General features: G+C 44.7%; 3 protein-coding genes across 4 annotated transcripts; 1 reads left to right on the forward strand and 2 right to left on the reverse strand.

Annotated features, from left to right (window-relative positions):
* Nucleotides 1-28,257: 28,257 nt before the first annotated feature.
* On the reverse strand, nt 28,258-33,723 carry LOC124665802. 2 transcript variants are annotated; one of them, XR_006990693.1, is made up of 8 exons: nt 33,688-33,723; nt 31,114-33,357; nt 30,699-31,019; nt 30,525-30,621; nt 29,703-30,396; nt 29,201-29,248; nt 28,963-29,051; nt 28,258-28,597 (listed from the first exon to the last, which is right to left on the reverse strand). XR_006990693.1 is itself a non-coding variant. In XM_047203175.1 (7 exons), exons 2-6 carry the CDS (start codon nt 33,348-33,350, stop codon nt 29,223-29,225), a joined length of 3,375 nt encoding a protein of 1,124 aa, XP_047059131.1. In that variant the 5' UTR covers nt 33,351-33,357; nt 33,688-33,723; the 3' UTR covers nt 28,258-28,597; nt 29,201-29,222. The 2 variants fall into 2 exon arrangements, 1 of the variants encoding a protein (XP_047059131.1); XM_047203175.1 differs by lacking the exon at nt 28,963-29,051.
* Nucleotides 33,724-36,452: 2,729 nt separating this feature from the next.
* Nucleotides 36,453-41,069, forward strand: LOC124663980. The gene is made up of 14 exons (XM_047201603.1): nt 36,453-36,604; nt 37,295-37,697; nt 37,834-38,010; nt 38,252-38,496; nt 38,632-38,835; nt 38,914-39,006; nt 39,342-39,434; nt 39,527-39,862; nt 39,951-40,010; nt 40,083-40,145; nt 40,233-40,316; nt 40,462-40,578; nt 40,664-40,908; nt 40,991-41,069. The coding sequence occupies exons 2-14, from the start codon at nt 37,295-37,297 to the stop codon at nt 41,067-41,069; spliced, it is 2,199 nt and encodes a 732-aa protein (XP_047057559.1). The 5' UTR covers nt 36,453-36,604.
* Nucleotides 41,070-44,365: 3,296 nt separating this feature from the next.
* On the reverse strand, nt 44,366-47,363 carry LOC124663981 (probable E3 ubiquitin ligase SUD1). The gene is made up of 7 exons (XM_047201604.1): nt 47,226-47,363; nt 46,730-46,917; nt 46,353-46,643; nt 45,932-46,089; nt 45,696-45,829; nt 45,543-45,614; nt 44,366-44,809 (listed from the first exon to the last, which is right to left on the reverse strand). Exons 1-7 carry the CDS (start codon nt 47,361-47,363, stop codon nt 44,366-44,368), a joined length of 1,425 nt encoding a protein of 474 aa, XP_047057560.1.
* Nucleotides 47,364-64,929: the final 17,566 nt, after the last annotated feature.

Genomic DNA, 64,929 nt, shown 5'->3' on the forward strand with positions numbered 1-64,929 from the left:
GACTAAACAATCAAACAGACTTGATCGAAGATTCCCTTGATCTTTTCAGTTTGGTTACACAATATAAATGAGCACGGTGATATTAATAAATGAAGCTTGTATGCCCACATCAATAGGATATTATGAATTGAACTCCAAATACTTCAGGACAATACAATACAAAAATAAGTAGGTCATGCCAGTATAGTAAAGTGAATTATAACAGTAATACCTTGATTTCACTCATGCCTAGGACTCTCTCGGTGATGCTACTCTTTTTTTGAGTGCAGTAAAGCTACACCTAAGAATAGCAGAAACCATTGTTAGTTGTTGCCACTGCCACTAAAAATCTGGGATTGAGCATTATTTAGCGGATCACATACTCATATGGGTTAACTGCATATACACGAATATATAAAAGTTTTCTTAAAGCAAAACAATACTGCTCACACCGCATCTCTCCTATCATCTTTGAGACAATAAATCTGAGTTAGAGGCATTGTGGTGGAATGGATATAACATATTTCAAAAAAATCAGAAAAACTCACAATTGAACAAATTAATACATTCTGAACTGGGACTACAAACGAAGAGTACAAAGCAGATTATAAAATTGTAATAAGCCATCAAGGCTATTGAATATTTAAGTAGGGATTGGTAGAGCACCCCTCCCTTCTACTAAACGAACTGATTTATGTTCAGTATAGGCTAAAGGTGAAACGCGAGGCACCAAATCCTTTTTTTTGTAGCGCACACATCTGCTTGCAACCATATGAAAACGAAAAAAAATTTAACGAGAAGCACCCAATAAAAGAGAACTGCTAGAGACGGAAAAAAACAAATCAGAAATCTTCAACTGACCGTGCTTTGCCCCTTGCATGCTACTGGGCGCCTGGGAACTGGGATCATGGTCAGCGGCAGCCTTTTTGCTTTTGAGCGGAGTCGTCCACCCATTGCAAATGGGGCCGCCAGCATCGTCAACCGGTCGCCCGAGGCCGCGCGCGGCCGGTTTACCTGCACTCCCGCCCCAAAAAAAACCTGAGGAATGGATTAAGTATTGCTGAGATCAACCAGAATTGTAGCCAAATCTGCATACAGAAGTAAAATAAAGCAGGTCATATAGCCTCGAAGAAATGTCAACACACATGGCAGGCTCAAGCAACACATTAGTCTTTGCAATACTTGTACCAGCAGCCTCGAGCAGGCAGTGAGCCAGTGACCCAGCCAGCAGGGCAGAGGCACACCAAATCCTCTCATCCAACTTCACTTTACTCACTCGTAAGACCACCCGGGTAATTTACTTTCATCAAACTATACTTCACGAGCATCATTTCAAAACTCAAAATCTCAATAGAAAATTCTGGAGAAATACAAGTATGGAGATGGCATTAAAAATTTCAGAAGCATATTCGATATAAAAGCTGATTTTCTAGTATGCAACAAATAAAATATAGTACCTAGTCGTGATATTTATGCAGTGATTTCAGTATTTAACCAGACACAAAGCAGCCATCTGACTTTGGGTTTGCTAGCCCAACCGTCCAAAAATTTAAAAGAGTGCAGAGGTTTCAATATTTAACACCAGGCACAAAGCAGCTAGCTGATTGTGATTTGGTTAGCACAACTGTCCCAAAATGTAAAATAGTGGATACCAACACGCTTAACTAATTAGAATCACCAAAAGAATGTGCTTACGAAGAAATAAATGATAAGGTATGGAGAGAATACCTTCTCCCTCCCGCATCCATAAAAGTATATTTACATCGCCGGCGTACTGTTTGATTCATATGGTTGCCCTGCACGGAAGTATAGCACAGTCCTAAATAATCTCAATGATAGTTGAGAGAGACGACCAAATAGAAAAAAATAATTAACAATATGTAACATCAAAAGACGAAGGGAGTAGATGCAAACCAGAAAATAAAAGATTTCACTTACAAATTTTTTATGTATGTTAATATTCAGATTGACTACATCAAAGCCTGAGAAGATGCATCCGGAAATATATCGGAAAGCGGCAAAAAGAAGTATGTAGCAGCGAGAATCGTGAATATGAAGCTACCAACAAATCTTACTGGGTTTGGCAGCCTTAGTAATGACCATGAATACGTACCATATTTTATAATAGCTTGTATCTACCACTCGAAAGAAATCAAGTACCTATCAGTCTATCACAAGAAAAAATAGTTACATCATATCTGTAGCTGGCCTAATAACTAACTATCACTGTCCAACAATACTATAGGATATGATATGGTATACACCGATGTTCTTAGCATGCATAAAACTAAAAAGCGTCACTAAAAGCTGGAGAAGAGATGGAGAAGGCAGAAGTGGCCGAAACATAATAAACATTGCTTAACCCTAGTCCTAAAATTCCTACAACACAAAATGAAACATAAGCGCATTTCGGGCTCTTGTGGGACAAGTCTGGCACAAACATCATCCAAGTTATTTTTCTCCATCCCTAAATCGGCCAACTGTAGACCTCTGCCAGATTGTAAATAAATGAAAGAATCATCACATTCTTGTATAGTTGTATTCCAAAAATAGTTTAGTACTGTAAAATCATGTGTAAAGTAATCAACATCAACTCATGTAGCTTGTTGCGGCAGTTTCAGAAACTGCTATTCTTTGTCCTTGCTCTATATAAAACAAATAGTTTAAGCTTGGATTCGTACTTGACAAATAACCTAAGCAGTGATATATCAAATGAAAAATCAAAGAGACGTATGCTACTATTCACATCACTTTCTTCTTATGTCTTCATTTTTCCATTGTGGAATATATCGTAACTAAAGAGGCATGCGGCCATCATCATCGCGTTGAACAATGTTCACTTCTGTAATCAAGTGCCATTGCGTATCCCGTCTTATTTCATGTTACTAATAAAGGAATCAAAGAGCTAACAGTTTCATATATTGCTCCTCATGTCGGGAATTAACTGTTCCATAATTTGCAGAGCTGATAAAGCATATCCATGTTGCATATATTTCCTGAATTTTAAAAAGGGGAAGAAAAACACCTGATTGTTGTAATTGGAACATTAATATTCAGTAACTTCGGTGTGGCCATGTTCGGTGCTTCCATTATAGTTCTTTCCCCGCCATCCTACGGGAAAGGAATATAAAGTCAAAATGGAATGAGACCAGTAGCGTAAGCACACTTCTTCCAGCTTAACAAATTGTAATCAAGAATTTTCAGAACGCCTCCAAAATAAAAATGCCGTACTGTAAGCCAAAACTGTTCCAACGGAAATTGTGGTCACCTGGCTCTAATGCTTGTTAGTTTTCTTTATCCTGCTAGCTGGAGGCCATTACAGCTGAACGCTGCAAAAGAAAGGAATAGACTGGACATGATCTCGACAGTGACAGTCTCAAGCTCAATAGTTCCATCTCGACAGTCTCCATTAGGCTGTAACAAAACAAAAGAATGCTTTAATCGAGCAATATTAAGGAGACTCAGAGAAAGGAAAATGTTTGAGAATAAAGGAAATGTTATACTCTCAACACCAGAAAATGATCTGAATTCTGTACTTGGCATACGTGAGTGAACACTATAAGTTCCTCTTGTACATGAAATACTTCTGTAAATGAAAAATCAGACAGACATTTTTTATTCTGAAAACAAAATATAGGATATGCATCAGGCTGTTATGGTACTCAGATTTATACATGGAAACACTTTTTTAGTCCAGCTGCCATATTTAAGAATGGAAATACATGATGCCCAAAACTATTTAAGAATATATATATTCAAAAAAGAATTTTTTATATCAATATTTGTAGATTGTAGAGAACAAAGAAAGCAATGCAGAGGGATATGGTGCATGTAAAAGAAAATGTCAGGAACCTAGGATGCCCCAGTTCTTTAGATTAAACGATTGGGAGGTGAACAAAATCAATTCAAATACTCACACAGTAGTGTGAAGTGGCACGACTCACTGCAAAGAAGCAAGATATGTAAAAAAACTAATGACAGAGCCTGCATAACTTTTTTTTTCGAGAATGGAGCCTGCATTACTGAATAACTATCATAACCATCAGCCCCTATGCAAATGAAACAACATTGCAAGCGACTGAAAACTAATGCAGAGACAAAAAATTAATGTTGCTGTATTATGTCATTTAAAGAAAATATCTCCGCGTGATTCACCTAAACCATGTTTACCTCATATTATTTTACAGAAGATCTTTAATATCCATGTAATTCCTCTGCACCATGAATGCTACATGTGCCTTGCAGATTCAAGAATTGGTACTGAATCTAAATAACTCCAGCCTGAGAATTAAATGACACATCACTATCCTACAAAATGTTTCATTCATGAGCTGAAAATCAATGGAACCTATCACCTTCTCATCTTGCAATGCCAAGATAGAAATTAAAAACAACCAGATTAGCCTTGCAAGCAGCTAAGAAAATTATGGCTGTGCACAAACCAAAAGAACACCAAAACAAAGGTGCAACATGGTGGCGCCCAAATTAGTATGGCTATGCATAAATCAAAATATCACCAAAACTTGCACCAATAACAAACTCAAAAATAAAATACCCAAAGTATTTATGGGAACTGAACAAAATCCCAATTAGTTGCATCGTAGATCCATACATCTGAATTAATTTGTTATAAACTTCTTAAATTTAGTTGCAACAAGAAACAAATTTCTGTAGCCTAGGGCCAAGAAAGATTAGAAGCTAAACAAAATTTTCTTAAATACATGTAAAGATATATGAGGCATCTTATGACATCATGTTTAATTCAGCTGCACATGAAGACTGAAACATGCAGCAACAAAAAGACTGAAAGATGCTCCCAAAAAAGTTCAGATATATTCACCTATATGACGTCAGAATGCATGGATCCTTCCAATAAGGTAATCACTAATTAGAGCCAGATTACTCATAGGTATGATCAACCAACTCTTGTGCGTAAGACACCGTATCCAAGTCTTAAAATCAACCATAACAAATAGAAGGTTCGGATCTTTTCCCCTCATTAGATGAGAAATGGAATTTTAGAACGGTCGCAAATCTACAGGAAGGTCGGTAAAGCAAGAAGAAAAAGAAATTAGACACTATAAAAGTGATCATGGAAATGAGCTAGGATAAAACCGCCAAGAGATTGATCGGCACACCTTCATAGCTTGCAAATACATCAACACAAGGTAGCTTGTAATCTGAAATTACAAACATGGAGAAAAATAGCACAGATCGAAGGCTGTAAACTTCAAAGAAAAAAATGCCACAACTCAAATTGCTTGCTGGCTGGATTTATTTTAAATAGTGGACTTTATGCCACCTACAAACTAATTTGCAATAAGTAGGATAATGACAATAAAATAAATCGAAATAAAGGCTAAATTGTTTTGCCCATGCATCCATTCAACAAAGGCGCATTCCATTTGAACTAAGCTACACTGAAAGTTTCTCTAGGAACAATCGAACTGACATCGAGAATGAGAAACCATTAGCTGCATATATAGATGCAAGTACTCATGAAATTTGCTAGATACGCATAGAAAAAACATGAAAATTTTCCTTACCTCAATGTGGAGTAAGTACTGGCCATCTAAATTCTGAAGCAAATAATAATCCTTGCATACAAAAGGTAAAAGTTATCAGTTCATCGGAAGTAGCAACTTGGGGATTTATAAAGTCAACAACGAGCCAATCCCGAGTGTAAAGTGTTCCATACAATACATGATTCAGTAGCTTAGAGATGTATACTTGAGTTGAAAGAATGCATGTAACTGACATATATGATCAACTGGAGGCTACCATGTCGCTTCCTTCCAGTAAGAATTTTGTTGTGCTCTTCAGCACACACCAGTAACATGATATAGTACAGAAATAAAAAAAATACATATTGTAGAGATAGTTCATGCGAGTCATGGGTCATCTTTATTTTCAAGAACTGTATTAACCATTTTCTACACAATATGCAAGACAAGATTGAGGCAATACCTATACTGACGATGACGATGGATCCAGCGGCAGCCACGCCCTCCCAACGCAAAGCGGCCTACGCAGCAGTTCCTCTCGCTGCTCACCCTCCGTGCCACCCATTGTCATGTCCGTCGAGTACGAAATGTCCTTCGCCGCCGGCTTCCAGTGCCGCTTACTATGGTTGGTGGACCAGTTGCTTATTTGCTTCTGGTCCAGCCCCGTTGACTCGCTCCGGCCATGACAAAATATGAGAACGACCTGCTTGGAATTCTGTCAAACACCTTCTATGCATAGGTAAGCAGAATCTACATAAACATAATTTTCTTGGATTAAATCGAGAGCGTGAGAGAGAGGAGGAGGAAAATCATTACGAAGAGAAGATCTTGGGTACCTACATCGAAAATCATGTCATTCCCTCTGTTGCTCTGTTGAGCGTTTGGGAAAGAGGGATCAATTGGAGGTCTCCTTTCCACTGCAGTACCTACGTTCGAAGCCAACACTTTTGTTGGCCCTGGGTGATGGCGCCCTCCATGGCCAAGAAGAGGCAGATGAGGAAGAGATCGAAAAGGAACAAAATAATCAAACAGAGCACTCAAAGACAGAGAGGAAATAAAGAACCGTAGAGATCATATCCCAAAACACCACCAAGAAGCACAGGGAATAAGAACGGAACAGAAAACCACCCAAATGAACCAAGAACCAAAACGAAAAAGCTCTAGCTCGCCCAGACGCGACTTGCCGCCTCCGCCGACGGCCAAGCAAAGACGCGGGCGAGGAAGGGGCGCGCCAGAGCTCCCTCGCGGCGAGCGGCCTTGGAGACCACCTCCCTCCGCGGTACACGGGCAGCGGCTCATACTGCCCGCCCACGTCGCCTTCTCCGGCCTGCCACCTCGGCCGTCCCCGTCCGGCTCCATTGCTAGGAGAGGCGGCGTGCCAACATTGGGAGGAGGAGAGAGGTCGTCTTTGGGGAGGAGAAACGGGATTGGGGAGGAAAGGAGAGCCGTGGATTGGGGAATTTTTTCACCACGGGCTGATCTAGGGTTTTCACCAACCCCACGCTCACAGGAAAACGAGGGGGCAAAGGCGACGTGAACGAGCGGGCTCGCTGCCTCTGCTCGCCGTCCCCACACACGCTAGGTCCCATTCGTCATGGACCTAATAAGACAAGCAAAAGGTGAAAAGAAAGTTACTCGATCGAACGGCTGTAGTGAAAAGTGGGATGTGGCTGAGCAAAACGAACGACCCAGATTCATTTGCCCCTCTCAGACCCCCTGGTTGAGAGGGTAGTCTTTGAACATTTATAGGAGAAATTAGTGTTGGTTGTCTTCGAACTAGCCACGTGTGGTAGCATTTTTTTTACTTAAACCTTTACCTTCTGTAAAGATGAAGTGTGTTTTTAACACTCTCAAAAAAGTATATTATGCCATCCACTTCTTGGTGAAAAGCGACCCGAAGGGCAGATCGATCCGGTTTGATATATGGTAGAGCATCGAATCAACATGATCTATGATAAAAACGAACGAGACAGTTGGTTTGATTTATAGCCATTAGATAACGTTTCCAAGCTGACAGCACGACACAAAGAGATAGAGAGAGCTGATCCAAAGGTAGAAGGGCAGGAACAAGACGGTGTTGTAGGTCCATTGGTTGTCTTCAAAATGCATTTTCACACAACGAATTGGCCGGTGAGGTGAGTTGGATTTTCCGTTATTGGAGGTGGCGTTTGGGCTCATAGGTACATATGCAGCTATTATCCAAAATAATTAAAAATGATAAATAAAATTGAAATAAAAAATTTGGTGTACATCGTCATATTCTTATGTTAGTATACAAGTTTTCGTGGGAAAACTGCATTTTATGTGGCATGTACAAAAAAGATAAAAAAAATGTCCTGTACGTAGTCATTTTGCAGCATCAAAATTATCTTCTTTATATCAGACACGGAAAATATTCTTTTTTTTCTCTGAAAACTTGCGTACGAACATAGAATGTCTAAATATATATGCAAAATTTTATTTTAATTTTTTATGACACTCCAAAATACATTTTCACACAACGAGTTTATAGGCGCCGGTGAGCTGAGTTGGATTTCCCGTTATTGAAGCGCTATTATACATAGCAGAACAATTAGAGTGATTGATGACTGCAAATGCATAAGTAGTAGGTAGTTTTAAATGTAAAAGTATCGAAAAATAAAGAGCTATTTGGTTAACATTATTATGCTTCTCATCACTATCTATCAAAGGACCTGCATTTAATTTAAAGTAATAGTGTTTTAAAGAGAGTTATTGTGTGTAAAGTAATGACTGAAAAGTAAAATAAATAGAAAAAACAATCGCTATGTAAATATTAATGAAACTCCAGTAAGACATAATATTCTTGAGAATTGTAGGATCCACTTCTAGCATTAGTATTACTCATGGTTAGGAAAATCTATGTCTTTCTTCATAACGCGTGTGGGGAGAGTTCCGTAGATAGATGATCACAGAAAGGCATCTGGTATTTCATCTCGAATAACCATTATGATGACCGTAAGCAAGCCACTATGATCCCTCATCATTGTAGGTTTTCCCATGGATATTGATGTGAGCTTTGCGAATCTCTAGTCTCCAAGAACAAGGTAAACTACTCACTCATGGAAGAAATCGACAACATCATTATAAGCATATGGAATGAATAAATTTATATGGATAAATACAAGTGCAAATCCACAATAGCAATTAAAATTAGAACAAGATGAGATGGGAAATGGATATTGTGATGGAGGTGCAGGAGTTGATGATGAAGGGGATGATGCCTTGTCTTTCAATGATCGGTGTAGGTTCCCCCTCCAGATCTCTTCCGGAGGTGAGGTTTTTGTGATTTCTAGTGGCTTTGAATGTCAGATCTCATATCCGTCTTCACATGGTGAAAGTATATATTTGACAACACGGAGTCGGTGAAACATGGTACATTCATGCGGTACGGGCGGGCTCTGCTCGAACCAGTGGTCCTTAAACCTTCTCGAGTATCCTCTCGCGATACCCTTTCACCAAGGTGCGTGGAGAATCATTTAAATGACTTTCATCACTTCGAAAATATCATATTTATGTCCAATATGACAGCTCCAAATGATATGTTCATCAATACGTTCATTATTTCAGATCCTATGGAAGCAACCATAAAAGGTGTGTGCTAGCATTGTAAAATACCAAAACCCTATAATTACTTGTGCAAAAAAGGTAAATATTCTTTAAGATGCACTCATCAACTTCCCCAAGCTTACACTCTTGCTCATCCCTGAGCAAGACAACTGCTTAATGGAATAGATCATCATGTTCCTGAAGCTCGAGTCAATAAAATACATGAGGCATTTGAAGCAACAATTATAATATCAGATATAGAATCATGTCTTGAGTTCTATGAAACTTTCACATCCCAAATGACTTAGAGGTTTCCACACCTTTGTACTAATGGTTTGTATGAAGACCAATTATTAGCATGGCATAGGACCACCATGTTCAATCAAATGGAATTGAGATGTAAATTCAACATCTTCAGGATTTTTTCTCAACTAGTACTTCTTCATAAATTTTTATAGCACTTTGCTTAGGAAATTCTTAAAACCTTCATAGCTCTTTTATTTCAAGCAATCTTTCTTTTTTCTCTCTTCTTTTCTTTGAAGTCAAACTAATGATTGTGACATACTAACAAGAATTCTTATTTTACTAGTACTATTAGTGTGTAACACCTTAAAATCATCGCAAAGTACAAGCAAGATATTATTCATTCTAATGCATACATAAAATACAATAATAATAAAAACTCAGAATACTCCATATATAAAAATTGCTCGAAAATTCATTGGATATAAGTATTTTCTTCTCCAAAAGGGCTAATTATACAATTAATGCTGAAATTCAGAATTTATACCGTGCGTAGACTCAAGTTGTACTACTTGAAGAGCTTGATGTTGATGTCGACGTCTTCAAATTATTCCATCATACGATACTTTTTTTATCGGGTCTTCAAAATGGTGCAAGTTTCAAGAGAAACCGAAGAACTGGATTTTAGAATGTTCAGGTATGTTCTTCTTTATCGACGAGGCTTCTATCTTTTTATCGGGTGCACGACTAGCGCTCCTTATGGGAGTAGCCCCTGAGCCTGTAGATGAATATAAAGTAGTCATGTATAGGTTGTAAAAATGTTGAGTCGAATACCGTAGACTTCTTCGAGTTCCAAGAACATTTGAATGCTTTTGATGATGTCACAGAGGAATTGATGATTTTGACAATGTCATAGAGGAGTCGATGATTTTGATGATGTCCTGGAGGAGTTGATGATTTCGATGATGTCACGGAGGAGTCGATGATTTGGATGATATCCTGCAGGAGTCGATGATTTTGATGATGTCCTGGTGGAATCGATGATTTTGATGATGTCCCGGAGGAGTCGATGATTTGGATGATGGATGCGGTAGTTTAGATTGAGTTGATGGGTGGGGAATGGCGAGTTTCATTGGATGGGCCGTGTTTCTTCGTAAATCGGCGGCGGAAACACCCGAGCATAGGGTGCACTACAGACCCGACGGACTCATTCCATCTTACTGAGCCGTGTATCTTCGTAAATCGTCGGTGGAAACACCCGAGCATAGGGTGCACTATAGACCCGACGAAATCATTGCATCGTACTGAACCGCGTATCTTTGTAAATCGTCGGCGGAAACACCCGAACATAAGGTGCACTGCAGACCCGACGGACTCATTGCATCATACTTAGCCGCTTATTCGTTTGTATAGTGGTCATCAGCAAGTTGTGAGTGATCAGTTCACGTTGCAGGCCCGATGGACCCGCAGTAATCGCAACATACCTTGCCGAGCCGTGATTTCCTTTGATTGCAACACTCGCATGTTCCATGAAGCTTTCGTGGAATCATTGATAGTATAAAGATTCTTCATGTTGCTTGAATTCCAGCAAACCAGCGCTCCCGATGGGAGTGATAGTGTAAGGAGTCTTCATATTTTCTTGAATTCCAGCGAACGAGCGCTCCCGATGGGAGTGATAGTAAGGCGAAGATCTTCCAGGAGCCCTCGATTACTTCCAGCGCTCCCGATAGTGTATCGGGTCCACATTTACATAGCCATAGAAGATAAATCCATTGAAACCCATAGATGATGAAGCCACCGACCTGGGAGTGCGTCGGATCATTTATATAAGATGATATCCATTGATAACCATATATGATGAAGCCACCAACTCGGGAGTGCGTCGGGTCATTTATATAAGATGATATCCATTGATAACCATAGATGATGAAGCCACTAACCCAGGAGTGCATCGGGTCATTTATATAAGATGATATCCATTGATAACCGTAGATGATGAAGCCAACGATCCGGGAGTGCATCGGGTCATTTATATAAGATGATATCCATTGATAACCTTAAATGATGAAGCCACCGACCCGGAAAAAAAAATCCACTGAGTCGGGGAAGATATATCCAGAGCCGAAGAAGATAAATCCACCGAGTAAATGACCGTACTAGCGGTAACGATGCAATGGTGCCTCCCCGAGCGTCGGGTGTGGAGAAAGGAAGAGGAACACTTAGCTCGGCTGCGGCGAGGCCAAATGGAGGCAGGTCGCATGGTAAACGCAGTCGAAGTAGTTGCGTGGCCAGAAGATCGGCGATGTGGCGGGCGCAGTTGAAACAATTGCACGGCCAGAAATAGTCGATGCAGCGGGCGCAATTGAAGTAGTCGCAGGGCCAGAACATAGTTGATGTATCCGCGTGGCGCCTGGCCGGCATGGTCGATGAAGAAGACGTAGTTGATATGACAGATCCGTGACCGGCGATAACCTGAGTATATCGAGTCCGCAACGTCGGGTCCATGACAGGCGAGCCCTCGAGCACATGGCGGGTGCGCGATGGCGGACACGGTCGATCGAGTAGAGTAGTCGAAGTTTTGTTCCAATCTGCAATTATATTGTAGTAGGCAAATTCGCGCGCAAATAATAGCATGGGTCAAAAATATCCGGCTAAATAAAGTGTGCAAGTAGTAATTAATTAAAAGTATAGCACCTGATATTTTGCATCGGATGTGATGAACTTGGTTGGCTTGATCTATATAAGGGAGTAGCAGTTCGATGAGGTGGACATAGTCGTTGGCGAACGGGGTCGACAAAGCAACGTAGTCGAAGCTTATTCCCGATCTGCAGTTATATTACAGCGTAAAAACTATGCGCATAGTATGAGCCGAAAAATATTTTTCCAATTAAATTTTGGATAATTAGAAATATAGCATCTGGTCCATGTTTCGGATGAGCAGCACAAATACGCAGGTCTTCCAGTGTAGCGGATGCAGGGTCGGTAAATTTGGTATTTTTTGACCGGTAAAAGTTTAACTTTGTTTCTTAATATCTCAAACCTTTGATGGGAGACACGGTCACGTGAAACCAAGAATAGAGCTTCCTTTAGCGAAGCCTGTGTGTTTTCCTTGGAAACTACTTCTTTCCTCTTCTTCTTTCTTTTTCTTTTGGCTAGCGAATTTGGCTGCAACTAGATGGATAGATCTAGTTGGAGTGATTGCTGATGTTATACAATGGTGTGGCTAGAGTAGCGCGTGGCCAGCTTTTGCCGGTTTGAGGGGCGTGCTTCGGTGTCCCCCTTCCAACCAAACTTGAAGGGGGTAAACGTGCGTTTGGTTCGTGACCAGAAAATATGGATGATCCCATCCCAAAAGCTGAATATTTATGAGAAAGGCTGAACCATATGATCCGTGAATTTCATGACTAATCTCGCTAGCCGCCTGAGAATTCATGGCCATCGACGCGACTCCAACACCTGCCACCGTCGTATGTCTGGCTCCCCAGCTCGGCGGCGGCCACCATGTCGCGGCGAGCGGTGGGCTTGCTTTTCCGCGTGGCTCCCCAGCTCGGCATCGGCGGCCTCCAGGGCGCGGTGAGCGGCGGGCTTGATTTTCAACGTGGCTCCCTAGCTCGGCGGCGGCGGCCTCCATGGCATGGCGAGCAGCGAGCTTGCTACGTTTGCGCCACACCCAGTCGACAGAAATGACATCGCTAAATACATGCGTTCAGTGACCTTGCTAGGCACGGGTAGGCGGCCGCCCCGCTAGGTCCGGCCTCTGCCACGAAGGGAAAAACACCCCTTAATTACATATTAACTTGTGTGTTAATGGCATATTTATCCTTTTCTATTAATCGTTAATTAAACATATTTTATCACATCTCATCCCGTACATATTTGCCCATGAACCAAACACACACGTTAAGTTAACCCATGAAAGGGTATCAGCAGATCCTAGCCGTCTAAATAGAACAAAGTTTAGAGAGGGAGGACACCAGAGCAATAACCCCGGTTTGATCCTCCGGTCTTGGGATTTGATGCATTGGTTGGCGACTTGCTAGGATTAGCGTGAGACTGAAATAAATACTGATCGATCTATACTGTCAACTCATTGGGTCCTGAATCGGGCCGGGTAGCATGCGCGCAGATATAGTACGCGGAGTTGCTCAGCACTGCGAACGAAACCGACGGAACAAGACTTCCCGGAAGTAATTGAATCGGCAGCAATTTCGTTCGCACGTGGTCTTCTTCTTCTAGACGCTGGACGATGAAGTCGTGCTACTCGTCGATGATGATGGAATTGAGCGCTCTAAAGGCGCGTGAACTGACCAGCTGGGCTTTTCTCGTCTTCTGTCTTGCAGATGTTGTTGATAACGAACTCGACGGATCTCGCCTGGATGATGAAATCTAATCCTCGCGCTTCCTACAGAAGGCGCTAATTGTCGATGCGGTTCCTTGGCAATACCCATCATGAGGGGTTTGGGTTTAGAGAAAGGCGACGATGGAGACTCCGGGAGCGAGAAGGTAGCAATTCAGTATATAAAAATATGTGTACAGGGGCCGTCATAGGCGAAGTTGTTGCATCTAGTCTAGTTCTAGTCTGCGGGTTGTGGTGTCTAGGCGTATCACGTGTGCGATCTTTACATATTGTGTTTCTGAATCTGAATATGCCCTAAGGGGTGCCCCTGCCTGGCTTTATATATCAACCAGGCTAGGATTTACAAGAGTCCTAGTAGAATTCGTATTGGAACCTTCTTTCTTGTTGTCTAACTTCATAATACGCGCGGATCCAGCTTGTCGAGTCCATGTGCTGGTCCACCTCCATAATGATCTGCAATGGGTAGGGCAATGTCGAGTGGTAATGCCCATATCAGTGCATCTTATCACTCGTCTTATGGAAGTTCATCTCTCGGATAGTAATGACGTTTTTAAATGGAATCTCACAGCGTCGGGTCAGTTCTCGGTTAAGTCCATGTATCTTGATTTACTTAATGCTCCAGTAGGCAATTTTAAAAATTATATTTGGAAAGATTCCACTTAAAATCAGGACTTCTTTGTGGTTCCTTCAAAAGAAGGTTATTTTAACAAAAGATAATTTGAAGTGCTAAATGTTGTTTCTGTGATCAAGATGAGACAATACAACATCTTATGTATTTGGCTTTTAAGATCCCAGCCCCTAAGGAATGTATCAACTTTGTTTGGTAACTGGCTAAATGGAGTGTCTAAAAGGAGAAATGCCTTATTAGAGTTGGAGTGAGCGCCTTTTTTGGGTAACTTGGAACGTGCGGAATGATTTTGTCTTTAACAAAAAAAAGCTTCCCATTTTTTCTGCAGGTTATTCCCTTGGTTATCCATTGGATCTATATGTGGTCCTATCTCCATCCGGAGGATGTGCGCCAGGATATGGATATTGGGTGCAACCGGTTGGCGACGGCAGCTCGAGATTTCTATAGCCGGTGCGGCTGGCGTATTGACAGACGGCTCACATGAAGATCTTGTGGCGGCTTGTTTTTCTTTCTTTTTTCAGATGGCTGGTTCATGTTGACACTCTTAGCGATCCATGATTTGTAATAAGTTTGTTTTTCAGATTCTCGAATAAGATTAATAAAGGGTCGCATGCATCGATTGATGCAGAGGCTAGGGCTTTTTTCCCCTTAGGCTGGCCATAGTGCTAGTATCATGCACACTAGGCCCACAAAATGATGATGTGGCATGTAATTAAAGAGCAGAGATAGGATTAGAGTAACATAGGTGGTTACTGTATCATAGCGCATGTTACGAGAAAAGTAAATGCCAAGTAAATCTTGTACATAGATTTACATTGGGATTCTATAAAACAATAAATTTAAAAGTTTATGATACTACTCTATAATACAACCCACTATATATAGAGATAGTATCATAGACAAGTATCATATGCATGATACTAGTATATGATACTATGCACTATGATCAGCCTTATCGGAAAAAAAGTAAGTGATTAAGTTAGGTTATTTTAATCGCCGATGCTGATCCTGATGCATGCAGTTCAGACTGTGAGATTTTCGTTCGGAGGTGGCATCCTGGCCCAAGTTGACCTCCCGGAAGCTTCTCTCTTCATAGCGACGAAATACATGCCGAGGGCCGGAGGTCCGGTGGCGGTGGAGGCATCATTCCCTTCCGTTACTGTGGTATGTGGCTACTGGCTGATGATGGCATAAGACTGCTTAGACTGCTCATAGTGGGAGTAACATAGCTAGTAACATCACACATCTCAAGGCATTTTGGTGACATGGCATGCGAATAAATGAAGAAAGAGAGTGAGGTGGTAACTAGCTATGTTACCATAACATCACACACCCCAAGGCAAAATGAGTCTACAACATAATAAATGACACAATGCATAACACCACATATATGTTACTACCCACTATGAAGGTAGTAACCTAGACTAGTAACATGGTATATGTTACTAGTCTAAGTTACTCCCCACTATGAGCAGCCTTATGGTGGGAGTAACATAGCTAGTAACATCACACATCTCAAGGCATTTTGGTGACATGGCATGCCAATAAATGAAGAAAGAGAGTGAGGTGGTAACTAGCTATGTTACCATAACATCACACACCCCAAGGCAAAATGAGTCTACAACATAATAAATGACACAATGCATAACACCACATATATGTTACTACCCACTATGAAGGTAGTAACCTAGACTAGTAACATGGTATATGTTACTAGTCTAAGTTACTCCCCACTATGAGCAGCCTTATAGTGGGAGTAACATAGCTAGTAACATCACACATCTCAAGGCATTTTAGTGACATGGCATGCAAATAAATGAAGAAAGAGAGTGAGGTGGTAACTAGCTATGTTACCATAACATCACACACCCCAAGGCAAAATGAGTCTACAACATAATAAATGACACAATGCATAACACCACATATATGTTACTACCCACTATGAAGGTAGTAACCTAGACTAGTAACATGGTATATGTTACTAGTCTAAGTTACTCCCCACTATGAGCAGCCTTATAGTGGGAGTAACATAGCTAGTAACATCACACATCTCAAGGCATTTTGGTGACATGGCATGCCAATAAATGAAGAAAGAGAGTGAGGTGGTAACTAGCTATGTTACCATAACATCACACACCCCAAGGCAAAATGAGTCTACAACATAATAAATAACACAATGTATGATACCACATATAAGTTACTACCCACTATGAAGGTAGTAACATAGACTAGTAACATGGCATATATTACTAGTCTAAGTGTTATCACCAGAATTTAACCAAGTCTGGAGATGGGTCGTGATGGAGATGGGCTTGGAGGATATACACGTAGAGTGTCTCTGAATCGGCCTTGTACAAGAAGTTTGGGCAAGATTGCCCGTGTACCTGTAAATTATAGTAGGTTACGTGTCGGTTAGAATTAAGAGATAGAGTTTAGCTCGTATACGATTGGGTTTATTCCCAAGTTAGAGAGTCTACGGACTATAAATATGTATCTAGGGTTATTGAGAAAGGAGGACGATCACGTTCACAACAAATCAATCTAGACGCATCGCCACCCCTTGTTTCGAGGGTTTCTCCCGGGTAAGCAACATGCTGCCTAGATCGCATCTTGCGATCTAGGCAGTATCAGTTTATTCGTTGATTGGTGTTGCTCGTGCTGAAGCCTTTTTGATGGCGAGAAACACCCTTATCTTAGGTGTTTTGGCGTTGATGACAAGGCTCTCACGATGTACTTGTTTAGCTATGCTACCCCTCGATATCTAGCTGCCCTTACACCTATCTTAGGTGTAAGGGCAGCATCTTGCTTGATTCTTTATTTAGTAGATCTAATCTGTTATAGTTGCTCCTTGTTCTTCAAGGATTGGTTTGATATCCGTATGGTTAGGCCTTATAAACGGGTTGAAGGATCCGGTAGTGCGTAAGGTGTGGTTTATTAAGCTCTAGAGGGATTGTTCCGGGGATCAACTTCACGTTGGTTTTTAGGCCTCTTTAGGGCTGGTTTTCCATCATCTTACGTATCTGCTAGGCTCAATTACACATAGGATGTTCCGATTATACGGTGAAAACCCTAGACTATCGTAGATTAGTTTAGCTTAATGCGATAAAGCATGATCCCCATGTCCTTATAAATCTAACATGAACCATGGGGCAATCGGCTCTTGGAGCCGATCCACAGAACAACTTAAGAGCCGATCGGGGCTCGTATTTAATGTTTACGTGTTTGCCATGCGGGAAACTAGTCGAAGCAATCCATCACCTTCCTGACCAGGTATAGGTCAGGTGGCACGCCCTCGTAAGCACCAGGACGTGTGCCAGAAGGCATTGCGGGCCATCGCCCGAGGGACCAGGGTCAACCGCAATCCTGGGAGCTTCCCGGCTCTACTGTGTTGCCCGTCGATACTCGCCGGTGGGTTTTTGACCGCAACACATTCTGGCACGCCCGGTGGTACCTTCTGCAACAACAACAACATCGACATCTGCAGGAACCATGTCAAAAGCTGCGGAGGAGGTGGTTGGCGAACCAGTCACGTACGCAGATCTGCCAGAAGAGCAGAAGAAGAAGTATGATGAGATGAAAGCCATCTTGGAAGCCGATCTCATCGGCTCCTTCGTGAGGACCCGTTCACATGGCGTAAGGTCGAAGGGGTTCTCCCCTGAAGGTGTTCTTGACGGAGTGGACCTGTCTACCCCTTCGGAAGAACGTACCAGAGCTCTGCGCCAGGAAATCAACTACATGGCGGCTCATTCTCTACACCGCTACTCTGAAAGCCTGGTGAACACTCTCGAGCGCGTCGCGGTCCGTGTGGTGCATGAAATCATGAAGCATCAATACTCCCCGTCAGGACCTACCCTAGGGACTCACCAGGGAGAGGTACCGCTCCAGATCAGACCGCCGCTACCATTCGCGCTTGCAGCACCGGAGCCGCCGGGTTCACCGGCGTACGTCGTCTACAAGGTTGGAGGCGATCCTAGCGATTGCCAGTTCCTATATGAGCCGCCTAAGGAGATCCCACATGGATACATGTGCACATATGTGCCGGACTGCACTGCCTTGGCGCGCACAAACCAGATTGCACCAACAGGGGTTTCTGGAGCAGACGCTGACAAACAAGCATGGTTGGCAAAATATGCTACTGGAACGAGTCATGAAGGCTCGGTCCCTACAGCTAATACCATGGAACAGATCAACACCATCTTGAGAGATCAGTTCGGCATCTGGCCGAAGAGGAAAACAATCGGCTATTCCAAGCCGTACCCTGACGAGTATGACCTGATCCCGCTGCCACCCAAGTATCGGCTCCCTGAATTCTCAAAATTCAATGGAGCAGAAGGATCTAGCTCAATAGAGCACGTAAGCCGATATTTGGCACAGCTGGGCTTGATTTCAGTATCAGACCCGTTACGTGTGAGGTTTTTCGCACAATCTCTCACGGGATCAGCCTTTGGGTGGTACACCTCGTTGCCACCAAACTCAGTCCGCACATGGAAGCAGCTAGAGGAGCGAGTTTCATGTGCAATATCATTCAGATGCTACCGAAGCTGGCATTGCCGATGTAGCCCAGATGCGGCAGAAGCGGGGAGAAACAGTGTCTGAATACATCCAACGTTTCAGGACTGTCAGGAACCGATGTTATTCGGTTCGTTTATCTGAGAAGGAAGCGATCGAGCCGGCGCATCGGGCCTCGCAACGCCGATCAAGGATCCGACTTCCCAAGCGAGTACGAGTTCATTGTCGCACATGGTGCAGAAACTCACATCCTATGAGCAGCGGCACCCTGAATTGTACCAAGACAAGTTCAAGCGTCCGGTAGGTCTGGTTGAGATGGAAGAGACCGAAGATCCTGCACCGGACCTGGAGGTGGCTGTAGCTGAGTGGACTCGGGGGGGGGGGGCAAACCCCGTGTCCTGCAAGTGGGTAAAACCACAAGGGCCTCCAAGAGGGTTTGACTTCGATTTGAGCAAGGCTGAGCAGATTTTCGATCTTTTGCTTAAGGAAAAACAGCTGAAGTTACCCGAAGGCCATAAAATCCCTACAGCACAAGAAATGAACGGGAGGCCGTACTGCAAATGGCATCACTCGTTCACCCATACCACCAATGACTGCAAGGTGTTTCTTCAGCAGATCCAAGTGGCGATAGAACAAGGCCGATTGCTCTTCGGACAGTTTGCCATGAAAGTGGACCCCCATCCGTTCCCTGGCGTCAACATGGTGGTGCCCCGATGGACTCAGCCACTCCCAAAAGCGTAGGGTTCAGCGGCTACGTAGCTTGGAGCAAGCCGAAGCACGATACTTGCATACGTTGAGGAAAGCGCGGCCCGATCTAGCCGTGAAAATTCAACAGACTTTGGACGAAGAAACTCGTCCACCAAAGAAAGTTTGGCGTCCCAAGCAAGAAAAAGCCGATGTGGGTACATCGGCTGGCACAAACATGGTGTTCTTCCTTCCATCAGAGTTTCGTGCCCCAGGAACTGAGGAAGTGCCGATAGCACAGTTTGACTGCGGTCCACGGCCAGTCATCTTCGAAAAACCACGGGAGAAGGGCTACAAGCATATGAAGGCCCTGTACCTAAAAGGTTATATCAATGGGCAGCCCGTCGGCAGGATGTTGGTTGACACGGGAGCAGCGGTCAGTATAATGCCTTATTCCATGCTACGGCGTTTAGGATGCTCCAGTGCCGATCTGATCAAGACCAACGTCACACTAAACGACTTCAACGGCCAAGCATCAGGGACGCAAGGTGTCCTGAACGTGGATCTAACCATAGGCCGAAAGACGATCCCAACGACATTCTTCATCGTCGACAGCAAGAGCACCTACGCTGCCCTGCTAGGAAGAGATTGGATTCACGCCAACTGCTGCATCCCATCTACAATGCACCAATGCCTGATACAGTGGGATGGAGACGACGTAGAAGTCGTGCATGCAGATGACTCGATCGACGTCTCAATAGCAGGCATGAACATTTGGGACTCGGAAGACCAAGAGCCGCTCTCTGGAATCAGTCTGGACGGCTGTGATCGCATCGAGGTGACAAAAAACGGGGTGAGGCTGGTCTTATCCACCGGCCTGATAGAGTAACAAGAGCAACATCCATCGACATACGTGGCAAGGCCGATCCCTGCGATCGGCCCCGAAAAATAGAAAGCAAGGATCTCACTGCAAACATGTCACGTAGTCGTGGTAGGGAGGCTCCCTCCTGTAAGGGAGCACATGCAAGTTGTAAACCTTCATTGAGCAATTCAATCAACATGGAGGCCGATTCCAGCAATCGGCCAAAATTATCCTCGCCATATGTCTTGCCTGTGTTCAACGTCGATCTAACAGGCGACGGAAAGCTAGGATATGGGTTTACGTCGACTGATGAGCTAGAATAGATCGATATTAGTCCTTGGGATAAGCTACGACCAACATGCATCAGCAAGAGCCAATATCTTCAATCACTTGAAAGATTCGGCTCGGGGGGCACCTAATATGGAATAATGGACGATAACATATGTAGACCGATTCACGAAATCGGCCAGTAAAAAAAACAAAAAAATTATTTATAGTGTACAGCCGATGCACAGACATCGACTTTAGAACTAAGAAACAAAGCCGATGCACAACCATCGACTCTAGAGTACAAACTCATACAAACTCAATAATGAAGTTTCTCAGATTACACAGGGAGACTCTACTGAAGGAACACCTCGAGGGCATGGAGGGCATCAGCATGAACACGATCCACCTCGGCGATCTCGGCCTCATCATCTTTGTCTTTGCCTGCTACCAGCTGCGTGTTCAAGGCGCGGATTTCGGCCAGATCAGTCTTCAGTTCAGCTTTGAGGCCTTCTGCTTCCTCGAGGGAGTGAGCGATAAGAGCTTCCTTAGCTTCAATGAGATGTTTTGTTGCCCGAACCTTCTCTTCAAAGACCTCCAACTCTTTGCGCAAGGTCGCCAGTTCAGCAGTGCTGTCAGATGTGTCAGTTTTGGCGTTCAAGGCAGCCTTTTTCTCATTAAGCCGTTGGCATTTGTCTGCAATATCGGCTTTCAACGGAAGCTGGGCGTGGCGCAAGTCGATTCTCTGACGAGCCAATGTCACTCTTGACCTGTAGGCAGACAGAGTTACAACTGGCCAAAGTTTCACCTGCAGCGTCACCGGGAGATGAGGCTGGATGTCTTCCAGAACGCTCTTCACCGCCTCGGAGTCTTCAACCAATGTCTCAATAGAAGAGGAAAGCAGGGCCTTGAGGTGCTGGAGTTGATCATGTGTAGCGCTGGATCCTGGCTCCTCACTTGCTTTAGCGGTAGCCGGTTCGATGGATTCAGGGTCAAAGGTTAGCAAGCTTGAGAGGTCATAACCCTGACAAATAACAAGGAAAAAGTCAGGAGACAGCAAAGGAGGAGGGTAGAGCCAAGAGAAAGAATCGTACCGCTCCCGAGACCAGAGGAACAGCCGATGAAGAGGTGATCGGCTCTCGTGTTTCGGCTGTGGGATTGGCTAAGTTGGCCACCTTGTCAGCTACACTCGTAGAAGTTGCTAGGCCCAGGGTGGCGGATGGCATTGGTACCTCCTCGACTTCCCCACTGGAGGTGTCATCAGCCTGCAAAGGGAATGGTTAGCCGATGAGAACAACAAGGGGTCAGCATGGAAAGTGAGCCAAGGAGAGGATGGAGGGGATTACGTTTGATATCTCCTGGTTTGATGGAGAGGCTTGCGGTTCCTTGCGAGCTCTCTTGATGCATCGGCTCTTTGTGCGTAGGCTGCCCTGCCCTGCTTTGATGGGAGTTTGGGAGATAGCAGGTTCAGGGGCGGACCTTTTCTTGGAAGCCGACGGTGGCAAGTCTGGCTGGCTCTGCGTGGTGGTTTTCTCAGAGTTGCTCGAGCTCGAGTCCCTTCGACTGGACTGTGTGTCCTCACTAGAGTTTTCTTCAGTGGAGGTCTGTAGAAGAAATACAAGTATGCTGCGGAAGCCTAGAAGGATGAATGAAATCAGCCAAAGCATGGGTCAACTTACGTGCGAGCTTTCTTGAGCTGGAGTAGGGCTTTGGCGCCTCAGAGTCTTCCTGGCAGCTACTTTCCTCACTGCTGTTCTCGCCTTGACTGAGGCTCGGGGGGCAGCTGACCTAGTAGACACTCTGCTTTTGGAAGCCGATTTGGGTGTCATCGGCTGGCTCTGCATCACAACCTTTTTCAAATATGGTGAGTTTTTGCAGAAGAGGACCACCGGAGCTGCTGGGAGGAATCTGAAAGGGGAGCCGTCATCATCTACAGGATCTGGACCGTCTTGTTGCTGCAAGGAGACAGAGCAAGGTTATAAAGGGAAATCATTGCAAACCACTTCAAAATAAATTGTGAGTAGTGGTACCTGCTCTGCAGGGATGACATATTCAGCATCAAGCTGTTTCAGCAATGGTCCCAGAGCTCTCCTGAAGGCGTGAGTCTTCCACATTGACCACCAAGTCTCAAAACCATCGGTTGACGAGGTAAAAGAGAGGTTGTGAGGAATTGGGGTGCTAGAGCGTCAAAGAAGGAATAACACCTCTCACTGGTGAGGACATCAGGTTAATCAGCTCTGCTCTCCGTCAGGTGGTGCAGAAAGAAGTGAGGAGATACCTGTCCAAGACCCAGTTGCCGGGCTGCTACGACCGGCTGATAAGACTCATAACCAGGTTTGATGATCCTGTTTGAAGTGCTCATGCCAACTGGAAGGAAGCAAGGACGGATCATGATGGAATACAATTGCCGAGTGTCAACATCATCGGCAAAGCTATCTAACCTGAAGGAGACTGGATTTTCAAAATTTTCAGACTCCGTATAAGGAAAGAAGAGAGGGTTGTCCGAGCCTTGGTAGAAAGTTCTGAACCACTCTGATGCTCCCTTTGAGGTTAGTTTGCTGCCTGGGAGGCTATATAGAGCTTGGCCATAGCTAGTGCACCGGATCTGTCTCTCATTAGTATCTGGGAAGGTGCAAGTAGCTAAGGGTGGAAAGTTTGGGATCTGGTGTTGGAAGTACAGCTGAGCCCATAGTTGAATAAACCACCAGGGACCTCCAGTTTTGACTGTCTTTTGGGAGAACAGTTTAACAGACATTAGCTGGAGATACCTATAGACCTCTCCAAGAAACAGTTTGCCTATGCCAAGCTGAGTACCTCTGGCAAGTTCATAGGCCAGGGAAAGATAATTCTTGGTTGGAGCAAGTGAAGGACCACAAAATATGAAGTGTTCCAACCAGAAATTCAGGAAGGCCGTGTGTTCTTTCTCTGTTACGGGGCCTTTGTTTTTCATGTGGCGCCGAAGGTAAGCACCCCAGTTTGTGCACTCTGTTTTGGAAGAAAGCGTGTAGGGGACCTTTGGCAGCCTGAAGGCAGATGGGCTTGGGGATGAAATGTCTAAACCAGTGATCATGGCCACATCTAGTAAGGTTGGTGTCATGGGGCCATGACCAAACATGAAGCAATTCAAGGCATCAGACCAAAAATAGCCGATGGTTTTCAGAAGGTTTTCATGTTTCTCAAGGGGAGACAGTGATAAAGCTAAAGCATCGGCTATTCCTACGATTTCCCAGGTGGCGTGGTGAGTTTTGGAGACTCTATTGTACCATGAAACCCAATCTTCAGGGGGATTAGGCCAGGCTCGTAAGCAGTCGGCCCAAGAAGGCAGATCTAGATTTTGGTTCACGAAGGGAATTCTATTTGCCTCGCATGAAATCAAATGTGCAGGGCTCTCGGTAGAACGAGGGCCAAGACAGAGAGAATTTGGAAGAGAAGGATGTGGCAGTAGAATGTATGATACCTAGAAATTAATGACGGAACGAAGTATTAATTCAGATGTTTGTTGTTAATTCTAGCACTATGTTCGGACAGCGAGGGGCGGTTGAGGATTACCTTCAGGTCGGAGACCATAGCGTTGGCGTTGGATGATTCCGCCATTGGATTTGCTGCGGAGTTGAGCCTCGCGCGATTGAGATCCGAGGTTCGTGTGGCCGTGAGTTGGATCTGTTCGAGCGGCGATTTGGGGATCTGAGTGTTGCTCTTTCGGATAAGTTGCAGGTTACCGTTTGAATAGGCAACAGAGCTGCCTTGTTCGCGTTTTATGGCAAGGGCCGATGCGCTGCCATCGGCTCTTGGTGTGTTGACTTGTTTTGACAATCGGCAGAACTGGTAAAAAGGCAAAATCGGCTTAGAAATATTTTCTTCATTAATAAAAGGGCTTTTACAGAGAAGAGCCGATTGCTCAAGGAAGAAGACATGGCTACAGAGGAAGGGGGTTTTTTGCCGATGGCTAGTACGGAGCAAGAAGATGAAGAGGCGAACTGCTCGACGCGGTTAAATAAAGGGATATGGGGGAGAGTTAATGTTACAGCAGTTTCCGAGGAAGTGGTGCCAAAGAACTGTCAAATCGTGCAGAGAAGTTGAGAAGGCAAGGCATCATGATGAAGGATACTGCGACGGTTCTGCTCTGCCACGACGTGACCCTACGAAGCGAAAAAAAAAACAGAGTGGTTTTGGAATTATCATTGCCAAAACCAGGGGGGCATGTGTTATCACCAGAATTTAACCAAGTCTGGAGATGGGCCGTGATGGAGATGGGCTTGGAGGATATACACGTAGAGTGTCTCTGAATCGGCCTTGTACAAGAAGTTTGGGCAAGATTGCCCGTGTATCTGTAAATTATAGTAGGTTACGTGTGGGTTAGAATTAAGAGATAGAGTTTAGCTCGTATACGATTGGGTTTATTCCCAAGTTAGAGAGTCTACGGACTATAAATATGTATCTAGGGTTATTGAGAAAGGAGGACGATCACGTTCACAACAAATCAATCTAGGCGCATCGCCACCCCTTGTTTCGAGGGTTTCTCCCGGGTAAGCAACATGCTGCCTAGATCGCATCTTGCGATCTAGGCAGTATCAGTTTATTCGTTGATTGGTGTTGCTCGTGCTGAAGCCTTTTTGATGGCGAGCAACACCCTTATCTTAGGTGTTTTGGGGTTGATGACAAGGCTCTCACGATGTACTTGTTTAGCTACGCTACCCCTCGATATCTAGCTGCCCTTACACCTATCTTAGGTGTAAGGGCAGCATCTTGCTTGATTCTTTATTTAGTAGATCTAATCTGTTATAGTTGCTCCTTGTTCTTCAAGGATTGGTTTGATATCCGTATGGTTAGGCCTTATAAATGGGTTGAAGGATCCGGTAGTGCGTAAGGTGTGGTTTATTAAGCTCTAGAGGGATTGTTCCGGGGATCAACTTCACGTTGGTTTTTACGCCTCTTTAGGGCTGGTTTTCCATCATCTTACGTATCTGCTAGGCTCAATTACGCATAGGATGTTCCGATTATACGGTGAAAACCCTAGACTATCGTAGATTAGTTTAGCTTAATACTGATAAAGCATGATCCCCATGTCCTTATAAATCTAACATGAACCATGGGGCAATCGGCTCTTGGAGCCGATCCACAGAACAACTTAAGAGCCGATCGGGGCTCGTATTTAATGTTTACGTGTTTGCCATGCAGGAAACTAGTCGAAGCAATCCATCACCTTCCTGACCAGGTATAGGTCAGGTGGCACGCCCTCGTAAGCACCAGGACGTGTGCCAGAAGGCATTGCGGGCCGTCGCCCGAGGGACCAGGGTCAACCGCAATCCCGGGAGCCTCCCGGCTCTCACCGTGTTGCCCGTCGATACTCGCCGGTGGGTTTTTGACCGCAACACATTCTGGCACGCCCGGTGGGACCTTCTGCAACAACAACAACATCGACATCTGCAGCAACCATGTCAAAAGCTGCGGAGGAGGTGGTTGGCAAACCAGTCACGTACGCAGATCTACCAGAAGAGCAGAAGAAGAAGTATGATGAGATGAAATCCATCTTGGAAGCCGATCTCATCGGCTCCTTCGTGAGGACCCGTTCACATGGCGTAAGGTGGAAGGGGTTCTCCCCTGAAGGTGTTCTTGACGGAGTGGACCTGTCTACCCCTTCGGAAGAACGTACCGCAGCTCGCGCCGGAAATCAACTACATGGCGGCTCATTCTCTACACCGCTACTCGAAAGCCTCGGTGAACACTCTCGAGCGCGTCGCGGTCCGTGTGGTGCATGAAATCATGAAGCATCAATACTCCCCGTCAGGACCTACCCTAGGGACTCACCAGGGAGAGGTACCGCTCCGCATCGGACCGCCGCTACCATTCGCGCTTGCAAGACCGGAGCCGCCGGGTTCACCGGCGTACGTCGTCTACAAGGTTGGAGGCGATCCTAGCGATTGCCGGCTCCTATATGAGCCGCCTAAGGAGATCCCACATGGATACATGTGCACATATGTGCCGGACTGCAATGCCTTGGCGCGCACAAACCAGATTGCACCAACAGGGGTTTCTGGAGCAGACGCTGACAAACAAGCATGGTTGGCAAAATATGCTACTGGAACGAGTCATGAAGGCTCGGTCCCTACAGCTAATACAATGGAACAGATCAACACCATCTTGAGAGATCAGTTCGGCATCTGGCCGAAGAGGAAAACAATCGACTATTCCAAGCCGTACCCTGACGAGTATGACCTGATCCCGCTGCCACCCAAGTATCGGCTCCCTGAATTCTCAAAATTCAATGGAGCAGAAGGATCTAGCTCAATAGAGCACGTAAGCCGATATTTGGCACAGCTGGGCTTGATTTCAGTATCAGACCCGTTACGTGTGAGGTTTTTCGCACACACTACAACAAGACAGAGGTTAGGTAACACATACCAGTAACACAAGAAAAATTGTGTTACTCCATAAAATCCCAGTAACACACCAATTGTGTCCATCATAAATTTGTAACACAAATTATGGGATAAGCGAAGAGTGTTACAAAGTTGTAACACATGATTGAAGGTGTTACAAGGTAGTAACACATAATTTTCAAAGATCGAAATTGTGTTACTAGGTTGTAACACATAGCTCGGGAGGAATATAATGTTACAAGTTTGTAACACATAGGGTGCAAAATTATATGCTATAACCAAAATGACAACAAACTAGTAGTAGTGTTCCTTTTATAGCAAATATATAGTAGAACAATTGTAGTTGATATCTTACTTGTCTATAGACTAGCGTAGGTACGTTGGGGCCTAACTGGGCCATGGCCTGCCTAGAATTTTGGCCAAATCCAACCCATTAGCACTTGCACACTAGCAAAGCAATGCAAAAAAGAGTTAGATGTTTATTGTTTCACCCAGACACGCCCCACGAGCGGACCTATGAAAAAATTACTTCTGAATCGCTAGTCCTTCTCCTTTTTAGGATAGCTCGAAGACTTCCTGACACTAAAAAAAATCTAGTGCGCTTTAGCTGACCCGCCCAGAGATTCGTACGAAGTTTCGTTGTCTACATATTGGTATTTGGTTCGAGTCTCAACCAATGGTTTTACCCGTCTTCAAACATTGTTGTCAATTTTGAAAGTGAGATAAGCAACACCATTAACAAATTTCTAAACATCGCCATGATTTAGTTTCTGCAACATTTGTGATACTAATTTACTTTTCCTTAAACAAGAGTGTTTCACATATAAAGAAATAAGAGGGACAAATGTTGGCGATCTCTATGGTCAAAAAGGCCTATGGTCAAAAAGGCCGGGCCGGGCTGGCGGGACTAGCGCAAGTAGCGGTGGCAGACACAAACTGCATCAGCGAGCTGTGCGCGGGCTCGGCGAGCCTAGCAAGAGCAGCGGCGGTCGACGATGCTAGCGAGCGGTGCACACGGTCAGAGAGTCTAGCGCGAGCAGTGGCCGCAGTCGCACAGACATGGCAGAGATTGGATGCATGCCTAGTAACTGATTGTCAAAGCGGATGTAAACCATGGTTCTGACTTGTTTGGAACCGAACCTATTCAGACCAGAGCCTAACTATACACACATTTTTTGTACAGGAAACCAAACTAAACCAAACTTTTATCAAGGTCAGCCCAATTACACCTGAACCAAATAAGCCCACGGCGCAAAACTGAACCAACACCACCGTTTACCTAAACCAATCTCAGGTTTAATTGTATGGCTCAACCGGTTCAGTGCAATTGAACAAAATGGTACATGGACTAAGAAGTATTGGCAGAACAAAAAATCAGACGAAATAAAAGGGTATAAATGTACTTAGTCAACATGTGACCTATACGTGATTCTAGTGTCTGTATGAACAATTCAGTACAGACAACAACACATCAAACTTCGGGTGAAAATTTGGCAAGATTGTAATGACGAGCTTTGATGACTGCTTCAACTTTACTTATTTCTTCAAGATCAACGTCAGCTTGACATCCTTGTTTCTTAACATGGAGGTTGCTTCTTCACCTTGAATGAGAATAAGCTAATAACAAAAAAGAGAATATGAATTATCTTCAAAACTTGCCAAGATTGATGCATACTTAAACGGTAAAAACTATAAAGGCAATCTTGACAGTTACAAGTTAGGCGCAAAAATTCGTTCACATTAATTTGGATGGAACGGGTGATGGCAGTGGCAAGAAAAGTTAGTTAGCTAATCCAAAAGTAGGCATCTTCAAGTGTTTTATATACTGCTAATGATGATCATCAGCAAAAAACGGTCATCTTTCAAGTGTTTATATGCTGCTAATCAAGAGTAAACAGTCAACAAAATATAGAACACCTAGCCAAAAAAAAAAATGTTCAAACTGAACTCTAATCAGGAAAACATTTTCCTCCAGGTTATACCTGTTGCTACTTGCAAATACATCAAATATATCTGGTAAGTGCATCTATGCAAATCTTGTAATATTTTTGAAATAAATATGTTCCTAAATCTGAAAAAGGAAGAAAGTAAAGTGTGTATTACACATAATAGCCTCACACCAGAATGAGATGAAAAGAGAGTCGCATCCTCCTTCACAGAATTGAAAGACTATGAAAGAAACTCAATAATTAGGCAAAAGACAAAGAAATGGGAAATGACCTTTTGCTTCCTCTTCTTAGAATTAGGTTTCTGCTTCTTCATCACAACCTGTGTAGAAGAATTGAAAACGAATTAGAACTTTTAACTTCAATTTAAATCCTGTACCAAGTGAATTCACATAGTGCAGTGACTACAAGAATGTCAACTATTGCTACCTTGCAGCCCAAACATAACAATCTGCAAGCCAATGGGACTTATGTATCTAGTCATTGTAGCTAGACAATACAAACTGAAGGGAAGGAAATAACAGAACAAAATGGAGCTCGCAGCGATAATTGTTACGTTACAACCCAGATCAGCTTAGCTATCATGCACATACCATATTATAGTGGAAAACTCAAGAAAATAAATTATATCAAAGAGAAAAGATACACAGTGGATATAGCGCTACTATAAATGGCACGAGTGCTAAAAGGCTCATGTATAATGTTGGAAGGAAGCAAAAGGACATAATTCTACTATAGGTATTCCGCATGTAGCCTTCATGGTCTGTAGCACATACCTTCATGGTTATGACCTTCTTCCTTGCTTGAAGCAATATTAGCATCCACTAATGTCCCCTCGACGTCTGTTCTAACCCAATGTTTGTCATTGTTTTTTCTTTTAAACATCTCCCCAAGGTGTGAAACATGGAATGGCTCCATTTCTGTGTCAGCGGCCCTTTCAATGGAAATGTCATACACATCTCTAGGCTTTGGCTGCTTCATTACGACGGACCAACCTGGGTTATGTTCATCTTCCACATAGAACACTTGATCTGCCTGGTTAGGGAAAATAAAAGGCTCGTGCTCAATTTTATCTCCTTTGTGTATCAGACGTGAGAAGTTGACAAGTGTGTAACCGTACTTGTCTTTCTGTATTCCTTCTTCAGAAAATACATCAACCCATTCACATTTAAACAACACCACTGAAAATTGCCCAGAATAGTTCATCTCGATAATATCAATTATCCTCCCATAGTACGTCACATCACGTAAAACTGGATTTGCATTCCCTGTTGTAGAATATCGAGATGTTTTTGCAGTTACCATGACTCCACTATTCTGTGTTTTTTTATCCAAGCGTTTAGGCCTAAAACGAAAGCCTCGGGAGTTGAAAGCACGATATCTTCTTGCTGCATGAACTGGGCCCCGAGCCAGCCATCTAATATCATTTTTAATACTATTGATGCCATTTTCCTCCTCCAATTTCTTGATCTGCATATTTAGAAGCATATTGGAAATCAATGTAGTGGTACATGTAGAGCATGCAGAATATGGCACTTAGAAGCATATTGGAAATAAATGTAGTGGTACATGTAGAGCATGCAGAATATGGCACTTACATGAGCTCGGAACCATTCGTGGAACTTCTCGTTCTGGGTCCTCTCGATAGTATCTAGGTTTACATTGCGTCTGTGCGTGATCTCATCAGCATGAGCTCTGCAGAGTAATTTGCGAAAAATGTCTAATTAGGTAGGAAAAGCTACTTATTAATAATCTAGAAGCTAAAGGATTACCTAAGGTATGAGTTCACATCAGAACAATTGAACAATACATATCTGTGAGCTTGTACTTTATCTAGACCCCTTAAAACAAAATTCCCAGGCTTTCCAAGTGGGTTGCCAGCATGAGGAAATAAAGTTGATCTTCGTGTAACGTCACAATGCCCAACCAACTCCTCACTATCTTCGTTCCGTGAAGTCAAGTTATGTTTGGTTTCAAAACCAACAATATATCTTGAACAGAATGTCATGCACTCATCTGCCAAATATGCTTCAGCTATAGATCCTTCGGGATGAGCTTTATTGCGAACATTTGATTTCAGCTTACCTAGGTACCTACATAAACAAAAAAACAAAAGGAAGAAATTAGTTAAATAATATTTTTCTACACAGACAGCAAATGCATCCCCATTATGAGAAGCTAGCATACCTTTCCGTAAACCACATCGAACGGTAGCAAACTGGACCACCTATTTTTGCCTCAGTTGCTAGATGAATAACCAAATGCACCATAACAGTAAAAAATCCTGGCGGGAATATCATTTCCATACGACATAACGTCATTACGATTCTCTCCTCCAATTTCTCGAGATCTTCAATGTAAAGAACTTTTGCACTCACTTCTCTAAAATATCCGAATAGATCAAACAACACAGAAGTAACATTATCTGGGAGTAGATATCGTAGAGCAAGTGGCAGAAGTTGTTGGATTAGAATATGACAGTCATGACTTTTAAGACCCGAAATTTTCCCTTGAGGAACGTTTACACATCTTGATATGTTTCCCGAGAACCCATCTGAAACTCTTATATCATGCAGAACTTTGCAACATTGTTGCTTCCCTTTTTTAGACATGTTATAAGAAGCAGCAGGCAAATAATATTTATTATTAGGTTTTTTTTGTGGATGCAGCTCTTTCCTAATGTTCATTTGTTCTAGGTCCAGACGTGCTTTCAAATTATCCTTAGACTTGCCATCTATGCCTAGAAGTGTCCCATATATATTCTCACATACGTTCTTCTCAATATGCATGATATCTAGATTGTGACGGAGTAAATTGGTGTCCCAATAGGGCAAAGAGAACAAGCCGCTTTCACACTTCCAGGTTTTGGATTTCTCAAAGTCCTTAACTGATTTTATCTTGTCAAGAATTGCAGTCTGAGCATAAGCAATGGGTGCTGCTCTATGTTCTTCAGACCCATCAAATGAATTGGCATCAAAACGGAACTCATGATCTGGAGGTAGAAACCGGCGATGCCCCATGTAACAGTACTTCTGCCCATGTTGGAGGCGTTTAGACCATGTTTCATCGCGACATGGAAAACAACCAAAGTCACTACTGATACTATATCCTGCAACAATCGCTAGCCCGGGGTAGTCGCTCACAGTATACAATAAAACAGCATAAAGATCAAACATCTCATCTCGAGATGCATCATATGTCCGTGTTCCTACTAGAAAGAGCTCAGCTAGTTCCTCATAAACTGGCTTCATAAATACATGAAAGTTCTTTCCAGGGTAAGATGGGCCAGGAATAAGCAGGGTAAGCATAATTGAAGATGCCTTCATACATAACCAAGGTGGAAGGTTATATGGTATAAGGACAACAGGCCAACAACTATGTTTCGAACTCATCATCCCAAACGGATTGAACCCATCAGTCGCCATTGCAAATCTAATGTTTCGAGGATCTGCTGCAATGTGTGGATGCTTAGAGTCAATGTGTTTCCATGCCTCTGAATCAGCTGGATGTCGCAATGCACCATCCTTTGTGCGTTCCTCATCATGCCACCGTAATGCTGCAGCGGTTTCTTTGTGCATAAAAAGTCTCTTAAGCCGCGGCTTAATTGGAAAGTACCGTAACACCTTCTTAGGGCTTGCCTTTCTTCTTTCTTTCTTTGTTAGTGTGGTCTTATCTGGTGTGTTCTTCCACCTTGATTTTCCACATATAGAGCAGAAGTCATCACTTTCCTTCTCTTTCCAAAAAAGCTGACAATCTTGTTCACAAACATGAATTCTCTCGTAACTAAGCCCAAGCTTCCCGATGATCTTCTTAGCCTCCGCAAAAGTTCTAGGTAACTTCTTACCATTGGGAATTGCTTGTTGCAGAACTGCTAGCAAGTCATTTAAAGATTTATTACTCCACTTGTTAGTCGATTTTATGTTGAACAGAAGTACAAGGAAAGAAAGTTTTGATAGTTCACACCCTTTCCACAAAGGTACATCTTCACCTCCCAACAAGTCAAAGAAAGCTTGGGTTTCAGAATCTGGTCCAGGTTCTAGACGATTTGGACCATCGCGGTCATTTACTGGAGGTTCATTATCTACATTCCCGAATGCATCATGAACTAGCTGGTGCATATTAGAGTTTAAGTTTTTTCTTTCTCCTTTTGACCGTTTCCGCTTGTTGGCGCTGATGTATGCTGCAGTTTCACCATGACAACCCCAGACAGTATATCCAAGTAGCATTCCATCACATACCAAATGACCATATACATCATCCCGTTTCAGTAAAAATCTATTGACACATTTAACACATGGGCAATGAATCTTGGTATCTGCCTTTTTTCCCATGTATGCAAAATCAAGAAAACCTTTTACCCCAGCCAAGTATTCATCACTTGGTCTAGGTGATCGCAGCAGCCTCTTAATAGCTTCTAAATCCATAGATTCACTGTGTTAAAATATTGAAAATCATTATTGCAATTGAAATTGTCAACGTGTAGTTCCAACTAGCATACAAATAACAGTGTTGTGCCAAAATCCAAAAAGGTAATAAAACAGAACCGTGGAAAATCTTGGACTACTTATGGCATTCATATTGGGATCTTTGAAAAGAAGCGGATTGAGGAGAGCAATTCTGGCAGTTGTGCCCAAGTCGATTTGCGCGCGGCACTCAAAGTGCAGATTCTAATATGCAACTAGCATGTTCAAATCTCCCTAAAAAAACCATGATCAATCAACATTAATCTGAGTAAAAAATTATGTATAACAGTACACACACCTTCGCTAGATCTCCTGGACGGGGCGCTGGGCGTCGTTGACAGCGGGCACGAGCGAGCGGCACGCGCCCTGGGATCTCGCCGATGGCGACGAAAACGGATACAATGCAGGGAGAGTAGACACAGCGGTGTTAGACTCCACCGAGCCACGGCTGGGAGAGTCCACCTGGGAGGATGATGTGGGCGGCGGGCGGCGGCCGGTGAGGATGGTGCCCTGAGTTTGTGTTAATTAGTTTGGGGACGGAAGAAAACAAATCGAAGTCAACTTGTTGGATTTCCAATCGAAGGGGCTTTGTACTCGACTTTTTAGTTATTTTCCAATCGGCGGGCGGCGGCAGGTGAGGATGGTGCCCTGAGTATTAAGATGTCAACCAGATACAATATTCTTATCTTTTTCTAGAAAAAGGTTAGTTTTTTATGTTTAAAAAAACTTTGTATTGCAGTTTGAGAGCGTCCCCAGTCGCGTCCCCAAACCGTCCCCCAAAGGTATTTGGACGCGCTGGACAAAAAAACGTTCTCAGCCGTGCATCCCAAAGGCCTTTCGGCAGGTGCGCCTGCACGAGGTGTCGCAGAGGGAGGCTCGCGTCCGCCGTGTCAAGCAGGAGATCCTGGACCTCGAATCCGAGTAGGCCGCGTCCTCCTCCGCCGTCCTCCGCCTCGCCGTCGTCTGCCACCCCGGCCCCGGTACGTACCCCGAGGCGCGTGTAAATTATGTATGTATGAATATGAATTCCATCGTCGAACTTATATTGCGATGAACAATACTGCCGCGAAATTTCAATTTCAAGTTTTTCAGTTCCGATTTACGGGTTCTGTGCTGCGCCACCTCCAAATTCGCTGGAAACTTGTTTTTGGCGAGACTGAAGTGAAGCTTTTCAGTTCGCGCTTTTCGAACTCCGCTAGAGATGCTCTTAGAGCATCTCCAGTCGCGTCCCCCAAACCGTCCCCCAAAGCCCATTTTCGTCCGGCGCGCCCCGATACGGTATCCGGCGCCCCGAGCCCGTCCCCGTCCCACAGGGGACGCTCCGGGCACGCCGGACACAACGAAAAGCGAGGCGAACCGACACGGGCCCGACCCGTCAGCGGCTCGGAAGGCTAAAACCCCGTCGCCTACCTTTGGTCAAGCGACGTTAATGGCCTCCCTGTTTTCCCAGGCGACGCAGGGACGCATCTCGTCGTGGAAGGCCGCGTGGCCGTCCGCGCCGGCGTTATTGCGTGCAACCACCCGCTGCCGCCGCTGTTTTAAGACGCCCTGCAGTTCTCGCCGCTCACAAACCTTCTTGTCGCCGCCGCCTCCCCCCTCCCCGATCTTCTCCTCCGCCGCTCCAAAAAAATGTCGAGCTCTTCCTCCCGCAAGATCGCCGCGGCGAACGGCTTCGGCCGCGGCAGCCTCACCGTGGCGGAGGCGTGGGCGCTGCAGCCACGCCCGGTATCCGAGCCCCGCCGGACATGCGGCTGCCAAGCGGCCGGCGGCCGGAAGATGGCCGTGAACGGCATTGGCGTCCCGCCGCCGCCGAAGCCGGGCTCGGACCAATGGAGGGACGCCATCAAGGCCCGGCGGGCTCAACTCACCGCCGAGGAGCGGTTGGATCCAACGTGGGCGGTCGACGACAACGGCACCTGGTGGACGACATACTTCAAGGCGAAGTACGACGTCGAGATGTACAGCACCGACGGCCTCGTCGGCGGCCCCAACAGCTGGAACAAGGATGGCCGCGCCCTGTTCTGGGGCGTTCCGGGGCGCACCCTCGAGAACGTCATCCGCGGCATCCGCAACGGCGCTCCAAGGTTGGAGATGCCGTCGTCACCGCCGCCGTCTCCTCAATGGCAGCCAAGGAGGACGACGTACTCGTCCTCCTCGCACTCTTCTTCCTCAGGACCGGCGCGATCGACGCCGTCCTCGTCGTACCGGTCGGCGCCCTACACTGTCCCCAAACGGGAGGTCAAGGAGGAGCCGACGACACCCGTCAACACGAGGCGTGGCGGCAGCGGCAGCGGCAGCCGGCGTCAGCAAGGGAGGCGCGGCGGCGCCCTCCTCATCCCGAAGCCGGAGGTGAAGGAGGAGCCGGAGGAAACGTCGTAGGCGGCGCTGCTGCCGGAGGTGAAGGAGGAGTCGGAGGAAACGTCGCAGCCGGAGGAAACGTCGCAAGCGGCTTGGTGAAGGACGAGCCCGTCGAGGAGCGCGTCAAGCAGGAGGTCGTCACCGACGCCATGTACAACTTCCAGCAGTACTACGACGCCTCCGGCCGTAGCAAGTGGTTCTAGATTAGGTTTAGTTTAAATTTAGTCAAATTTCGTTCGAATCTATGTAAGTTTGGACGAATCTTAATCGAATCTCGTTAAGTTTAAAATTTCCAAAATTTTGTTTGGGGGACGCGACTGGGGAGCGACGTCCCCCAAACGCGGCACGAACGAAACACGTCCCCCAAACGCTCAATCCGGCGCGGTTTGGGGGACGCGACTGGATATGCTCTTATCTTTTAAATAAACTTATATTTTAAAATGGAGGTAAATATAATCTATCTAATAGTTGGAAATTTCCTTCTTAACCTAAAAACCTAAAAGGGAATAAAATTATGCGCGGCGAGAAATTGGCTCTGTAAAATTTTCCCGCTGACTCCTTCCGCGGGGCAAAATATTTGACGCTAATGTAAATTTGTTGACGCGCGGTAATGTAAAATATATTCCCTCCAATTACCTTAACAAAAAGCCCAAATTTATACCCACCTCAGCCTCGCCGCCATCGACATAACCGCGCCGCCCTCCACTCCACATCTCCAGCGATGGCATCGTTGACCTCCTGGCCTTTCCCCTAAGCGCCCGCCCCCCATTACTCAGCACACAAATCAATTGGCATCTGCATCGGCCTGGTTCACCGCCGCCGGCAAGAGCACAAAGCTTCACGGCTACATCTCGCAGGTAAATACGGAGGTAGTGTGTCCTTTGCTGATTTGCCTCCAGATCTCAAGACCCCCAAACCCCTCAGTGGTCCCAATTCCTAGGTGAATGCACTCCGTAATCTCAATAATATATGTGAATGCCTGTTCTTTTCTCCCTTGTTCAGAAACGTATTACACAATGGACAGACAGAATAGCCTCTTCTTTTCTCGTTTGATCCGTCCCCTCAGCTAATTGCATCGTTGATGTCCTCCTAAGTTTCATTGTATATTTCTTTTGCTGTACCCTCACCAGCCTTCTGGTCTTATATGAATGATAAATTAATTTGTATATGGGACTCTCTGTTTCTCTTTGGTTAAAAAGATACTGTGTGTAACTCTAGATGACACAAGAGTTTCTCTTTTACATATAGTGGCGCCCCAGATCAACTAATTGAACACCCTTAGTTTCTTGTTTTTATTTTATCACTGCCACGTTATTATTCTTTTTTATTTCTACTCTCTTTTAGAAATGAGCATGCATATCTTATTTTATGATTGCACGGTTATTTCCGTTCCCAATGTGTTATCAATGATTATGACTGTGCAACTATTCTTAAATCAGTACATGGTTTCATATATGTCTTTGATTTGATTCTCTCCAGAAGCTACTAGTGCTATTCATTCTAAGATTTGTTTGGTTCTGATATTTCTTACATCCATGTTACTGTAGATGGCCATGGAAATTTGGAACATTAACTTGTACTATGAAGATGAGAATAAAAATCATAAAGTTCTTGAAGCATCAATGGACAGGACCAATATCTCCTTTTATGACTTGGTCAACTTGATTGAAGGTGTTGGCTTCTCGGGGATTGATTACCTCTACTACAGGAAGAAATACCCTCGCGGCAAGGGCCATCTAGTACACATCGATAACGACACTCATGTGAGGAAAATGATAACTGAGCACAATAAGGAGAAGAGGGTACAGCTGTACGTGTATAAGGAGAGGGCCAACATTGATGTTGCTCCATCAGAACCTCAGGGTGAGGATGATGGACCCATTACAAGCTTTGAGGAGGAGGATGCCTTCCCTGAAGGAGCAACACAAACTAGGACAAGCAAGTCACAAAGTAATTACACACTTAAGCTCAACTACTACTTTGTTTCTGTAGAGTTTAGCTTGCAGTCTATTTTCATGTTTAGCCTAGATCACTTTTGTATCTATACTTGCAAATAACGGGTAAATGTTGTATGAATTAATTGCAGCAATGGTGCGTAAATCAAAAAGATTGAATGTGGTTCAGAGCCGTGCTCAGTACGCCAATGGAGACTTCGCCAATAGTGAGCAATCTCGGTCATCACGTGAGTTGCTTGAGATACATGAATTGGAAGATAACGAGGATCATCTTACTGAGCGAGATGACAACCTCGATAATAGGACTGGTATGATACTAAGTTGGCTTCCACTTAATTAACCTGCCTAGCTCTGTATACATTTATCCATTTTTTTTAATTAATCTGAATACACACAATCACACCCGAGAATGGAATTTGTCATCATAGATTCATGCTCTTGATCAATTCATTAGTAGGCTAACTTTCCTTACTTGTTCGATGTTTTTGAAGTACTTAGGTTGATTTGTTTCCTTAATTTAATTAATACTTATGTAAACCAAAATGCTAGGTGATGGTAAAGCTGTTGACAAACGTGGAGCACATTCCCTGCCAGCTGTTTGGAACATGCCAGATGGAGCACGCATAGTTGTAAAATGTAATAATCTTGGCCAGCCTATTGGGGACGAAGGTGGAGTCCTAGGGAAGTTTCTTGGCACAATAGCTAGACTTGGGGGCTATTGCCCACTTGACAAAAAGGATTGGCGTAATGTCAAGAAGGATGGTGGGGCTGACACAATACTTCAGTGTGTACAGGTATTCCAATATAACACGAGAAGAAAAATAGAGTTATATTATCTACCATACTATTTTACTTTCCTACGTGTGCTCTAATATAAATACAATGGTGACCTAGCTGATTACATTTATTCATTATTTCTTAAAATCCAGACAAAGTTCTTGTATCCTGCAAAATGGGATAAGTGGGTATTAAAAACAATCGGAAGAGATTGGAGAAAATTCAAGGCTGGTCTTAAGAAAGAATTCTTTAATGCAAAGAAAAAAAGAAAAGCTCTGTATAAGCTTTGTCCAGAATATGTGGACAGCGACCAATGGCGTGATCTTGTCAACTATTGGAAATCCAAAGAAGGAAGGGTAAGCTTTCGATCTTTTTTTATTGGACTGTGTGGTGTTGTTAAGTACTGCATTGTCATAATGTTTTTATCGTAACAGGCAGTTAGTGAGAAGAACAAAATTAGCCGAGCATCCGTGAAGACATCTCATACAGCTGGTACAAAGAGTTATGCTCGTTGGGCTGAGGACCTTGTGAGTAATCTATTTTTTTACATATCATACATCTGGGACAATGCCTTGCCAATTACGCCCAAGGCACACACTATTTACAAGTTAAACTGGATAGTGCCGGTTCTGTCTTTTACTGCCAATTCTTTGCTAAACTTAAGAAAATATTCTGAGCCGTGATCAATCTAATTGTATTGACTTTAAAACTTTTTGTATCCATGTATATTAGTTACATTTGAACATATGTCATATTTCAGCCATTCTTCTCAATTGATCAATATGAACAGCTTATATTCTGTATCTTTAATGGTGTAATAGTTTTCCCCATCATTTTTAATATTTTTCTACTTGCTTTGCAGCGACAAGAAGATCCTGAAAAGAAACAACCACATAGAGCGAAGGTTTATTTAGCGACTCATAGAAAAAAAGATGAAGAAAGAAATAAACATGTGGTACGCTAATATAAGTTAAATTATTGCACAAGATGAAGTTAACATTGAATCTAATAAGTAGCGTATGCCTTTGCCTTATTCTTCTTTTACAGGCTGACTTGGAAAAGCTAATACATAACGAACCAGAGCTAGCACAGAGTGACCATGGAAAAGTTGCATGGAAAGGTGATGCCTTACATACAATTTTGGGGGAAGAAAAGCCTGGACAAGTGCATGGCATGGGTTTGCTTCCAGTGCCTAACCAAGTTTATGGTCGGTTACCACGCTATCTCAAGAACATCAATATGACTACAACAAATGGGTCATCACATGCCGGGGAGAGTGATGTTATGGAGGAAATAGCAAAGCTCAAGCAGCGTGTAGAAGAGCAGGACCAACGCATAGAAGAGCAGGACCAAATTATTGAAGGATTTAGAAACCAGGATGAAGTATGTGGTCTTATAAAAATTGCAATGCTAATTTTATTTTTGGACATTCACATAAATAATGTACTGAAACTACTTTTTAATTCTTTAGGCCAATTTCCGCCAAGGCAATGATGAATCTCAGCTGGAAGTACCACAAAATAGAAGAAAGGTATTTGCTAATGTACCAGGCATGTGTTAGTTTTCTTTTTGAATTCTCTTCCTTAATATTGCACATTTGTAGAGAGTTCATGCTAGTGGACCTGAGCAAGTACGCTTGGTGAGTAGACCAAAAGATACAATAAAGGTACATTTATTACTATAATCTATGGTGGACCTGAGAAATTACGCTTAGTGAGCAACTTATTTTATTAACTTTATCATTGTATGGAAGCATCATCCTAACTGCGAGGGTAGCAATGAATTCTCATATCAAGGACAATCATCACCAACACCTCCTTTTCGTGAAGAACACGAGGTAAAGATTATTCGCTGACAAATCTACTTGGTTATCTATTAAGAAATCATGATATCTAATGTTTGTGGAATTAAAAAGAATGCATTGTCAACTTTAGTTTCCTGAATCTCAACATTACAACCTTTTTATTTTTATTTCTTTGCAGATGAGAAAGAGCGGTGAGAATCTGGATGAAAATTCGAGAAGAGTGCACAAACAAATGACTCAAAAGAAGACTCCAAGCCATATGTCCTCAAAGAAGAGATGTCGTCCTTCGGAAGAGGTAAATGAACAGTATGTTCTTGTTGCATCCATGTCTCAGGTTATTTGTCTTTTTCTTATTAATGGTGGCTTTGCTCCTACTGTAGATTCGTAATGCAGTAATTTTGAAATCTTCAATATACCCAAATAAAAGGCGCGTGGCATATGCAACTATTTTGGACAGTAATTCAAAAACATTGGTTGGTGGTGTTGAGCTGGGCCGACAATTTACACATGTGCAAATTGATGAACCTATTGGCGAAGATGAGCGCTTGGTAAGAGAAAGGGAGAAGTGTGTGACAATCGGTGATGCTTTTTCCTCCGGAGTAACAATTGCCCGGCCTTCGAGCATGTGTATGTTCCTTCAAGAGTTTTGTTGTTATAATATTTTGATATATTTTTATTTTCATATATAACTGTAACTTTCTTTCCAGATTGAGAAGTTCAGTGGTTGACTTGAGAGTTGATATTGATGCTTTGTCTAGCGATGGAGTGAAGATGGAAAATATGTAGGATTGTTCTAAGAAATATCGAAGGGCAGACTGGAGCAACCATGATTGGTGTTTTTGCATAGTCACGATGATATTAAGTATTTCATGTATTATAGGTTAGCTTAGTATGTTGAGAAATGCAGTAGTTTTTTCTTAAATATGCATCGTCTATGTGTTCATTGTTAAGAATGCTATGAAGTGACATGAAACACGTTGGTTTTATCTCCATAATGCAGTTCATGTGCACGTGTTGCTCATTGTATGTATGATCCTTTTGTTATTACACAGTGTGGTATATGCTTGTCATTTTCACATACAAGTTTAACGAAATAATTTATCAATAAAATGCGAAAGTAAGGAATTCTAAACAAGCATCATATAAGGAAAATCAATGCATATTAAACATTGTGACTAACCGTGAGGTGTTACTACAACTAGATATACATGTTACTAAGTATGGGACAAACAAGAATAGCTATGTTACAATATATAGAAAAACATGTTACTATTAATAGTAAAAAATGTTACAACTGTGTTACTAGGGCCCTATCGGCTCGCCCCAATCTTGAATAATCGTGTTACAATAGTTGGTAATATGTGTTACCAACCGTGTTACTACAGCAAGAAAAACATGTTACTAAGGGTGTTACTACTGTCATAAAAAGATGTTACTAGAACTTAAGGTAACACATATAGCTTGTGTTACTACGGTACGCTTGTAACAGTTTTATGTGCTTATAGGAACAATTGTTTATGTGCTACAAAGACAACACCTAGTAACACGACATATAAGAACACATAAAAAAGGTGTTACTAGGAGGGTCAGTAACACCTTTTCTAAGCTATAGTAGCACATGACTGTGTTACTAGATCTCTGTCGTGGCGTAGTGACAATCTCTCACGGGATCAGCCTTTGGGTGGTGCACCTCGTTGCCACCAAACTCAGTCCGCACATGGAAGCAGCTAGAGGAGCAGTTTCATGTGCAATATCATTCAGACGCTACCGAAGCTGGCATTGCCGATCTAGCCCAGATGCGGCAGAAGCGGGGAGAAACAGTGTCTGAATACATCCAACGTTTCAGGACTGTCAGGAACCGATGTTATTCGGTTCGTTTATCTGAGAAGGAAGCGATCGAGCTGGCAGTACTGGGCCTCGCAACGCCGATCAAGGATCTGACTTCCCAAGCAGAGTACAGTTCATTGTCGCACATGGTGCAGAAACTCACATCCTATGAGCAGCGGCACCCTGAATTGTACCAAGACAAGTTCAAGCGTCCGGTAGGTCTGGTTGAGATGGAAGAGACCGAAGATCCTGCACCGGACCTGGAGGTGGCTGTAGCTGAGTGGACTCGGGGGGCAAACCCCGTGTCCTGCAAGTGGGTAAAACCACAAGGGCCTCCAAGAGGGTTTGACTTCGATTTGAGCAAGGCTGAGCAGATTTTCGATCTTTTGCTTAAGGAAAAACAGCTGAAGTTACCCGAAGGCCATAAAATCCCTACAGCACAAGAAATGAACGGGAGGCCGTACTGCAAATGGCATCACTCGTTCACCCATACCACCAATGACTGCAAGGTGTTTCTTCAGCAGATCCAAGTGGCGATAGAACAAGGCCGATTGCTCTTCGGACAGTTTGCCATGAAAGTGGACACCCATCCGTTCCCTGGCGTCAACATGGTGGAACCGAACCACTCCGCGAGGCGTCGACTGGATTTCTCGTTTAATGTCAACATGGCAGGACCTGTACGCCACCATGGCAAGGATAAGGAAGAAAGCAGTCACTCCCGCGGAAAGGAAAAGGAGGAGGCCGATCCACGCGACCGGCCCCGATATGATGACAAGCGGTACCTCACTAAGGAACAAGTGAGAAGCGTGCGATACCAAAAACCACTTTCCACGCATCTCCTCAACAAATATGAATATCAGTATGACCGACGTCGGCAGTACGACAGAAACGACAAGAGATCCAATCGGTCCGATGAAGACAAAGGAAGGTACCGTCGGCATGACAGAGACGACAAAGGACATGAACACCGCGCTAAGGAGAGGTCAAGGAAGCAGGAAGACATGGGTAGACACTGAGACTGTCCCTTCTTTAAACACTGTTGGGACTCAGAGATGAGCCGATTACCTACAATCGACAACTGTACAGAGTGTAGACGCCGGAAGAAGGACGCAGGAGAAGTTTCAGTTTTCAAGCGTCTAGGACCTCTCCCGTCACAGAACAAACGTGCTGAGTCCTCTCAAGATGAAGACTTTGAGGAGTCAGAAGATGAAGAAGAGGATAGGTACCACCGACCAAGGTGGTGCCCCGATGGACTCAGCCACTCCCAAAAGCGTAGGGTTCAGCGGCTACGTAGCTTGGAGCAAGCCGAAGCACGATACTTGCATACGTTGAGGAAAGCGCGGCCCGATCTGGCCGTGAAAATTCAACAGACTTTGGACGAAGAAACTCGTCCACCAAAGAAAGTTTGGCGTTCATATGGTATTCATGGATGATGGACATAATTATGTGCATAATAACAAAATATTGTCTATCGTTATTTCTTAGGTAGTAGTTCCGATTGCAGCATATTTCTGAGATGATGATTTGTGCTCTGCTCTACTGTGAAGATATCTTTAGTTTCAGTATTTCATTTCATATTGACATTCATATTTAGCCATTAAAGCAAAGTGGGCGTTTTTAGTTTCAATGTTGCACCTCATATTGGCATTCAGGTTCTGAGCAAAGCAAGAACTGTAGTCAGTCCACCAGAGGGTGACCATATTAGAGTTGAAATCTAGGCAAGAGTAGAAGATGCGAGCCTTTAGAGAATATGATTTGTAATGTTTTGCTCTGAAAATTTCTTTTTGTATCTTTTTACGAATGTGATCAAGATAAATCATTGACTGTAATTCAAATTGTTTAGAGTTTACCAAATGTTTTTATTTTTAGTATTTCAAAACATATCTATATTGTCTCCTAAAGACGAGTCTAAAGACGGACAGGCACGGCAACGCGCACGATCATCATCTAGTTTACATACAACAATCGTAACAACACCGTAATAGGGAAAACAATTTACAAACATCGATTCAATCTGGCTCAGAGATGAACTGACCGACACATATACTCCGCACTGGCAACCCTCTGTGTACTCGCACGCTGAAAACTGCATCCATATATATTTGCAAGTTCCACCAGAAAATTGTATATGTCTATCCTGTCTCATCCAAATCCTTCCTATCAACGATGTGATCTATATTATATACTACTTCACGTTTGCATACAAACTGTTAATACCACCAGACACTTTTCCAGCTAAACAGAGTCCGCGGTCTTCAGAGATCGTCGGCGACGTCTTCCAGCCTCTGCCCAATGACAATGGGGTCACCCCTGATAGAATTGTAGAGTCCAACATAGAACACATTGGTGAGATGGCAAAGTCCCACATAGAACACCTTGGTGTGATGGCAGAGTCCAACGCAGAACACCTTGGCGAGACGGCAGAGTGTGCAGAAGCTAACATCACCCAGCCATGCAAGGCGGTACGCCGCTGAGTTTGCGGCGGTAGAGTAACCAAATCTCGGGAAAACACCCTTGGAGAGCACATAGGGGACACCCAAAGCAGCAAGCAGTCTAGTGGCAACGGGCACAAATATATCTCGGAGGAACCATGTCAAAGGTACCACACCAGGAGGCCAGCCCACCTTCGCCTTAGTAAGGCTCGAGCCCCGTGATTCGATGGTTAGATAAGCCAGGAATGGGGTTAGGGGCCAATGAACCTTCAATGTATAAAAACCAAGTGTTAAATATTTCAACCTAAATAGTAGTACGTCAAGTTTCGTACATATAGTATAAATAGTATTGGTTAAGAGGTCCCAGAGCGACCAAGAGAAGTTGCAACTCACCCATTTCACCCAGACTTTAAGCAGTAACCACCCCAGGAACCAAGTGTGGAAAAGGTCTAGAATTGGAGCATCATCATCAGGCCCAATTTTTTTTTTTTTTTGATAAAGGATGCTTTATTACTTATGAGAAAGCAATTACATCCAGCCTCTGCATAACCAGGATGCACACAGCCGTTTCTTTGAGGTCTCGAGTTCAAAAAAGATGCCAAACTAAAAAATCTAGGCGAAATACATATCGGAACGATGAATCATATAACGCCTAAGGTGTGGGTGGGGCTTCAATCCGTAGACTATGCTGCCACCCATGTAGGGAAAAAGTATCCCTCGCCGTAGCCTCCAATCGTGTACAGACCTCCGTAAATAGGTCTTGGTTCCCCATGCGCTGAAGAGGTAACCATGAACGAAAAATCCCTGTACATCTGTAGATGACCTGCAACAAGGAGAAATTTTTGTCATTAAAAATCTTGTCATTTCTACTCAGCCAAAGCGCCCAGATAACTGCTAGCGCCCCCACCCTAAGAAGCAACTTGAACCTTGCATCTATTCCATGAAGCCAATTACCAAAGACATTGGCTACACTAGTGGGAGGATACAAGGTAGACGCTACTTGGATGCCAATGAATGGTGATATTAGTGATAAATCAACCAGCAACCCGATCAGGATGGGAACAATGACAAACTGAAAGCAGACAGCTTTGAGTTATTTTTCTGTAGCATAAAATAGAAAAAACATGGAGACGACCTGAAGTAGATTGCTCACCCATAGAAACACAATAACAGAGTGACTCAAAGCTAGAGGGCGTGTTCTCCCAGAAGTCAAGTACGCAAATGAACCACTAGAGGCGGCAATAACAGTTGATATGATGCCAAATCCAACAACCAAAGCAAGCAGATCTAAGAGAAAATATCAACAGGTAAGCCAAAATGAGATTAAGATGTTTGCTCTGTTTTGAATGAAGTCCAACAATCCAAATGACATATCTGAGCAATCATTACCATTAGATTTCAATCCACCTGCTAGTGGCAGCCGACTTATGGCGAACAAAGAGGCGCGCTCAACTGAGATTGGAAAAATGAGCACAGCTGAACTGAATATTACAACAGTCAACCATGCAAGCCCCACATTTAGGATTGTATGAACAGAAACTGATTTCCTGCTGGTACAATGTACAAAAGGTAATTATATCTACTAAAAAGTTGTGCGAACACCACCTCTAGGTTTGCAAACACTTAAATGCATTGAATGGAAAAATAATAAATGAGCAGACAAGTATAGCCACCCAACAATGAGAATAGAAAAATAAATCATATGGGCTATTGGTAAAGGTCCGGAGATCGGCTACCATTTGCTAACTTTTGCAAATCTTGTCCAAGTAAGTTTAGACCATATTACCTAAACACAATTATAGGGATTTACCTTTTATCCTTAGCATCATTTGTGCTACTATGCTTGTCTTTTGGTGTGACACTGCTTCCAGCATAATGTCCAGAAGCTCCATTGGACGAGACAGTCACCAAAGCTGACAGGCCAAGTGCATGTCTAGTGTGAACTGTATACTGCACAACCTTCTTCACTGACCATTGAAGGTATATGAGTGTATGAGTATGGCTGATGAGAAATCTCAGTAGAAGAACACCACAAAGTGGATCTGCACAGTTTTGAAGTGCTGGCCAAATCGATGTGTCCGTTGTAGGGTAACCGAAGTAGCTACGGATCACAAAAATTATCATAAGGTGTTGTGCCACCAAAATGGAACATACGTCATATGAGAAAAAAAAAAACGGAATGCTTACGTGATATCTACTGGGAACAACCCAGGTGCCAATCGACCAGCGATTTGAGTAGGAACAAGTATGACCACAGCAATTAGGGTGATGCCAAGAAAAAGACCAGTAAGTTTCTTCATATAAAATTCATAGAATGGTTCACGAATGTTTATGTTCTGGTGGGCAAAATGGGAGCCAACTTCTGGCCACAAAATCTAGTAACAAACACAAAGTGTCATTGGTTATAATCCTGAAACCTGCATTGATATACACTATTAAAACGATGAGACCACAAACATAATTCGATCAATAGCATGGAATGAAGTCTTGAGAATATGGATCCTATATCCAGAAAGGCGCATCCAATAAGCCATTGGAGAGAAGTAGAGCCATAAGAGAAGGCAAACAGATGCCTGAACCTCTGAGACATTGTTGTGCCAAAAATCTTTGAAGTGCAGATGTCAAGCAACCAGGCAAACAACAATGGGCATATAATAGCTGTGCTTATGAGATTAAGTGAAACATTGGCAACAGTTATTAACTTCATGAACCCTCTGAAGAATGTATCACGTAGACTTCTGAAGAAATTTGCAATCACAAGGATGAAGAAATTTGCAATCACAAGGCGCTCGCCTCTCAAGTACTGATGAAAAGTATGCATCCCGGCAAATATTGTACCAAGTGACAATATAAATCCATATCCGACTTGAAGGATAGAAGATGTTGAAGCGTAGCAGACTCCTTCTATGCGTAACAGGATTATCCTTCCCAGATTGAAAGGGACAAATCAGGGCCCCCGTCCCGTCTCCTCGCGTCGCCTCCTCCTGGCGACCGAGGGGGCGGAACCCTAGCCACCGCCACACCCCCTCCCCACCCCCGTCTCCTCCTTCTCGCTGCCCCCCGAGGCGCCGGCGGCTAAGCTCGCGACGCCGGTGAAGGGGGCGGCGGGGCTCTTGGCTCTCGGCCCTCCGGCGCGGAGATCAGGGGAGGAACTCGCGCAGAGATCGCCTTTACCGGCGCGGGAGCTCGGCCGGCGCTTCCTGCTCCGTTCTTCTCCGGCTGGAGCGGACGTGGGCCATGGTGGTGTCCGGCGGCTCCCTGTTCCGGTGGGAGCCTGGGATCTGAGGCGGCGGCCTCGAAGGTTGAGGGCGGCGCCGCCGACGGCAGGGGCGCCGGCCGGTGCTGTGGGCTGCTCCCTTGGCTGCACGGGCGGCGAGGGAGCGGAGGCTGCTGCTCGCGGGGCGGAGGACCCCGCCCCCCACCTCAGATCTGAAAACGGTGATTTCCCTGCAGTGCGGTTCCTAACCTGGTGTGGCCGGTGCCTGGCGAGCTCGCCGGGTCTGCAACGTCAGGGCGTCGGGATTGGAAGCGCTGAGCCGGGGGAAACCCTTGACCGACGGGGCGGTCACGTTGGCGACGACGCCCTGCGCCGTTACCCTCCATGGAGGCGTCGACGAGGTTCATCTTCCTTCCCCCCCTCCTCCACCCGGGTGAAAACCCAATTCTTTCGGAATGGGCGGCGGCGGCGCGGTGACGCCGTTCCCTTGCTGAAGGCGCCGCCTTGGTTGGTGGAGGGGTGACGAGCTGCGTGTTCCGGGGGTTGCCTGTGGCGGCTCCGCCGTGTCTTCGGTTGGCGCTGCAGTTCTAAAGCTTGCGTCTTGTTCGTTGGTCTATGCGGCGGTTGTAGATGTTGTTCGTGGGTTCGCGCTCGGAGGTGCTCCTGTTGCTTCCCCTGATCTGGGCTACTGTTTAGTATGACCTCCGTGCTCTGGGGAGCTTTTCCCCCTCGCGACGGTGCGGCGCCCTCGATCCTGGGCGAGAAGGAAGGGTCCTTCTTCGGAGGCGGGAGCGGGTGCTCTTACTTCGACGGCTCGCCAAGTGATGACGAAGACTGGTGCTCTCCAATGGCGGTCCTTCCCGGCGTGTCTCCTCCTATGTTGATCAAGCGGATGGACGAGGGTCTCGGCCACGATGTTGTGTTTCTTGTTGTTGCTTTCTTGTGGTGTGAGTTGCCTGTAAGCTGATCTTCAGCACTATGTACTTTGCTGTTGTGGCGTTATTAATTTAACGCAGGGCCTAGGCCTTCTGTTTAAAAAAAGGGACAAATGCACAAAGAAAGGAAAGGGCCATGTCACCCATTACCACCTGATTAGACAGGCATTTTGTCATAATTTTGTGGAGACATTTAAAAAGACTCAAACAGAAATCAAAATGTAAAGCATCTATTGGAAAAAAGCATGGAAGTAAGCCAAAATTTGTTAAGTAAAGCCAGGGTAGGATTAGGCTAGAAAGTACTGCAGTTAGCATGACAAGTAAAGCACCAAAATGAGCAAGTTAAGACACTTCAGGTTGTGCAATCGATTATAACCAGACTGATTGACAGCAAGCACGATTGCACGGCAGAAGACAGAGTAAAAGGCAGCGATACAGAATAACTCATTCTAGTTTCTTCAATGTCGACAGCATATAATATTTGCTATTTCTGGCGATGACCTGGAACATCTTGGGGTAAACCGATGTTGGAAGCAAGCCACGGCAAGATGTCCTAAATGCTAGAGAACACAACTATGTGCTTTCGTACTATGACAATAATGTAGAGTCACGCCAGCATAGCATCAAAATGATAATGATACAAGTAGCAGATACATGACACTAGTTGAGAAACAAGAAGAAAGCCATACCGATAGGGAAAGCCCAAGGATTTTCAGCGCGACGCGTTGGTAGCGAGGCAGGTCTCCCCCGTACCTCGCACGAGTCACGCCTTCCGCCCAGACGGCAGAGCAAGCTAGGACGGAGGGGGCGAAGAGGCGGACCGAGAACAGACGGCGAACTTCGGCGCAGCTCCCGGTGAGCGCGAGGCGCCATGTGTGGAGGGCGGCGAGCGGCACGGCGAACTCCCAGACGACCTGGACGGCCAGGGCGAGGTACAGAAGCGGTAGGAGCAGCTTCGCCGCCCGCGCCACCTGCTCCAAGGCCGACGGCGCTTCTGCGTAGAGGGGACGGATGTGGATCTGGAGGCGGCACACCTGATTAATCGGACGCATCATCAATCAACACATTGTAAAGGTTACGAGGGGGGCGGGGGGAGGCGGGGAGCTGTGAAATGACAATACATCGCACTCGAGCCGGCCGAGGATGTTGAGCCACCGGAACTGGCAGTCGTCGTGCACGAAGCGGATGCTGCCGTCGCAGGCGCAGGGACGGCGCAGGGGGCGGCCCGGAGCGGCGGGCGAGCGGCAGATGCGGCACTCGTCCTCCACCTCCATTGTGGTTCCTTCTCGAGAACGGCGGTGCTCCGTGCCCGTGAGAGAGGGAGAGCGAGTGGGGGTTTAGGACTTTGAAGACAAGTGGCCGACAGAGATCTGGTCGTGTCAGACGAGGGAGGGGAATGTCCACCTCAGCAGAACTTTTTCAATGCATTAAAAAGAACACAGTAGAGATACTGCCCGATTTATTGAGGAACCAGCTCCTCTAACGTGCTGAAGAGAAGTCACCTAACTACAGTAGTAGGCTAGTGTAAATCTGTGAAGTAAAGTCAGAGAACTGTAGCGTTTACTGTACATTGTGTTTTGCAGCTAATCACTATACATAATTACTGTAGCACAAATGCCTAAACTAAAAAAAAATACCTCATAATTTTCAAGGCAAGTAATAAATGTTAGTATATACCGCAAATTTGTTGTATACAGATTAATTTAAATCTGTTTAGACTCAAAACGTACATTTTCTGAAGAAGCAAAGTTAGAGTATTGCCCTTCTCTAACTTTGCTTCAGTACGTCAGAGGATCCAGCTCCATTTATTGAAGGAAAACCAGATTAGAGAACTAAACAAGGGCAAACCACACCAAGCTAGATAATCACTCTCCCTTCTAATTTAGTCTACGATTTTTTTTTAAATAAGATAAACTAGTATTGTATTTATTAATACTACTTAGATATGTGAATAGCCGATTCAAGCTACATTGAAATAACAACATCAAATAAAGAAAGCAAAATCATTTTATTTTCAATGTCGTAGCTAACTAAAAGCTAGAACGTAGATTATTCTAGACAAAAAAAATTAGGACTAGAATGTAGATTATTTTAGAACGGATGGAGTATGTCTAAAGCATCACTGAATATACAAAACGTCGATAAGGAAAAACACACTACACAGAGAGATGGGTACTCGAGCGTCACTACCAAAGCACCCGCTGAAAGCCATTGCATTGCTCTGATCTACCATGAGCATTTTCATTAGCATCGGGGATGCCAGCGAGGAACGGCATGCCCAAGAAGAGGAGGACATGTGCCTCTCCGAACCTTCGAAAGAGGACCAAAATGGCTCATTTGATCGTCCTTGCATGTGTACACTGCCCTTGCTGCCTCCACCACCACACTAGCAACGAGTCCACTAAGCCGCATCGCTCTCAAAAAATGATGCCCCGAGAGGGAACATGCCGCTAGGCATTGCTAAGCGTCAACATCGTCTGACTTGAAAGATCAAATCTAGGATTTCCCCTGGAGTATTATGGGAAGGAATATTAGAGTTGCCTCATCCACTCCTTCAACAAGTAAAGCGACACCCCTAGGTGTCGGCATCCATGACTCCGGCATAGCCGAAGTATGATCTTCGCCGATAGCTTCACCCTGCAAACCCAAGAAATCGGCCAGCCCACCTAGCCAAATCGATGTCCTCCAGGCATGGTCGCGCATAGTCGGCATGCTTCTACCTCCGTGTTCAGCCTTGACCTCCCGCATGGATTCTAGAAGCAACGTCAACCTACCTTCTACCTCCCAAACGACTAGGGCCCAACAGTGTCGGCTAGCATGGCCACACCCATCTGCACGCACGTTCGCCACCGCCATGAGAACGGATGTCGCACGAGATGGTCGCGGCCCAACACAACCCAGATCAAGGTTGTGTTGCTGCCGTGTGGCCCAACCACCGGGATCTTCCAACTCCAATGCACGCCGCACACAAGTATACTCTTGTAACCCTCACCTCCCTTGTTGCATCATCACACCACGATCCACCGCTCTTCCATGCGCGACCTGGTGGATACCGACATTCCGCGCGAAGAAGAGTGCATGCATCTGCCTCCTCCACATGCACCCAAGCGGTTGCCTCCGCCTCCACCTTGTTGACATTCACGCTTGCCAACGAAGACCTCGGGCCACCGCCAAGATTCCACATACCTGGTCGCCCTTACCCCACATGAGTGACCTCCTATATGAGCAACTCCGCCTGCTACCTTCGGCAGCGGGCCCGTTGTCACCATTTCTCACATCGGCGGCAGTGGCGGCGGGGGAGATCGCAATAGGGGTGCTAGAGGCGCGACACTAGGGTTCGTTGATGCATCACATGGGGCAACGCAAGAGACAGTAGTTTTGGGTTCAATCTTCATGGTTGCTCACCTCACTAGAAATATATAAGTCATATACACCTATAGTCCCACAACTTGCACCAGATGTGCAAATTATTCCCACATCTAGGCTCTAGCAAAATGTGAAGACATAATACCTAAAATTATTTAGCAGACTCGTTTAGGTCCATAGTGGTTAAATGGTTATGCTGCCAACACGTGTGATGCCACGGTGGCAAATGGCACGAGTCATCGCGTGTCCTTTTCAAAAAAAGCTGGCGGTATTAACCTTTACACCAATAGCTCATCATCTATTATATACTAAAAGCAAAATAAGGATGTTTAATAGAGTTTAGGTTAATCCACATCATCTTAATTATTTTAACGGTTAGATCTAATATTTGTGGTTAGGATTTAATGAGACATTAGAAATTACGTAACGATGTAGGTCCGTTTGACACGTTCTATATATGTAGAGGAGACGTCCCACGGACTATACACTAAATCTGATAGGAGTATCTGTTATCACCAGAATTTGACCGGATCAGAGGTGGGCCGCGATTGGAGATGGGGCTTGAAGAATATACATGGAAGAAATACATGAATCGGCCTTATATGCAAAGTTTGGGCTAGTTTGCCCGTGTATCTGTAACATAGTAGGATACGTGTCGATTAGATAGAGTTTGGCTCGTGCCCGGTTGGGATTATTCCCACGTTAGAAAGTCTACGGACTATAAATATGTATCTAGGGTTTATGAAATAAACAACAATCACGTTCACCACAAACCAATCTAGGCGCATCGCCAACTCCCTTGTTTCGAGGGTTTCTTCCGGGTAAGCATCATGCTGCCTAGATCGCATCTTGCGATCTAGGCAGTACACGTTTATTCGCCGTTCATGCGTTGCTCGTGCTGAAGCCTTGTTGATGGTAGTTATCATAGATGTGTTAGGGTTAGCATTGTTTCATCGTATCATATGCTTTCGTCGTGCAACCCTTAGACGTCTAGCCGTCCTTACACCTATCTTAGGTGTAAGGGCGGCACCCCGCTTGATCATTATTTAGTAGATCCGATCCGTTATGATTGCTCCTTGTTCTTCAAGGATTAGTTTAATATCTCGCATAGTTAGGCCTTACAAACGGGTTGAAGGATCCAGTGGGCGCGTAGGGTGTAGTTTGCTAGCCCTAGACAGGATGTTCCGGGGATCAACTTCGTGTTGGTTTTTAGGCCTTGTCTAGGGTCGGTTTACGATCACCGTGCGTGGCCGCCAGGCTCAATCACGAGTAGGATGTTCCGATTATGTGGTGAAAACTGATGTCTACGGGAGCTTCTATTCTTGTAGACAGTGTTGGGCCTCCAAGAGCAGAAGTTTGTAGAACAGCAGCAAGTTTCCCTTAAGTGGATCACCCAAGGTTTATCGATCTCAGGGAGGAAGAGGTCAAAGATATCCCTCTCATGCAACCCCGCAACCACAAAGCAAGAAGTCTCTTGTGTCCCCAACACACCCAATAGGTGCACTAGTTCGGCGAAGAGATAGTGAAATACAGGTGGTATGAATAAGTAGTAGCAACGGCACCCGAAAAGTGCTTTGCCCAGGACAGTAAACACGCAGTAGTAACGCAGCAGTAGTAACGCAGTAAAACAGTAAACAAGCAGCGATATCAGTATTTAGGAACAAGGCCTAGGGAATAGACTTTCACTAGTGGACACTCTCAACTTTGATCACATAACAGAATAGATAAATGCATACTCTACACTCTTGTTGGATGATGAACACATTGCGTAGGATTACACGAACCCTCAATACCGGAGTTAACAAGCTCCACAATTCAATGTTCATATTTAAATAACCTTAGAGTGCAAGAAAGATCAACACGACTAAACCAAGTACTAACACATCATGCACACTGTCACCTTCACACTATGTAGGAGGAATAGATCACATCAATACTATCATAATGATAATTAACTCCACAATCTACAAGAGATCATGATCATAGCATATGCCAAGTACTAACACGGATGCACACACTCGTCACCATTACACCGTGCAGGAGGAATAAACTACTTTAATAACATCACTAGAGTAGCACATAGATAAATTGTGATACAAAACACATTGCAATCATAAAGAGATATAAATAAGCACTTCACTACGCCATTCATAACAGTGAGTAAGTATTCGTGAAATATAGCCTAAGAGACCCACACGGTGCACACACTGTCACCTTTACACACGTGGGACAAGGAGTCTCCGGAGATCACATAAGTAAAACTCACTTGACTAGCATAGTGACATCTAGATTACAAGCATCATCATATGAATCTCAATCATGTAAGGCAGCTCATGAGATTATTGTATTGAAGTACATAGGAGAGAGATGAACCACATAGCTACCGGTACAGCCCCGAGCCTCGATGGAGAACTACTCCCTCCTCATGGGAGCAGCGGCGGTGATGAAGATGGCGGTGGAGATGGCAGCGGTGTCGATGGAGAAGCCTTCCGGGGCACTTCCCCGCTCCGGCAGGGTGCCGGAACGAGACTCCTGTCCCCCAGATCTTGGCTTCGCGATGGCGGCGGCTCTGGAAGGTTTTCCGTATCGTGGTTCTTCGCATCAGGGTTTTCGCGACGGAGGCTTTAAGTAGGCGGAAGGGCAGCCTCGGAGGGGGCCTGGGGCCACCACACCATAGGGCGGCGCGGCCCCCCCTCTGGCCGCGCCAGGGTGTGGTGTGGGCCCCCAGGGCTTCCCTCTGGCGGCTCTCGGGTGTTCTGGATGGTTCCGGGAAAAATAGGAACCTGGGCGTTGATTTCGTCCGATTCCGAGAATATTTCGTTACTAGGATTTCTGAAACCAAAAACAGCAGAAAACAGGAACCGGCCCTTCGGCATCTCGTTAATAGGTTAGTTCCAGAAAATGCACGATAATGACATATAATGTGCATAAAACATGTAGATATCATCAATAATGTGGCATGGAACATAAGAAATTATCGATACGTCGGAGACGTATCAAAAACCCTAAATCGTAGTAGGTCGTTTTAGCTTTATTCTGATCAATCAGGACCACCATCTGACCGTACACCTCGTACGGATCATGGGTGGATCGGCTCCTTGAGCCGATTCACAGGACAACCTGAGAGCCGATCGAGGCTCGTATTTAATGTTTACGTGTATGCCATGCAGGAAACTAAGCGAGGCACATCCAACACCTTCCTGACCAGGTATAGGTCAGGTGGCACGCCCTTGCACCAGCATCGGACGTGCGTGCCGGAGTCTTTGCGGGCCGTCGCTCGGAGGGACCAGGGCCGCAGCCCTGGGAGCCTCCCGGCTCTACCGTGTTGCCCGTCGCTGCTCGCCGGTGGGTTTCTGACCGCAACACATTCTGGCACGCCCGGTGGGACCATCTTCGACATCAACCGCATCGTCATCTACATCTGAGATGGCGGAAGGCACTCCAGTCACGTACGAGGATCTCACTGAGGAGCTCAAGAAGAAGTATGACGAGGTCAAAGCGATCCTCGAAGCCGACCTCATCGGCTCTTTTCACAGAACCCGCTCACATGGCATCAGGTGGAAAGGGTTCTCACCTGAAGGCGCGCTCGATGGAGTGGACCTGTCCGCCCCGTCAGAAGAACGCACCAGGTCTCTGCGTCAGGAGATCAACTTCATGGTAGCTCATTCGCTACACCGCCATTCTGAGAGCCTGGTGAACACTTTGGAGTGTGTCGCTCTTCGCGTGATCCAGGAAATCATGAGGCATCAGTACTCTCCGTCAGGACCAGCTCTAGGGACTCACCAAGGAGAGATGCCACCCCAGTCCCGTCCACCGCTGCCATTCGCGTTGGCAGCACCAGAAGTGCCGAATTCACCGGCATACGTCGTCTACAAGATCGGTGGTGACCCTAGTGACTACCAGTTCTTGCATGAGGCGCCTAAGGAGATCCCTCATGGATACACGTGCACATACGTGCCGCATCGCGATGAATCGGGCCCTCACAAACCGGATCGCAACAGCGAGGGACTTCTGGAACAGCAGGAGGAACTTCGGGAACAGATCTTGAGAAGCAGACGTGGCTAGCTAAGTATGCCACCCCGATAAACCTCCAGAGCCCAACTCCTTCAGTTGGCCCAGAGCTTGAGAAGCAAGCATGGCTGGCTAAGTATGCCACTTCGGCAAATCTTCAGAGTTCGACTCCTGCAGCCAGCACCGCGGATCAGATCAGTACAATCTTGAGAGACCAGTTCGGCATGGTGCCGAAAAGGAGGGCAATCGGCTATTCCAAGCCGTACCCCAACGAGTACGAGTTGATCCCACTTCCACCCAAATATCGGCTCCCTGAATTCTCCAAATTTAGTGGATCAGATGGTTCCAGCTCAATCAAGCACGTGAGCCGATATTTGGCACAGCTGGGCACGATCTCGAGCATCGGATGAGCTGCGTGTGAGGTTCTTCGCACGATCCCTCACGGGATCGGCTTTCGGGTGGTACGCATCGCTGCCACCAGACTCAATCCGGACTTGGAAGCAGTTGGAGGAGCAGTTCCACATGCAGTATCACTCAGAGGCTTCCGAGGCTGGCATTGCCGATTTAGCACAAGTACGACAGAAGCGCGGAGAAACGGTGTCAGAATACATCCAGCGCTTCAGGACCGTTAGGAACCGATGCTATTCGGCTCGTGTGACTGAAAAAGAAGCAGTCGAGTTGGCGGTGGTGGGTCTCGCATCACCGATCAAGGACGTGGCCTCCCAAGCAGAGTACCCTTCACCGGCGCACATGGTGCAGAAGCTGTCATCATATGAGCAGCGCCACCCGGATGTTTACCGGGATAAATTCAAACGTGCGGTGGTCCTAGTTGAGGCGAGATGAAGATGAAGGCTCGCGGGAGATCAGGAGGTAGCAATGGCTGAATGGACTCGGGGGCAAGCCCGTGTCCTGTAAGTGGGTTAAGCCACAAGGCCCTCCAAGAGGGTTTGACTTCGATGTCACCAAGGCTGAGCAAATTTTCGACCTCTTACTTAAGGAGAAGCGACTAAAGGTACCCGAAGGCCACAAGATCCCCACGGCTCAGGAGCTGAACGGAAAGCCATACAGCAAGTGGCATAACACGTTCACCCATGCCACCAACGACTGCAGGGTGTGGCGTCAGCAGGTCCAAATGGCGATAGAACAAGGGCGTCTAATTTTCAGCCAGTACGCCATGAAGGTCGACACACACCCCTTCCCCGCCGTTAACATGGTGGAGTACACTTACCTTGGGAGGTGCCAGCCAAGTTTATCGTTCAACATCAACATGGTAGGACCTGGGCACCACCCTGGTAAGAACAGCGACGAGGGCAGCTGCTCTCATGACAACGACAAAGAGGAAGCCGTTCCACGCGATCGGCCCCGGCACGATGGCAAGCGCTACATCACGGAGGGAGAAGTGAGGAACGTGAGATATCAGCGACCTCTCTCTGATCACCTCCTCAACAAGTATGTGAGTCAATATGACCAACGCCGACGTGATAACAGCGAGGACGAAAGGGATCGTCTAGCTAGGGATGCCAGGAGACATCGTCGGCATGATCGCGACGAGGAGAGATATGAGCGCCACGCCAAGGAAAAGTCGAGAGAGCAAGACGACGTGGATAGGCACTGGGACTGTCCCTTCTTCAGACACTGCTGGGATTCAGGAATGAGCCGATTGCCTACAATCGGCAACTGCGCCGTAATGTAGACGAAGAAGAAGGATGCAGCTAACGTGTCCGTGTTCAAACGTCTAGGGCCTCTCCCGCCTCGGAACAAGCACGCTGAGTCCTCTCGGGTGGAAGATCTCGAGGAATTAGAAGACGATGATGAAGAAGAAGATAAGTACCACCGGCCAAGGTGGTGCCCTGATGGACTCAGCCGTTCCCAAAAGCGTAGGGTTCAGCGACTACGTGGTTTGGAGGAGGCCGAAAGGTTATACCTACACACGTTAAGGAAGGCGCGGCCTGATCTGGCCGCGAAAATTCAGCGAACCCTGGACCAAGAAGGACGTCCACAAAGGAAAGAGTGGCGCCCCAGACAAAAGAAAGCCAATGATGAGACATCGGCTAGCACAAACATGGTGTTCATCCTTCCAACGGAGTTTAGTGCTCCAGGATCAGACGAAGCACCTGTGGCACAACTTGACTGCGGCCCACGGCCGGTTATCTTTGAGAAGCCACGAGAAAGAAGCTACAGACATCTGAAGGCCCTGTACTTGCGAGGCTATATCAATGGGCAGCCTGTCAACAAGATGCTGGTGGACACCGGAGTGGCAGTTAACATTATGCCATACTCCATGCTACGTCGGTTGGGACGCTCTAGCTCGGATCTGATCAAAACCAACGTGACGCTGAGCGATTTCAACGGCCAAGCATCTGACGCACAAGGTGTTCTGAACGTGGATCTGACCGTAGGAAGGAAAACTATCCCTACGACGTTCTTTATTGTCGATAGCAAGAGCACCTATGCTGTCCTGCTAGGGAGAGATTGGATCCACGCCAACTGTTGCATTCCATCCACGATGCACCAATGCTTAATACAGTGGGATGGAGATGAAGTAGAGGTCGTCCACGTAGATGATTCAGCCGAGATTTCAACGGCTGGCATGAACGTTTGGGAGACAACAGGCCAAGAGCCACTCTCATGCATCAATTTGGACGACTGCGAGCTGATGGCGTGTATTTCACACGTTCGTTGGGCAACCCCAAGAGGAAGGTATGATGCGCACAGCAGCAAGTTTTCCCTCAGAAAGAAACCAAGGTTTATCGAACCAGGAGGAGCCAAGAAGCACGTTGAAGGTTGATGGCGGCGGGATGTAGTGCGGCGCAACACCGGAGATTCCGGCGCCAACGTGGAACCCGCACAACACAACCAAGCTACTTTGCCCCAACGAAACGAAGTGAGGTTGTCAATCTCACCGACTTGCTTTGTAACAAAGGATTAACCGTATTGTGTGGAAGATGATTGTTTGCGAGAGAAAACAGTAGAAACAAGTATTGCAGTAGATTGTATTTCGAGTAAAGAGAATTGGACCGGGGTCCACGAGTTCACTAGAGGTGTCTCTCCCATAAGACGAACAGCATGTTGGGTGAACAAATTACAGTTGGGCAATTGACAAATAAAGAGAGCATGACAATGCACATACATATCATGATGAGTATAGTGAGATTTAATTGGGCATTACGACAAAGTACATAGACCGCCATCCAACTGCATCTATGCCTAAAAAGTCCACCTTCGGGTTATCATCCGAACCCCTCCGGTATTAAGTTGCAAGCAACGGACAATTGCATTAAGTATGGTGCGTAATGTAATCAACAACTACATCCTTAGACATAGCATCAATGTTTTATCCCTAGTGGCAATAGCACAACACAACCTTAGAACTTTTCGTCACTGTCCCGGTGTCAATGCGGGCATGAACCCACTATCGAGCATAAGTACTCCCTCTTGGAGTTAAAAGCATCTACTTGGCCGAGCATCTACTAATAACGGAGAGCATGCAAGATCATAAACAACACATAGTATAACTTTGATAATCAACATAACAAGTATTCTCTATTCATCGGATCCCAACAAACGCAACATATAGAATTACATATAGATGATCTTGATCATGATAGGCAGCTCACAAGATCCGAGCAATGATAGCACAATGGGGAGAAGACAACCATCTAGCTACTGCTATGGACCCATAGTCCGGGGGTAGACTACTCACTCATCACTCCGGAGGCGACCATGGCGGCGTAGAGTCCTCCGGGAGATGAATCCCCTCTCCGGCGGGGTGCCGGAGGCGATCTCCGGGATCCCCCGAGATGGGATCGGCGGCGACGGCGTCTCGGTAATGTTTTCCGTATCGTGGCTCTCGGTGCGGGGGTTTCGTCACGGAGGCTATTTGTAGGCGGAAGGGCAAGTCAAGAGGCGGCACGGGGGCCCACACCACGGGCCGGCGCGGCCAAGGGGGGGCCGCGCCGCCCTAGGGTTTGGCGCCCCGTGGCCCCTCTTCGTCTCTCCTTCGGACTTACGGAAGCTTCGTGAGAAAATAGGCCTGCTGGGCTTTTATTTCGTCCAATTCCGAGAATATTTCTTTACTAGGATTTCCGAAACCAAAAACAGCGAGAAAACGACAAGCGGCACTTCGGCATCTTGTTAATAGGTTAGTTCCGAGAAAATGCACGAATATGATATAAAGTGTGCATAAAACATGTAGATAACATCAATAATGTGGCATGGAACACAAGAAATTATCGATACGTTGGAGACGTATCGGCATCCCCAAGCTTAGTTACTGCTCGTCCCGAGCGGGTAAAACGATAACAAAGATAATTTACGGAGTGACATGCCATCATAAACTTGATCATACTATTTGTAAAGCATATGTAGAGAATGCAGCGATCAAAACAATGTGTATGACATGAGTAAACAAGTGAATCATAAAGCAAAGACTTTTCATGAATAGCACTTCAAGACAAGCATCAATAAGTCTTGCATAAGAGTTAACTCATAAAGCAATAATTCAAAGTAAAGGTATTGAAGCAACACAAAAGAAGATTAAGTTTCAGCGGTTGCTTTCAACTTGTAACATGTATATCTCATGGATATTGTCAACATAGAGTAATATAATAAGTGCAATAAGCAAGTATGTAAGAATCAATGCACGGTTCACACAAGTGTTTGCTTCTTGAGGTGGAGAGAAATAGGTGAAGCTGACTCAACATAAAAGTAAAGAGAATGGTCCTCATAGAGGAAAAGCATTGATTGCTATATTTGTGCTAGAGCTTTGATTTTGAAAACATGAAACAATTTTGTCAACGGTAGTAATAAAGCATATGCATCATGTAAATTATATCTTATAAGTTGCAAGCCTCATGCATAGTGTACTAATAGTGCTCGCACCTTGTCCTAATTAGCTTGGACTACCTGGATTATCACCGCAATACATATGCTTTAACCAAGTATCACAAAGGGGTACCTCTATGCCACTTTGTACAAAGGTCTAAGGAGAAAGCTCGCATTTGGATTTCTCGCTTTTGATTATTCTCAACTTAGACATCCATACCGGGACAACATAGACAACGAGATAATGGACTCCTCTTTTAATGCTTTAAGCATTCAACAACAATTAATTCTTTTCTCATTAGAGATTTGAGGATGTTTGTCCAAAACTGAAACTTCCACCATGGAACATGGCTTTAGTTAGCGGCCCAATGTTCTTCTCTCACAATATGCATGCTCAAACCATTCAACTCGGTGTAGATCGCCCTTACTTCGGACAAGACGAACATGCATAGCAACTCACATGAAATTCAACAATGAGTTGATGGCGTTCCCCGGTAAACATGGTTATCGCACAACAAGCAACTTAATAAGAGATAAAGTGCATAATTACATATTCAATACCACAATAGTTTTTAAGCTATTTGTCCCATGAGCTATATATTGCAAAGGTGAATGATGGAATTTTAAAGGTAGCACTCAAGCAATTTACTTTGGAATGGCTGGAAAATACCATGTAGTAGGTAGGTATGGTGGACACAAATGGCATAGTGGTTGGCTCAAGTATTTTGGATGCATGAGAAGTATTCCCTCTCGATACAAGGTTTAGGCTAGCAAGGTTATTTGAGGCAAACACGAGGATGAACTAGTACAGCAAAACTCACATAAAAGACATATTGAAAGCATTATAATACTCTATACCGTCTTCCTTGTTGTTCAAACTCAAAACTAGAAATTATCTAGACCTTAGAGAAACCAAATATGCAAACCAAATTTTAGCATGCTCTATGTATTTCTTCATTAATGGGTGCAAAGCATATGATGCAAGAGCTTAAACATGAACACAACAATTGCCAAGTATCACATTACCCAAAACATTTATAGCAATTACTACATGTATCATTTTCCAATTCCAACCATATAACAATTTAACGAAGGAGAAACTTCGCCATGAATACTATGAGTAGAAACCAAGGACATATTTGTCCATATGCTACAGCGGAGTGTGTATCTCTCCCATAAAGTGAATGCTAGGATCCATTTTATTCAAACAAAACAAAAACAAAAACAAACCGACGCTCCAAGAAAAAGCACATAAGATGTGGCCGAATAAAAATGTAGTTTCAGGGGAGGAACACTGATAATTTGTTGATGAAGAAGGGGATGCCTTGGGCATCCCCAAGCTTAAACGCTTGAGTCTTCTTGATATATGCAGGGGTGAACCACCGGGTGCATCCCCAAGCTTAGAGCTTTCACTCTCCTTGATCATGTTGCATCATACTCCTCTCTTGATCCTTGAAAACTTCCTCCACACCAAACTCGAAACAACTCATTAGAGGGTTAGTGCACAATATAAATTGACATATTCAGAGGTGACACACTCATTCTTAACACTTCTGGACATTGCATAATGCTACTGGACATTAGTGGATCAAAGAAATTCATCCAACATAGCGAAAGAGGCAATGCGAAATAAAAGGCAGAATCTGTCAAAACAGAACAGTTCGTATTGACGAATTTTAAAATGACACCAGACTTGCTCAAATGAAAATGCTCAAATTGAATGAAAGTTGCGTACATATCTGAGGATCATGCACGTAAATTGGCATAATTTTCTGAGCTTCCTGCTGGGCAGTGGGCTCAGATTCGTGACAGCAAAGAAATCTGGAACTGCGCAGTAATCCAAATCTAGTACTTACTTTTCTATCAACGGCTTAACTTGGCACAACAAAACTCAAAACTAAGATAAGGAGAGGTTGCTACAGTAGTAAACAACTTCCAAGACACAAAATAAAAACAAAGTGCTGTAGGTAAAAACATGGGTTGTCTCCCATAAGCGCTTTTCTTTAACGCCTTTCAGCTAGGCGCGGAAAGTGTGTATCAAGTAACATCGAGAGATGAAGCATCAACATCATAATTTGTTCTAATGATAGAATCATAAGGTACCTTCATTCTCTTTCTAGGGAAGTGTTCCATACCTTTCTTGAGAGGAAATTGATATTTTATATTATCTTCCCTCATATCAATAATAGCACCAATAGTTCGAAGAAAAGGTCTTCCCAATATAATTGGACAAGATGCATTGCATTCAATATCCAAGACAACAAAATCAACGGGAACAAGGTTATTGTTAACGGTAATGCGAACATTATCAACTTTACCCAAAGGTTTCTTTGTAGAATGATCAGCAAGATTAACATCCAAATAACAATTTTTCAGCGGTGGCAAGTCAAGCATATTATAAATTTTCTTCGGCATAACAGAAATACTTGCACCAAGATCACATAAGGCATTACAATCAAAATCTTTAACCTTCATCTTAATGATGGGCTCCCAGCCATCTTCTAGCTTTTTAGGAATAGAGGCTTCGCGCTCTAGTTTCTCTTCTCTAGCTTTTATGAGAGCATTTGTAATATGATGCGTGAAAGCCAAATTTATAGCACTAGCATTAGGACTTTTAGCAAGTTTTTGCAAGAACTTTATAACTTCAGAGATGTGGCAATCATCAAAATTCAAACCATTATAATCTAAAGCAATGGGATCATCATCCCCAATGTTGGAAAAAATTTCAGCGGCTTTATCGCGAGCGGTTTCGAGCAGTTTTAGCGGTTTCGGGCAGTTTTTCGCGCTTTGCATTAGAAGTGGAAACATTGCTAACACCAATTCTTTTATTAGTATGAGTAGGAGGTGCAGCAACATGTGTAGCATTAGCATTACTAGTGGTGGTAATAGTCCAAACTTTAGCTATATTCTTCTCTTTAGCTAGTTTTTCATTTTCTTCTCTATCCCACCTAGCACGTGATTCAGCCATTAATCTTATATTCTCATTAATTCTAACTTGGATGGCATTTGCTGTAGTAACAATTTTATTTTCGATGATTCTCTATTAGGCATAACTTTCGATTTCAAAAGATCAACATCGGAAGCAAGACTATCAACTCTAGAAACAAGAATATCAATTTTATTGAGCTTTTCCTCAACAGATTTGTTAAAGGCGGTTTGTGTACTAATAAATTCTTTAAGCATGGCTTCAAGTCCAGGGGGTGAATTCCTATTATTGTTGTAAGAATTCCCATAAGAATTAGCATAACCATTACCATTATTATAAGGATATGGCCTATAGTTATTACTAGAATTGTTACGATAAGCATTGTTGTTGAAATTATTATTTTTAATGAAGTTTACATCAACATGTTCTTCTTGTGCAACCAATGAAGCTAACGGAACATTATTAGGATCAATATTAGTCCTATCATTCACAAGCATAGACATAATAGCATCAACCTTATCACTCAACGAAGAGGATTCTTCGACAGAATTTACCTTCTTACCTTGTGGAGCTCTTTCAAGTGTGCCATTCAGAGTAGTTGATCATCATATTATCAAGAAGCTTTGTTGCTTCACCAAGAGTGATGGACATAAAGGTACCTCCAGCAGCTGAATCCAATAAATTCCGCGAAGAAAAATTTAGTCTGCATAGAAGGTTTGGATGATCATCCAAGTAGTCGAGTCCATGGGTTGGGCAATTTTTAACCGAGAGATTTCATTCTTTCCCAAGCTTGAGCAACATGTTCAGTATCTAATTGTTTAAAATTCATTATGCTACTCCTCAAAGATATAATTTTAGCAGGGGGATAATATCTACCAATAAAAGCATCCTTGCATTTAGTCCATGAATCAATACTATTCTTAGGCGAGAGATAGCAACCAATCTTTAGCTCTTCCTCTTAATGAGAAAGGAAACAATTTTAGTTTAATAATATCACCATCTACATCTTTATATTTTTGCATTTCACATAGTTCAACAAAATTATTAAGATGGGCAGCGGCATCATCGGAACTAATTCCGAGAAAATTGATCTTTCATGACAAGATTC

The sequence above is a fragment of the Lolium rigidum genome, chromosome 6 (assembly GCF_022539505.1).
Source record: "Lolium rigidum isolate FL_2022 chromosome 6, APGP_CSIRO_Lrig_0.1, whole genome shotgun sequence".
Taxonomy (NCBI): Eukaryota; Viridiplantae; Streptophyta; class Magnoliopsida; order Poales; family Poaceae; genus Lolium; species Lolium rigidum.

Coding starts and splice junctions, on each gene's coding strand:
- LOC124665802 (XM_047203175.1), bottom strand. CDS start 33,350: ATGGATTTAGAAGCTATTAAGAGGCTGCTGCGATCACCTAGACCAAGT. Junction 31,020..31,113: donor TCGATGTGGTTTACGGAAAG/GTATGCTAGCTT, acceptor TTGTTTATGTAG/GTACCTAGGTAAGCTGAAAT. Junction 30,397..30,524: donor ACGAATGGTTCCGAGCTCAT/GTAAGTGCCATA, acceptor CTAAATATGCAG/ATCAAGAAATTGGAGGAGGA.
- LOC124663980 (XM_047201603.1), top strand. CDS start 37,295: ATGGCCATGGAAATTTGGAACATTAACTTGTACTATGAAGATGAGAAT. Junction 40,317..40,461: donor CTTTTCGTGAAGAACACGAG/GTAAAGATTATT, acceptor ATTTCTTTGCAG/ATGAGAAAGAGCGGTGAGAA. Junction 40,909..40,990: donor ATTGCCCGGCCTTCGAGCAT/GTGTATGTTCCT, acceptor CTTTCTTTCCAG/ATTGAGAAGTTCAGTGGTTG.
- LOC124663981 (XM_047201604.1), bottom strand. CDS start 47,363: ATGCATACTTTTCATCAGTACTTGAGAGGCGAGCGCCTTGTGATTGCA. Junction 45,830..45,931: donor AGGTGGATTGAAATCTAATG/GTAATGATTGCT, acceptor ATTTTCTCTTAG/ATCTGCTTGCTTTGGTTGTT. Junction 44,810..45,542: donor CACCATTCATTGGCATCCAA/GTAGCGTCTACC, acceptor TATACATTGAAG/GTTCATTGGCCCCTAACCCC.